This window comes from Berghia stephanieae, chromosome 1, assembly GCF_034508935.2.
Source record: "Berghia stephanieae isolate SIO BIC M18660-M18661 chromosome 1, UCSD_Bste_1.3, whole genome shotgun sequence".
In the NCBI taxonomy this organism is placed as follows: Eukaryota; Metazoa; Mollusca; class Gastropoda; order Nudibranchia; family Aeolidiidae; genus Berghia; species Berghia stephanieae.
In genome coordinates, this window is record NC_088360.1 from 103965260 (window position 1) to 104037348 (window position 72089).

At 36.2% G+C, this 72089-nt stretch overlaps 2 protein-coding genes and 1 long non-coding RNA gene across 4 annotated transcripts; 2 read left to right on the plus strand and 1 right to left on the minus strand.

Annotated features, from left to right (window-relative positions):
• Positions 1–5186: 5186 nt before the first annotated feature.
• LOC144962631 (protein STPG4-like) lies at positions 5187–15259 on the plus strand. Its single transcript, XM_078895732.1, has 9 exons — positions 5187–5325; positions 5690–5822; positions 6126–6200; positions 6925–7094; positions 8987–9071; positions 9616–9689; positions 11405–11459; positions 13576–13686; positions 14556–15259. The coding sequence occupies exons 2-9, from the start codon at positions 5715–5717 to the stop codon at positions 14667–14669; spliced, it is 792 nt and encodes a 263-aa protein (XP_078751858.1). The 5' UTR covers positions 5187–5325; positions 5690–5714; the 3' UTR covers positions 14670–15259.
• A 12558-nt stretch (positions 15260–27817) lies between these two features.
• Positions 27818–59799, minus strand: LOC144962632 (tetratricopeptide repeat protein 7B-like). 2 transcript variants are annotated; one of them, XR_013643502.1, is made up of 20 exons: positions 59639–59778; positions 57063–57214; positions 56028–56208; positions 53775–54000; positions 52410–52488; positions 50519–50646; positions 48523–48586; positions 46636–46764; positions 45230–45313; positions 43849–44126; positions 42781–42853; positions 41801–41961; positions 41039–41158; positions 39426–39514; positions 38347–38490; positions 36952–37049; positions 35267–35371; positions 33892–33983; positions 31631–31832; positions 27818–30923 (listed from the first exon to the last, which is right to left on the minus strand). XR_013643502.1 is itself a non-coding variant. In XM_078895734.1 (19 exons), the coding sequence occupies exons 1-19, from the start codon at positions 59757–59759 to the stop codon at positions 31700–31702; spliced, it is 2457 nt and encodes an 818-aa protein (XP_078751860.1). In that variant the 5' UTR covers positions 59760–59799; the 3' UTR covers positions 31217–31699. The 2 variants fall into 2 exon arrangements, 1 of the variants encoding a protein (XP_078751860.1); XM_078895734.1 differs by lacking the exon at positions 27818–30923 and having other exon boundaries at positions 31217–31832; positions 59639–59799.
• Positions 59800–64718: 4919 nt separating this feature from the next.
• On the plus strand, positions 64719–65798 carry LOC144962633 (uncharacterized). Its single transcript, XR_013643503.1, has 2 exons — positions 64719–64880; positions 65505–65798. It is a non-coding gene; the product is annotated as an uncharacterized LOC144962633 (long non-coding RNA).
• The last annotated feature ends 6291 nt before the right edge of the window (positions 65799–72089 follow it).

The window sequence follows — 72089 nt, forward strand, 5'->3', positions numbered from 1 at the left end:
AATGCGCTGGTAAAAATCAAGTTGGCGACGATCTAGAAGTTAGCGTAATTAAGTCATCGTGAACTAACAGTACGTGAGAGCTTGTTGAATTAAGTTGGTCTATAATATCCATAGGGCAAGATCCCGTCATGCCAAAAAGATTGACCCTGAGCTACATACCTAACACCTGCCGGATCATTACTGGTAACTTGAAACCGACTGCAGTTCCAGTCCTCCATCGGCTGGCTGGCATTGCACCTCCCGACATTCGAAGAGCCACTGCTTCCAAAGCCCAGGAATATAAACAGGAAATGAACCCAAGGCACCCCCTTCATGACCGCAAGCATTGAGGTCATACACGCTGCCGCAAGCCAACGACAAGTAGACTGAAGTCGAGAAAAGGTTTCATGACGGAAGAAAGCACCAACCCTGATCATGCAGCTATATAACAGACTTTCCACATGGAGGGAGTGGGACAGTCATGCAAATGAAGCCGTTGAAGATCCAAGAGAAGAATTGCCCCGTGGAACTGAGCTCCCCAGGAATGAATGGGTAACACTGAACAGAGCATGGGCAAAACTCGGGAGAACAGCTGGAAGCATGAAAAAGTAGGGGCTTGCTGAGACTAGCTTGTGTACACGTGGATGCCCCGATCAGACGATGCAGCACATCCTTAGAGAATGCCAGGATGTGCCTGCTGCACAGACCATGACCTAAGAATCTGCTCCCCAAATGCTGTGGAATTGGTTCGGTCTTGGAGCGACAAGCTATGATGTTAATGATATCCATAGATAATATCTAGCGGCGTCAACTAACACTAGAGAGCGCTCTGATATCTCTAGTTATAGCAAGCTGTATAAATCTTTTCTCTTATCAAGACCAGGCCCCATCGAGCTATTCCACACTGCTAGTGCTAGTACGAGTACACGATGCCAGGCCCTCTTGTTAATCCAAGACATGAATTTCTCTATTAGTTCACGATGGCTCAAGATCAGCGTACAGCTAGGTGAACAGACAGTAGGTCACATAGCCCGGAAGAGAATCGATTCTATTGGAGGCCTAAAAACTGGGCCTCAATGAATCTGTACGAATTACGAAACGTTTAAAACGCTTTTTAAAAGTGCCTCTCTACAACTATTTTTATTGAGAAATTATATTTTTCATGATTCTAGTTTAAATACATATTACTCTGATGATAGCTAACCTTGATTATAATTGCTTAAATCACAGATGGGTTAATTAAGGGCAATTCAAATTGATAGTTATTATTTTGTAAACAGTACGAAATATCAAGAAGAAACCCCATAAAATCTGAATATTTCTAGTTCTATGACACATTGCCATATTTATGGACAATAAAGATCTATTATTTTATTATTATTATTATTATAATAATAATAATAATAATAATAATAATAATAATAATAATAATAATAATAATAATAATAATATATAATAATAATAAGGATGATTATCATGACATGATTACTACTTATTTCTAAGAAGACTATATCTATTTCATATTTCATTGTTATTAGTTGTTAGTTCATATTCTCCATTAGCATGTACTTTTAATCTAAGTCTATTAACTTAAGAGTAATAGTAGTGAGGGATAGAAATGCTATTATTCACATTGTTGGAATACAACTTGACAAGTAGTCTAGTAAGAAAAAGAAAGTGAAAAATATCCAAATCTAAGGGTGTCTACTTACATGCCATGAATATCACAACCACAAATTAATCCTCAGAAATATTTATCCATACACACCATAATCTTAATCCATTGGAAGAATAATCCAGATGATTCCATTTCATGATACAATTTGTACCTCACTCTGCGTTTAACGGGCTTGTGACCGTCACAAGCAAAATGTGGCCGCATTAAGGTTTTTTTTTTTTTTTTTTTTTAAATTTTTTATTTTTTTATTTATTTTTTTTAATTTTTTTTTTTTTTTTAAATAAATAAATACATAGAAATACATACATGGCCCTGTAAGTAATATTGGCGATTCTGAGGATATAAGAAGAAAATTATTTGAGGGTGTCTCTGAAATTCGAGAATTAATATTCACATTCATGGACATAAAAATTTAACATTGGGGCATGGGGGGGGGGGGGGGGGGGGGGGGGGGGGGGGGGGAAGAAAGGATGCTTGATAATGATGTCTTATGTTGATGTCAGCTTTCTTATCTTCCTTGCACTCCGCTCAACATTTCTTTCCTCCACATTTTCCCTGCAATAATTCTTTAGCAAAATATTAACGAGTCTTGAAATTGCAGCGTCTGGTATGGAACAGTCCAATCTGAAAAAACGAGGAAATTCTTTGAATAAATTAAGATATCTACACCTACATGATAGCTCCACTGTCTGTCTGAAAAATCCAAAACACAAGAGAAATTGAAAAAGTCCTTCTGAAGGACAGCTCAAACCACCACGAGAAAGCGTTGCTGTAAAAGAAGTAGTCTCAGTGGGAAACGATGACATGTTACCTTGGAGATCTGGGTGTTTCGATGCAATATAACCTGCAATATAAAAAAGAGGCATTGTCTCATCAGTTGACAGTTTACTAGGAAAGTCTGGAAGTGAATCTAAAAGCAAAATATCATTGTCATAAAATGGAAGGTCACATAAATTACAAGCATGCGGTGCTCCACTGTAATCAACATCTGTTGTCATGCTCTCCAGCATGAGCTTGGCACGATCAATGGTATTGGTATGTGAGGCATTCTCTACTGAAATGTAATAGTTACACCCTGCTGATCTGCGTAAGTGACCAAAATGGCTTTCAATATCATCCTGTTGAAAAAAACCAAGAGCGACATAATCATGATGGAGACTGTTATTTGAGGACAAGAGAAAATTTGCCAAATCAATAAAGCACTTGCAGGTCCAGAAGAGAGCCTTGGCTGTATCTGCTGTAAGAGAATGCATACGAGGATTAGAAAGTGGAGTAAGACGTAATGCGATATCTGCCCATGAGTTCAGAATATCCAGCTGGTGATGCTCCTCATCCCTGATTACTGCCATATCAGGATCTCGAAGTCGAGTCTGTCGGAGAGGATCTTTTGTATTGAAAACTTTCCATAAACATATCACATTATCAATGAATATAGCCGTATCTTTCCATGACTGTGTCGAAGCTGATGAAGACTTGAGGGCTGCACTTGTTTTTTCTGAAAAGACATCAAGAACAAGAGAAACTTTCTGCTTTTCGATGTTAGAAGGCCTAAGACAAACATTATTTAATTTAGACATGCGCAATGAAAATTCAGATGTTTCATGATCATATAGTGCGATCAAATCAGACCATTTAGCCATCTTCTTGTCTGTGGGGTCAGGACTATCTAAAGGTGAAAAAGCAATGGTACCAGTTCTTTCTGAAATCCAATTATTACGTATGTTCTTTAACAGGTGAACTGGATCATAAATCAAAAAAAGAGGTTTGTGATTAGTTGAGATTGGGGATTTAGCAATCCAAGGCTTTTGCTCATCATCTCTGTCAAATTTCTGAAAAAAAGACTGATTTACTCTATTATTATCACATACAATGGCGACAACATTTCCTCCACATTCCTCCACAGTTGTAATGACTTCAGCAACCTGTTGAAATTGAAATTCAGAAGTTAATGAATGACACGGAACAAGTCTGGCAAGGAAAGATTTTGAACCAAAAAAACATTTCACCATAATACCAAGCATTGTTGTAGCTGCTCTGTCAGGATAATCATGAGCATAACCAAAGACTTCACCACCACGATACGACAAAGAGGCTTTGATGTAAATTTCATCCACAATCAATATACATCCCGGTTGCGCTCACTGATGCTCCTGAAAATAGAGGTAAATAAAGCTGCATCACTCATATTTTTGCTGACAGCAGTAATTTTCTGTAAAGTAGAAATGGATGGTAATTGTAAATAATTCCTAAGCTGTGAATATAGAGAACGAGACAATGAATACCAACTAAAAGCAGTAAAAAGGTCCTCTGTGGAGTAAATGCGTTTATTTTTAGAGGCATTAAAAATGTGAACATTACGTTGTAGAAATTTCACCTGTGGAACATCTTCATCATTGGAAATGACATACTTAATCAATGCATCAAGCCCACTCCAACACTTCACTTGCTTGTCACTAGAAATAAAGTCTGGATAATTCTTTATTTTTCTGACGCCCTTGTAGCATTCAAATGATAAAGCCAGAGAACCTGAGGAAGATAATATATTAAAAAACATAGAAAAATCACAGATTGGACCATCTCTACGTATACTACAGAAAGTGTAGAGCCCTCTTGCCTTTTCAAATCCAACAACACCTCCTACAGGATGGTCAAGAAGCATGTCAATAAAGCGTTCATGAAAATCCTTTCCATCAAGCGAATCTCTTGCACGAAATTCAGCCATTTCATCAATAACAACAGCTCTTGACTCTGCTGTTGCTCTGTCTGTAGTACGACAAGTATGTCTGCCAGCCTGTAGAGGGATACAAGATTTTGGAACGTTAGGGAAAATAGAAGGTGGATTAGCAGGTCGAAAGGCTCTTCCGACGGTTCGAATCATTTCAGTGTCTTTCGGCCAATGTAAAGAACACACGCCCATGTTATCAGTCACATCCTCAAATTTCAATACATTAGGCAGACGTGAAATCCAAAGCCTTTTTGTTTCATCGTCAGTTGGAAAACGATAAACAGAAATCTTTTCATCTGATGCGGATGGTGGATTATGATCGCGAGTGGGACGATATCCACTTCGACAATTTACGACTAAGCACTTCCTCCCCATTTTATATTAAATCCTGTTGGAAATCACAAACAAATTAATCCTGAAATGTTAGAATGCTGTGGAAATAAGAATCATTTCATAAAAATCATTCTAAAAAGGGAAAAAAAATCAAATTTAACAGACTCTCATCAAAACACGCCATGTCTGATAACATTGGATGAGAAAGAGAAAGTAGAAATCTTGAGCCTTGACAAAACGAGGTTTCACTGCGGATTCTATGTCCGGTATGTAAGAGCTCCCTGGCGTACAGACATCTTGCTCAAGATGCTCAAGACAGAGATAGGAATATTTTTGCTTTTTTGGAAGTCGACTTCCGTCTTAGTGCCAACATCTAAAACCTTGCTTTTGTTAATTCGTCTAAATATTCATGATTTCACAACAAATTTATTGAATAATAATTATTTTTATTCATTCATTAAAAGCGTGAAAGCGACATTTCATTTGGGACTTCGTATTTCGTTTTTTTTTTCTTCTTACAGCTTGTGCTCGTAAGTTTCGCTTCACCAGACTGTTCAGTATGTTTGACTTTTTACGTAGCCGCTTGTTTCTATGGACGCCTCTTACTCCGGTAATGGTCGAATGTTTTAAGTTTCTTTTTTTTTTTTTAAAATTTCTTCACATCCTTGTTTCCCCTACCCAATTATGTTCACAAATTTCAATATCAGAAACTCATTTTTATATGCACAGGCGTAGGCTATCTACTTTATATATTTGCCACGGACATCTTAGTCTAAGTACTCTTAGACTAGATTGCCTAAGTGTCGAAGTTCTTTAGTTTTACTCCTTTTTTTCCTCAATCTAACTTTTAATTTGATATTTACTCATTTTCACTATTCGTCATTGACAATATCTTTTCATTTAGAATGTATATTGTATCAATATGTCATACTTTTCAATAGTCGATTTCATTTTTGAAATTTGAAATGGTCTAGGCTAGGTTGACAAGTCGATGAAAATATGGCAGCGTCCGTTGGGTCGAAATCAACAGTCCCTCCTGTCATGGAGAAGCAGAAGTCTAAAACTGTGGATTTCAACGTCGTGAAAACTCAATCACATCCATGGGAGGTGTGTATCGCATTGATTTACTTTTTGAATTATTAGGACTCTTTATTTATATTGAGAATAATTGAATAATAGGTATATTCTAGATATCTTTCTTCTACTTTTGTGCCAAAATTTACTGAAACCAAGAAATAAGGATAATTGAGTTGTCCGATATATGTGAATGTATTTCAGTTGTGATAATTTACTTAGTTCCAAGTTTTTCTCATTATTTAGATTTTGAGTTATTGGTTTTGTCCAACATATATTCATGACTTCATAACTAGATTGGGTGTAACATTGTATTTTTAAATATTTTATCTTCAGAATAGAACGTGTTTAAGCGATGCTTACGATGGACCAATCACAGGCAGAGAAGCCTGGTGGAGATGTAATATACGGGTAGGTTTTTCTTGTTATTTCAAGACACAATTGAATAAGGATAATGTTTATAAATAGTCACAATGGCAAATATTCTGGATTGCGTTTTTGAAGCAAAATTAAAATAGGGCCAACGTGAGCTAAAATCCCGATTTAACTGAATGATGTTTTTTTTTACATAATCAGCTTAGAAAATTCAATATCAGAAATTGAGATGTCCATCAAAAGCAGGACAAAGTAACTTACATCAAACAACATGTAATTTAATGTGATTGAATTTTAGTCTCTTTTCCTGTGTAAAATGTTTCAATCTTTGTTTCTCCCCCCCCCCCCCCCCTCCCCAGCCCTTCAATAAATTTAATGAAGAAAAAGAACACTTCTGTTTAACAATTAATGATAATCACTTCAAAACCTTGCATGTGTAAAAATAAATCAAATGGTCCTGGTTCAAGCTTTTCGAAAATGCTCTGAGATTTAAACATAAATTTAGCTCTCAAGAACCGTGCAATCAGTTTTTGAAGTCCTTCGAGTCGGAACCATTAGGCCCATGGAGCCTAGGTTTATCCCAGTTTCTATTCTGTAAAACGGACAATGGCAATTGCTTGCTACCATTTTGAAAAAAAAATCTCTACTGCAGCCTGAATCATCTGTTTCTTTGCATGTGAAGTGAGTGCTCTACCAACTGAGCTATTGGAACCCCCAATCAGTATTATCATTGTAAAAATAATCCTTCTACCTTTTATAGGTAACCCCAGTTCCAGGATCGTATGAGACTAAAGATTTTATGACTGACCTTTCTAAGAAACCAAACTCGTACAGATTCAAATCAGATGGGAGGAAATTACCAAGTGATTTTGCTGGAAAGGGAAGCCTCCTTTTGCCAGGAGAGTATGAATTTACAGATTTCATTCATCAGTAAGTAAATATGGTCATTTTCAAATGGATGATTAGTTTCTATTTAATTAATTTGTCCCATGTGTGGTGTCCGGGATCCCTCAACAGAGAGTTTGCAAGAATAGCCCAACACCAAGCCAGCAGGTCGTAAAAGGTGACTAATGGTGTGTGACTTCCCCTTTTTGAGTCACCTGGTCCTCCGGGCTGAGGGTTGTTGAAGCGTTAACACCCCTTCCATAACACTCAAATTGTTACAGAAACACAGGTGGACAAATCAAATCCTTTTTAAAAATCTTTTAGCTTGGGCGACCAGAGAGTTTCTGCAATGACAGAATTTATGAAGGACAAAAGACAAAGCTGAAAGGAAAAAAGCTGATATACAGAGAAGTGATAAGACATTGAACGAGTTAAAACAGTTAGCTCAGGATAGAGAAGGATGGAAACTGTTTGTCTGTGGCCTATACCCTGACCCAGAGTGAAAAAGGCAATGATGATGGTGATGATGAATTAATTTGTGAAGTCAAATCACCATCAAATTATAAAGGAATGATGTTAGTTAATAAATCCTCCCTGATCAAGGGTCAGTCATAATTTTGCTACAACAAAAAGCATAATTTATGGGATTACTCACCTTGGTATGGATCAGAATCAAATTTTACAGTATCATCTAACCAATGTGATAGTTTTATGGCTGATGCCTGTTCCCAGAATAATGCCGTGCATAAGCTAATCGTCATTCCTTTTTTTCTCCCTTTTCAATAAGCATTTAGAGCTCAAATTTTGGTAAATGCTCCAATTATTACTTTGACAGGCTACATGGAACCAAATTTTTCTCTCCTACAGTGGGAAAGTTAAGAACGGGCACTGGTGTGAGATAAAGATCTGAAAAAGTGGGAATAAAACAATGCCAGACAATCAGGAATGAAAAATACAATCAAAAAAAAAAAAAAAATCCACAAAAATCATTCTTCCTCGACTGTAGATCAAACCGCAGACCTCCTGATTACCGGTCAGATGTGCTAACATTAATGGTCTGAGGTTCCATCCCCAGTTGAGGAAGACCAATTTAATGTATGGTATTTTTTCGTGTATTTTTCTTTCTTGCTTTGTCTGGCACTGTTTCATACGTAACTTTTCAGATCTTTTTCTTTCTTTCATTCAGTAAGTTTGCTTGGTTTCAGTGCATTTTGACACAGAAGAAAGATTCATATATATATATATATATATATATATATATATATATATATATATATATATATATATATATATATATATATATATATATATATATATATATATATATTCTCCTAGGTGATATTCTCCCTATTTTAAAATAAGTTTCCAAGTGTAAGGTATCATCTATATAGTAGCACGTTACAATATCTGACACTGCCTCTAGTTATGAATCTATTCACATCTGAGTTAAGTGGAGTCATGTGTGTAAAGAAGCAATGCTGGAGTCAGAGATTAGTAATCATTGTCACCCATCTGGTCATTGAAACACACAACATTGCTTGACTCTGTTACAATTCAGGACACTATACCTCAAAGCCACCTAATGTCACACATGGATTTACAAATGTATCAATTATAACACGGTGCATGCAATTTTGTAAAAAAAATTATAAGTAAAATTGTTTTTTTATGTAATATCTATTTTATTATTTCAATATTTTGCCATTAATCAAGCCCCCCTCCCCCCCTCCCCCCCCCCAAAAAAAAAGTACCAAAGAAATGTTAACAAGTTGGTCTTGTTTTTGCAAGAAGGCGCTATTTGATATTTTAGTTTGAGAAACATTGTTTCTAAATTAATTTTTAACAAGAATTTGATCATCAATTTTAAAAAATCAATTACAACTAAAGAATAAAAGATATAATGTATTTATTTTATTTTTTTCTTCTTTCTTTCTCAGTTTGTCACAGAAACCAGCCACCTACAGATTTAAAGCTGCTAAGAGGAACAATTTTGATGTTCTTAACTTTGGCAAAAAAGATAAGGTAATTAATGGTAAAATAGATTGTTATCTAATTATTGATTAAAAAAAAACTCCAGCACAGACATACCGTAAAACTTTTTAAAATAGGAAGTGACGTAATCCGAAAGATTGTAAATGTAATGTTTCCAGGATTGTATAGTTTTGACGTTACAAAATTCGATAATTCAGAAGCACATTACTTGATAAATGTTCATTCGTCTTTTGTGTTTCATTCATCTTGTTTTGTTGAGAATGGGGAAACCTGAAACGTCCACATTATCCGTCCTCATTCAATAAATTGAAGCTTACATTTCATGACTTATCATTATTTCTTCCTTAAACCAATGAACACTTGATTTCTATGCTGTTAAAAGTTAGTCGAAGTAAAAAAAGTAGGATAAACTCTTGTATAAACGAAAATATCCAGTTTGTCACATGTCTCATTTAAAAAAATAATCTAAAGGTACAAAAAAATATCTTTAAATATTTCGAAGATCAAGATGACCATGAATTTTCTTAAAGAACTATAATTTTTAAATAAATCATTTACTGTTATATATTTTTAGGACATCAATGTTGCACCAAATGCTTATGAGATGGAAAAATACTTATCAGTGGATGGCGAAAAAACACCAGTTAGGTAAGTGGAAAAGAGTGTGTATTTTGTGGATGCACGGGTGATAAGCACAAATTAAGGGATCAATCCGCCTTAAAATCCTGCTGCTAAAATAGTTATGCCACCATAAGATTATCAAATGGCTGAATGAGTCACACTTGGAGGTGTGAAGACCATACGACACTACTACTACCATAAGATTCAGGGGTAGAGCACTCACTTCACACACAAAGGGGCCAAGATCAATCCCAGGTGCAGGCGAGATTTTTTCTGACCCCCCTGTCCCCCCAGCAGTAAATGGGTAGCTGAGTTTGTTAGATTTGGTGGAAAGTACTTTGCGATAGACTCGTGTCTTTTCCACAGGACAGCAAGCAATTGCTATTGTACGTTTCACGCTTTAGATAAACTCCGGCTCCATGGGTCCAATGGCTCTGAAGGACTACTACTATAATTCAATATATAACCTATTCATTATGAGTCCCCCGAAGAACTGGCTACACACACACTTCCAAGGATTTTGGAAATGGAAAAGTAGAAGGTGTGATGTCACGACTTTTCTTCCCTATTAATGCAATTTAGTTACAGGAGAATGAGACCAAGAACAAATGGGACTCACACTTGAGCACAGACCTCCTCAAAATATGCAAAACAAGTTCTAGTATAAATATAAAAAACTTGATCATTTATAAAGCGCAATATCCACAAACCATGCTCAAAGCACTTTTTAAGGGGTCCCAAACTGACAGCAACACTTAACATGGAAGACTAGACATAATGCCTGTTAGGCCATATTACCATTTTTTTTTTACGACAGAGACTATGCTGTTAAAAGTCTGATTACTCATTTTACACCTGAGTACACTGAGAGAATGTGAGTAAAGAGCCTTTTGCAAGGACTCAACAATGCGCCGCTCCAAAAGCAAGTGTCAAACCACTAGACCACATAGCTGTACTGATATGAATAAAGTGTTGCCCACTGCTATTGTAGCAAAATGGATTAGACAGTTATCTACGGGTGTCCAATGAAACAAATCAACTAGGGTTCAATTCCCTCTGATTACCAATAGGTCTAAGGTTTGATCCCCATTCGAAGAAAACTGGTGATGATGGATATGGTTTCACATCTCCATATGTGAGTCTCTCAGCCAGTCTGTGAATTCATCGTCTGCCTGATTGACTGTGACAGTAGTCGTCCTCTTTAGACACGATGGGGCTGTGCAGTACCACACGGTCCATATCCTGAATTCATCATCATAGCTTGTCGCTCCAACACCAAACCCACTCCACAGCATCTGTGGAGCAGACTCTTAGGTCGTGGTCAGTGCAGCTGGGCCCATCCTGGCTTTCTGTAAGGATATGCTCCATTGTCTGCTCTGGGCATCCACATGTACACAAGCTCGTCTCAGCCAGCCCCCACTTTTTCATGCTTCCAGCTGTTCTCCCAAATTTTTGCCCATGCTCTGTTCAGAGTTATCCATTCATTCCTGGTGAGCTCAGTTCCATAGGGCAGTTCTTCTCTCGGATCTTCAACGGCTTCATTTGCATGATTGTCCCACTCCCAACAACAACATATCCTAAATTGGGGAAGACTGATTTTTTGGGATGGTTTTTATTTTTTTTTTGTATTTTTGTGTTTTGCTTTGTCTGGCACTGTTTCATACACACTTTTCAGATCTCTATCTTACACCAGTGCCTGATCCTAATTTTTAAATTGAATTATATTTATTCTTTTGTTCCAGAAATTTTATGTTCCGTTCACAGTCCAAGCGTTTCCCGAATATCGTCTTCAAACCAGTAAGTTTTGTCATTCATTTTTGCGGGGGTTTTTTGTTTGTTTTAAAAGGGGTGGGGGGAGGGGGGGGGGGGGGGGGGGGGGTCTCAATAGTCCAGGTAATAGAGCTCTTACTTCACATGCAAAGGGACCAAGATCATTCCTGGGTACAGTCGAGATTTATTTTGTCCACCCAGCTGTGAATGGGTAGCTAGGTCTGTTAGATACAGTGGAAAGTATTTCGCAATAGACTGATGTCCTATCCAAAGGATCGCAAGCAATTGCTGTTGTCTGTTTCATGCTATAGAAATCAGGACCACCCAGCTTCGTGGGCCTAATGGCTCTGAAGGACTACTTTGTTTTAAAATGAGCTTTTTATAAAGCGCAATATCCACTAAACGTGCTCAAAGTGCTTTACAAGGGGTCCCTAGCCAACAGCAACACTTAAAATGTAGGATAAGACATGAAGCCTATTGGCCGATATTACAATTTTTTTTTCGGACAGAGACAATGCTGTTAATGACCAGGTACTCATTTTACACATGAGTGCAGTGAGAAAATGTGAGTAAAGAGCCTTTTCCAAGGACTCAACTATTTGCCACTCAGGACTCAAACACAGGACCTTCCAATCCAAAGTTGAGTGTCGTAGACCTTTACAAGGAGTCCCTAGCCAACAGCAACCCTACACGTGTAGGACAAAATATGGTACCTTTTAGGAGATGTTAGAATTTTTTGGAGAGAGCCAGGTACTCATTTTATATCTGAGTATAGTGAGAGAATGTGAGAAAAGAGCTTTTCCAAGGACTCAGAATGAACTTGAACCCAGGACTTTCCAGTCCAAAGGCAAGTGCCATACCACAGACCACATAGCTGCATAATATTCAGCATTCCTTTATAAATAGATAATAAATAAGCTTTTATATAGCGCAATATCCACTAAGCATGCTCAAAGTGCTTTACAAGGGGTCTCTGGACTACAGCAACACTTAACATGTAGGACGGGACGTGACGATATCACAATTTTTTCAGACAGAGACAACGCTGTTAACGGCCTGTACTCATTTTACACCCGAGTACAATTGAGAGAATGTGAGTGAAGAGCCTTTTCCAAGGACACAACTATGACCCGAGTGAGGCTCAAAACCACTAGACCACATAGCCGCACGAGTGGCAGATGAAGCAAAAAGGAAAATACAAGAAAAGAAAAAAACATCCCAAAAAAATCTGCCTTCCTCAATTAGGGATCGAACCTCCTGATTACCAATCAGAGTATTATCATTACACTAGAAATGAAGTGAGTAGGTAAGTGCCTGAAGACAACAGAGAATAAAAACGTCGCAGTGGCAATGAGGGCTCGAACCCGTGACCTTACTGGTACGACAACTCCACCTGGCCAGGGGGGGGGGGGGGACGTGACTCTACCATATGAGCTATCCACGACCCCAGTAAGGTCGCAGGTTGAAGCACATTTCGCCGCCACAAAATTTTAATTCTCTGTTGTTTTCTTGCACTTTCCTACTCAATTCATTTCTTGTTATTTTTAATATAAGTATCTGCTCCACTCTCTTTTCTGAACTATCATTACACAACAGAGGTTTCCAGATAGTTGGGATGATTTAATGCCTGTATTCTTGATTGTAATCAGAAAGTCTGAGGTTCGATCCCCAGTCATGGCAGACTGATTTTTTGGGATGGTTTGTTTTTTTCTTGTATATTCTCTCTGCTTTGTCTGGCATGCATGTTTCATACACACTTTTTCAGATCTATATAAATGCGAAGACAAATTGTCCCATAAAACTCTTATCTCACAATTTAAAATATTGCAAGTCTCAATCTTATTGTATAACTGGGGTTCCCAATAACTCAATTGGTAGAGAGCACTCGCTTCACACGCAAAGGGACGGAGATTGATCCTGGGTGCAATCAAGATTTTTTCTGTGATTGGATAGCTTGGTCTGTAAAATCTGGAGGAAAGTACTATACAATAGACTAGCGTCCTATCCAAAGGATAGAAATCAATTGCTATTGTCCATTTCATGCCATAGAAACTGGGATAATCTCCAGCTCCATTGGCCTAATGGCTCTGAAGGACTACTTTTACAATGTTTAACTGATTTTCTTATTCTCTATCCCAAACAGAAAGAGGGCCCATCTCCAGGAGCGTACAGTGTGAAACAAATCAGTGGTAAAGGCCCCACCATTACATCAAGCTTTCGATCAAAGACTCCTCGATTTCACACATCGCACACGGTAAAACTTAATGAACAATAAAAGTCTGTGTTTATAAACTTATATTTATTAACAATATGAAAATAATAATAATAAAAATAATAATAATAATAATATAATAATAATATATAATAATAATAATAATAATAATAATAATAATAATAATAATAATAAAATAATAATAATAATAAATAATAATAATAATAATAATAATAATAATAATAATAATAATAATAATAATAATAATAATAATAATAATAAAATAATAATAATAATAATAATAATAATAATATAATAATAATAATAATAATAATAATAGTAATAATTTTAAATATATAATAATATATATATATAATATATATAATATATAATAATATATAATAATAATAATAATAATAATAATAATAATAATAATAATAATAATAATAATAATAATAATAATATAATAATAATAATAATAATAATAATAATAATAATAATAATAATAATACTTTATAGTAGCGATATGAAATCAATTTTAATTTCATGTAGTGAAATGGACTTGTCTGTTGTCATACTTTTTATACTGGCAATCGTACAATATTCATCACTACCTGTAGAAAGGTACTTATCCACAGCTAAGTGGGTTATTATTGTGTGTAAAGTGCCATACACAAGGAAAAATATTACAATCCTGAGTCTTTCCGATAATTATCACTAATCCAGTCACTTTCCGTGCTAAGTGATGCTTGAATTTTTGCAAGATAAGATACTGTACAGCTGAGTTATCAATGCCTAATGCATGTGCGTGTGTGTGTGTGTGTGTTCGTGTTTGTGTGTGTATGTGTGTGTGCGCGTGTGTCTGCGTTGTATAAAGAGAAAATTCATTTTCATCAATATTTTTTTTCCAGAAAGTTCCAGGGCCTGGTTCCTATGAGAAGGCATTCCAACATCCCCTTCCCTCCACGATCTCTAAGATGGGGCGGCAGTATGGACTCTTCTTCTCCAGTGATTTCCAGTCATAATGAGAGAATGTCGGAATTCGTATGCTCAGCATGTTTTGTTTGCACATTTATGGGTGGGAGTAAGTAAGTGTGTCTGGTCGTGGATGAAGAATGAGAGAGAGAGAGAGAGAGAGAGAGAGAGAGAGAGAGAGAGAGAGAGAGAGAGAGAGAGAGAGAGAGAGAGAGAGAGAGAGAGAGAATGAATCAGGGATAGGGGCAGGATGCAGGGAGGGGTGTGTGAAGAAAGTGAGAGTGTGAGGAAATAAGAGTGCAAAAACATAGAATAGTATGTTTTTGTTTGTGTCCAAACTTTTTCTTTCCTCACATTGTTCCATTTATTAATGGAAAACAAACAACAAAAAACAAGCCACAAATACTTCAACAAAATTTCCATAGTTTTCGCTCTAGGCAATCATTTCGCTCTTTCAATATTTCCCCGGACAACAGAGAAAATCCTTCTCGAGAAATATTGGTCTTCAATTTGGAAATTTTATTTAGTAAACGTGGCATCAACGGGTGTAAGCACACAACACATGGTATGGCAGTTGATATTGATGCAAATGCTAAAAAACAAACAAACAAAAACCCACACACAAAAAAAACAAAAAACATAGACGTAAACCAACATAAAATTGCTAAGTACAGACATTTTATGATGTATTTTCTATGGATTTCACTAATAAATAAATGAATAATAAATAAATAAATAAATAGATAAATTATTTATTTACCGTGGTAGCCAATCATTTGCAAATAATGGCAGGTGGCATTGGCATTAGACCGAATGCCAAAAGTGATACGAATAAGTAGAGAGGTTATATGGTTATGCAAAACGGCATTGGGGTGTGTGAGTGGCTGTGTGTGTCTGAATGTGTATAGACACACCTGCAGTATAGAGAGATACACATGATAAATACATAAGTGACTGTCAATGTTACAGTAAATCATCAGGAGTCGAAATCACCGGGTGCTTTAAAAAAACTTTAATTTTTAAAAATTTGTTTTTACAGTGACTGGGTGAAATTAGTTCAAGAAAACTGTTCAAGGTAAAAATAAGTGGGGAAGGAATGGAATGATAACAAAGAATAATAAGGGGAAAAATCTGGACAAATGAATGAGTTTGAGGAAACCGTGCAGGAATGTATTATTCATGTTTGTGTTACTGATACTGTCACAAGTGACATTTAAGTTTCTGTACAAAATGCAAAGAATAAAATGAGAGTGAGAGAAGAAAGGGCACAAAAGCATGGAATTGTATGTTTTTGTTTTTATCAAAACTTTTACCTCTCCTGGCACCTATTCACTTGTGACCTCAACAACATCAGAGACATGGCATCAAACGGACAAGAACTGAGATTCCTCTGCACAGAAATTGAGAAGGCCACTGAGGCTGCAAAGTCAGTTGACAATTCCAGCGAACAGCTTTAAGTCAAGTAAATCAAGTCACAAAATGCAAGACCTGTAATTTGAAAGCGTGCGAACTGCTATGAATTCATGTTTTTATTCAATTTGCATCCGAGGGTTTAAATTTCGTACATTCGTCAATATGGCTTTAATGTTTGCTATGGGGTAAATATATTTTGGTTAAGTGGTTGATTATTTTCAAAGAACTTGTTTTGTTCTTGTAACTGTCAGTATTATGATATCTCCATGTACCTTTATATTTTATAATTTTAAAAAATCAAATGTTTTATTTTTTTCTTGTTTTTTTTCCACATAATTGCTGTGCTTCACTTTTTGCATTTATATAATTCAAATGTTATTTCATTTTGTTATACATAATATCAACTAATGTCTTGTAAAAGAAATATAAAAGTGCCAGTACCAGTTTCTTTCTTTGTAAAATGTAACTTTTTCTGTCCTTTAAAAAAAAATAAATTTATCTCTTTTTTATATTAATATCATAATTATTTTTCTTTAATATATTTTTTTAAATGTTTGGATAGTGGGAGTTTGTTCTCTGAATCTAATTATCGAATCGAACAATAATAATATGTTAATCACAATTTATGTCTGACACATGAATGTCTCTCATTCACTGGGTGGGGTTCCTACCTCCCATAGCGGGCAGGGAGGTACTTGCTGTGTCTTTTATCCCCTCTTATCTGTTTTCCAATTGCTTTCTGTCTTTGTCTTGGAATGAGATTGTTTGGTTTTGTCCTGACCTTGGTCAGAGTCCTTGGCTGAGGGGGAAACAGTCGAATGTATAGTTATAGTTTTGGAGATGATATTTTTTTCCTTGTAAATCATCTCTCTGTTATGCATTGTATTATGTTTAGTTTACACATTATATTATATGATTGGTAAACATTTGAGTGTGTTCCTCTTAGTTGGGACCTGTGCTTGTGTCTGGATGAGACTTTTAGTGATCTTAAACTAAGTACTTTGATAGAGTGCTTTTGGAATCTACACCTGTTTCTTTTTTGAACCAATTCCCCTTTGCCTTCCCTTTTCTCGGATGCTTTATTGTAATTCTATAACTTTTTACTATCCCATTTTCTTTCTTTTTACTGGCGCTGATATGACCTTAATGTGTTGCAAGCGCCGTAAAACCCTTAAAAACAAAAACATCTCTCATTCAACCTTTCAAATTATAGATAGAAACAATTTGTAGTTTGTAATTCCTATCAAAAGATTGAAAATCCTTTACGCCTGAAAAGTGAGATAATCTTTCACTAATTGATTCGCTAATTAATTCATAGACTATCGGTTTAATTCATTTTTTAAATTAAACATTATAACTTGTTTCTTGTCTTTGATTTATGCCTTGACATTAGCATTTTACATAGCTTTAAATTGATTATTACGTATATATATTTTTTTTCATGACCTAAATAAACGCTGTTAAATGTCTTGCATTCTGTGATATCTCAGTATTTAATTAATTTATACTCTGCCATTTAATTCTTGTTTTTAGTAGCGATCAGTTGTCATGATTGACATTTGTTTACAATATACAAATGAATCGAGAATTGTTATGGCTTTCATATAAAATGTTGAAATTATATACAGTATTATTAGATAGTGACATTTGCATGTCGTGCTTCTCATTCTGTTTTCAAAACTGACCAACAGTATTTAAACTATATATTTTTTTACAAGATCAATCAACAAACATGTCAACATTTTTTATTATTTCCTTACCAATTTGTCGTCATATAGTTTTTGAAATTGAATTTGGGTAGTTCCAAATAGTTTCGCTTATACCAATGAAAAGATGGAGAAACATAAACTTCATCTGCTGCTTATCTTAAATTTCAGATAATGACTGATAGCCATCTTCTTTCTTTATTGAATTCTAAGATTTCAAATTTTGAGACAGGCATGGAACTTGAAGAAGACGATTTCACAATTCTGCCCAGAGAAATGTTTACCATGATGGTCAAATTATAATCTTTAGTCTCTTGAAAAGAACACCATCAGATATTTGATAAGTTATTTGTTATTCTTTGTAAACTTTAAAACTTGCCTTATTTTTGTACAATGTACATACGATGTATGACCATGACTTTAAAGTATCATTTCATTCTCAACTTATTCATATTTCATCCATTATATTGTTTTTATCTTGATTTGAAGTGTGTGAAAATACAAAATAATGTTGCTAAATTATCAAACCATCTTGTCGTCTCATTTTTCTGTTGCTATTTAATGAAAACATCGGGTGAAATCTAGAAAGCCTTTCTTTGCTTCCAAAATTGAAAATTTTGACCATATCAAAGCATGGCAAAAAGAATGGAACAAACAAAAACCATGAGGGGTGATCTAATCGACGATCAGACAAAACGTTTGCCAGGCTTTAGAACTCGGACAAGGAAACAGTGGACAGTGCAAATGCATACTAGCAAGAACAACCTCCATAGATGGGGATAAGGTATGTCCTCCCCTGCCTGCCCCAACTGCGTGCCTTCCTACAGAATATGGACTACTGGCGTGCCCCCGAGACCTCCATCCCAGGGGGATACCTCACAGTACACCAGGATATGGACCACACGATACTGGATGGCCCCGATACCTCCATCCCATGGGGATACCTCACAGACCACCAGGATATGGACCACATGATACTGGATGGCCCCGATACCTCCACCCCAGGGGGATGCCGCACAGTACACTAGGATATGATCACCCTTATACTGAGCTTTTATATAGCGCAATATCCACTAAATTTGCTCAAAGCGCTTTACAAAGGGTCCCTGACCAACAGCAACACGTAACATGAAGAATGAGACATGACGCCTGTTAGGCAATATTACAATTTTTTTCGGACAGATACAACACTGTTGACGGCCAGGTACTCATTTTACACCCGAGTACGGTGAGAGAATGTGAGTAAATCTTTTCCAAGGACTCAACTATGCGCTGAGCAAGGCTCAAACCCAGGACCTTTCAATCCGAAAGCGAGTGTCATATCACAAGACCACATAGCCGCACAAATTATATTTTAATTAGCATACTACTGTATTTTGGAAATTAACATAGATCAAGACGAATCTTTCTAGTCATCAACGATCAAACTCAGTCCGATAAAAAGTCTGTAGATGCGAGCAAATGAATCTGGCAAGTATGTCTCATCATGATTCAAGCACAGGTCCCCACTACAATGAGTACACTCAAATGTTTACAAATCATATATTACATATGTAAGACAAAAAATAATACGATGCATAACTACAGAGAGATGAAATACAAAAAAAATATCATCTCCCAAAACTCTAACTTTACATTTGACTGTGTTTCCCTCCCAGCCAGGTCCAGGACAAAACCAAGTAATCTCATTCGAAAACAAAAACAGAAAGCAAGTTGGAAGGGGATAGAAGACACAGCAAGTACCGCCCTGCCCATTTGGGCTGTCTTTCTGGATACATTTATTAAAGGAGGATAACTAGCGTGGTTCAGCGGCAAGGTCATTGCTTCATACTCAAAAGGTACCGAGTTCGTACTACCCGAAAGTTACCCAGTTCGATCACTCACTGATGCGCTGTGTGGCCTTGAGCATGTCACCTCGCCCTAGCTCAATTTATGGCGCTGCACTGTGGGTGACGCCTGGGTTATTCCAGTCTCTCTTGGAATAGACCCTAGAGACAAATTTTCCCTATGGGATGAATAAAGGAAATTTTATTTTTATTTATTTTAAACAAATGTTTGTGCTTTTTTGTTTGTTTGTTGCATTAGGTCTCTTCCAACACAATTGAGGTTATATGAGAGACCGCTGAAACAAAAAAACAAGCAATCTAACAAAAATAGTACAAATGTAAATCAAAATCATAACCTAAAGATATCATAAGCTAAATTATAAATAACCAAGAACAAACAGGCAGAAGATTTACAGAGAAAAAAAATATCCCCTGTCAAAAATACAATCACAAACCAAAGAAGCAGGATAGGCTAGTAAAGAGAAGAAGAAACGACATCACTATCGGATCGTACACCCATGCGAACATCATAGGTATATGATTCAAGGGTGATGCTCCCATCTCCAACCACCCGCAATGTTTGTGCTGCTGAAAGATTGTTCCCCTTGAGTTTTGGATAAGATAAAAAAAAAAATTTTTCTGGTCCTGGGGAGATTGCAGTGTATTATATAAACAGAAAAAAAAAAGAATATTTGTTAAACAACAGCGTATTTATTTTATGGTACATTGTCAATACAGGTAGTCAAGCCATATGGTAATCTCGTTCTATATCTCAACAAGTTGACAAAATGTCAAGTATCATCAAACAACAAGAGTTTGAAAAAAAACCCCAAGGAAACAAACAAAAAAAACAACAAACAAACAAGAACACCAAACCAAATAAAACTGGCGACTTTGATTCGTGGCATGGATACGAAATAATGAACAATCAACAGCATTGTCATTGTCTATTTCTTCATCATCGTACATCGCAGACGACACAAATAGGGAGGAGGAGGGGGAGAATCATGAATTTTTAAACATTTGAAAGAGAAAAGTTTTTTCATTTCTTCTTCATTTTTTCTTTCTTTTTTTCTTCATGTTTTAAAGACTAAATATTTCGTACGTCCTCTCTGTTGAAGAAATATCTTGGAATGGAGGGGATGTATGAAATATTTAGTCCTTGATCTGGATTTTTAATAATGTATTTATCCTTTTATTGTTTCTTTTTTGTTGTTGGCTGAAGAAGAGTTTTGAACCCGAAATGTCCCTGTTTGGTATTTTGTTATTTTTTTAAGCTGTTAATCCATTTTGGTTTATTACTTATAACAGTACAGAACTTAGATATGATTTACAAGGAAAAAAATATCACCTCCCAAAACTAACCCTATACATTTGACTGTTTCCCTCTCAGCCAGGGACTCTGGCAGGGGCCAGGACAAAACAAAGTAATCCCATTCCAAGACAAAGACAGACAAAGACAGAAAGCAATTTAGAAAATAGATGTAGGGGGATAGAAGACACAGCTAGTGACCTCCTGCCCACTTTGGGAGGTCAGGAACCCCATCCAGCAAGTTCAAGTTCAACGTCTTTATCTGCAAAGGGCGAAATTACCCATCACTGCAGATTTTATACAATTATGTGGTGACTTCTCCATTATTGTGTTATTGAGTTGAAAGATAAATGTTTAATAGTTGACCAAATTTGTTGTTGTTGGTAATATCTAGGATTTCTGGTGGGAGAGTGTTCCATTCCTTGATGGTTCTTGGGAAGATACTGTTTTTATATGTGTTGGAATTGTGAACTTCCTGCTATGATAATTTCTTGTGAATGTAGAGTGTATTAATCATTAATCATTATAACTGAGTACTAAAATATTGAAGTACTTACAATACAAATGTCCAAAAGCACACACACAATCACGTCCCTACACACAAATAATTTATCCCTCATTCATGACATAGAAAAATATAAATTTTATATCACAGTGAGTTCTATTTATTGCACAATACTATATTAATAATAATAATAATAATAATGATAATATTAATATAATAATAATAATAATAATAATAATAATAATAATAATAATAATAATAATAATAATAATAATAATAATAATAATAATAATAATAATAATAATAATAATAATAATAATAAAATTTATTCATCCTTTTTTGAAATTGTACGACAGACGAGGCAAAGAAAAGAGATGTCATAAAGTATTGACATTAAAAATACACAGAAATCAGCATTAAATAACCTATAAATACCTTAAAATAAATTAAATAAGAAGGTATCTATTACATGCAAAATAATGAATATTATACTATTTTATTACTTGTCCTCAGTACATCTGTATAAATACTTAAGTAGGGTGAACTGGGGCAATTCCACCTACTTTCCCTGAAATCAGGGGACAAAACTGTTGGAATAATTGGAGGAGAGTTCACTCACTGATTATTTTTTACAGTTACCTCCCCCTGACTTCCTCTTCCTGCTTCCTTTGTTGACATCTTGTTGTTGCTGAGTCAGAGACCTGTGAAAACTTCTGGGTTTTTTTATATTTTGTAGAAGTGGGCTGTAGGCCTACCCCTTCATCCTTACCTCCCCCCCCCCCCCCCCCCCCCCCCAAACCACCATTACAGACAACCATATCATTGCATTCTATTCATATTTTTATGTGTTTTTTTGTTTCCCTCCAGGTACCAAAAGATGGGCCCTGACCGTGATACCTGCCTCACTGCTGAAGAGGAGGATGAGCTTGAGGAGTGCCTAAAGATCATGGCAAGGTGGGGCTTTGGCTTCTCCCAAAGTGAGGTGTTACATCTTGTTGGCGAGTATGCACAGTCAAGAAAGCCCAACAACCCGTTCAAAGCCTCTCTTCCAACATATGACTGGCTTTTTGGATTCTTTCAGCGCCACCCAACCCTTACGCATCGACTCCCAGAACAGCTGAAATCTGCTAGAGCAAAATCATCAGCGAACAAGACCATTGTAAAAGAGTGGTTCAAGCTGGTTCAGCAGACACTGGTGGACAACAATCTTGAGAACAGTCCCCACCGGATTTTCAATGTCGACGAGACAGGGATGCCACTCGACCCAAAACGGATTCGTGTCATCTGTGAGAAGAACATTTCTCATATATTCAGAGTAATAGGTGGGTCTGGAAGAGACTCCATTACTGTCAATGGCTGCGCTTCCGCTGATGGGAGAATGTTGCCACCCTACGTGGTGTATGCTGCGAAGAACTTGCGGTCAGCATGGATGGCTGATGGACCCCAGGACTGTCGCTATACTTCAAGTGACAAGGGGTGGATGGATAGTGTCTGCTTTCTCGACTGGTTCGAGAAGCTGTTCGTCCCCTCTCTGCCGAAGGAAAGACCGGTGGTGCTCATCTTCGATGGACACAAGTTCCACATCAGTGTGCCGCTTATCCAATCGGCTGTTGAGAACCAGGTTATTCTGTTGAAGCTGCCACCCAATAGCACCCATGTGCTCCAGCCTCTTGATGTTGATGTCTATGGCCCGCTCAAGACTGCATGGGAGAAAATCCTGATCTCCTTCGCCAGACAGAACCTCGGCTCAGCTCTCACCAACGAGCTCTTTCCATCTCTGCTCGACAAGCTGTGGTCGTCCGGATGCCTGTCAGGGGACAACATAAAAGCAGGGTTTGCGAGAACTGGGATCTTCCCTTTCAACCCTGATGCTGTGCCTCGTTCCTTGTACGAATCAACTGAGATCTTCGACAAGGTGGCACCTGATGCCACGCCCACTTGCACAGCTGACATGTCACCACCATCAACCGAGCCATCAAACTCCCGCCCGGCCACTCCATCAACCTCGCGCCCAGCCACACCATCAACTGAACCATCAACCTCGCGCCCGGCCACACCATCAACTGAGCCATCAAACTCCCGCCCGGCCACTCCAACTTCGCGCCCGGCCACACCTTCAACTGAGCCATCAAACTCCCGCCTGGCCACTCCAACTTCGCGCCCGGCCACACCATCAATTGAGCCATCAACCTCGCGCCCGGCCACGGCATCAACCGAGCCATCAACCTCACGTCCGGCCACACCATCGGCCGAAACTTCTCCCAAACTGACTATAAAGGACTTCTTCATTTAAGAAAATCTCTCCTATTCTGCAAGCAAAGAGGGAGAAAAACCAACCAAACAGGAGAGGTGTGAAACGTCAGTATGGCGAAAGCTTAACCAGTGCAGAGTGTATTGAGAGAATGACAATGGAGGAGGAGGAGAAGATGAAGAAGAAGACATCAAAAGGAAAGGGGAAAGGGAAAAGGGCGGTCAGAGAGAAGAAGAAGCCAGTACCGGTAGTGACAGACTCTGATCTAGAAATGGATGATGATAATGATGAAGACTGGGTTCCGCAAAGATTTAGTGGAAGAGACAGTGATGATGAGAGTGATGGCAGCAATGATTGTCCCCCACTACCTCTTAGTCATAGGAACGTATTTGAAAGTTTCCAGTAGACATTTCATTCAGTCAGTGGAAATTGAAAGTCAGATGTTGACGGTGGGTGGAATTGCCCCAAATAAAGAGTTCATTATTTTTTTGTAAAAAGTGAAATTTTGCTGTTTTGTGATTGGTATGAGTGAAAATTGTTTGTTCATAATTGGTGTTGTGTTTAGAGGATTAAGTGTTGCAACATTCAGACAAATGTCTTAATTAGGAAGGGCGTGGGAGTGATTTAGGAGAAGTAGTGGGTGGAATTGCCCCAGTTCACCTACAAGCTGTATACATTCAATTATTATGAAAAATTCATCTCCACACTAACACTAGTAATGAAATCCCTAATGTGCAATTCAAGTTTAAACCGTAATTCAAAGCACGCATATTATTTACCTTTTCCATTCTTTCTTTGAAATTTTAAATTTAAATCACATGATAATTATTCAATAAAAGAAAACTGTGCATGCTTGAGATACGTGTGTATAGCTTGTTCATGGAGGGGTAAAAATCAAAAAAATGTGATTACAAAAGAATAAATTTAAAAATCATTCTTTTAAATTTTTTATTTATTTTCACTGCTCCCTTTATAGACAACACCTTGTTAGGAATGAAAGGAAGTCTGAAGGCTGCTTTTTACAAAAATGTTCAGATAATGAAATTGTTGCTGCTTGAAGGTCGATGAAATAGATAAATAACAGTAGAAAATGACATGGAAACTTCAATTCAATAAATGTAGACGTTTCGGGTTTCTCCTTTGTCAACAAAACATGATGAATGAAACCATTAAAAATGAATGAAAGATGAGAGAATGGTGTTTTTAAGATTAATGAACAAAACAATCACGTCAACTGTAGTGTTAGTAATATTAGTTTAAAAAGGTTACAATTGGCAACCACTTATGATGGGCCGTCCCTATAAGGATGGGCGGGGAAATCCCAGCCTGGAATGAGAGAATGAGTAATAGAATGGATGTATGTAGGTTAGTTAGCTGTACGCCATGACTGAAGTAAGACGTGTTATAACTTTGTAGTATTGAAATAAAGATATGTCTAACTCTACATTTGATTGAGTTTGTTTATTAATTACTATTAGTGTTTATATTGAGAGAATAGAACACTACAATGGCGACGAGGATGGGATTCGAACCCACGCAGATACCGAAATTTTCGTTTTGAATTCGGATGAAAAATGTCCCGCCTTATTGGGAAAAGCAACAGTTGAAAAGTTAAAGCTGGTAAAAGATGCTGCAAATTCGTGTGAAAATCTGCATGATGATTTTGAAAATGATTATGTGCATGCCATTGATGACAACCTTTTTCATAATTACAAAGATGTATTTGAGGGTACGGGGAAGTTAAAGGGATATAAATATAAGCTTCATATTGATGAAACAGTCAACCCTGTGGCCCAAGGGATGTATAGAATCCCTTATTCTTTATTAGACAAAGTGGATAAAAAGCTGCAAGAGCTAGAAGATAATGACATCATTGAAGAGGTCAATGAACCCAGTCAGTGGGTATCTCCAATGATAGTCATTCCAAAGAAAGACCAAGATAGCGTTAGGCTGGTGGTCGACATGAGCAAGGTCAACATGGCGATTCAAAGGGAGAAACATCCCATTCCGACAATTGACGAAATACTGTACAGATTGAAGCCACGTGTTTTTCAAAGCTCGATTTGAAAGATGCTTTCCATCAAATTGAGTTAGAAGAGGGGTTGTCAAGGGACATAACAACATTTGCTACACACAGAGGGCTTCGTAGATATAAGAGGTTGATCATGGGGGTAAATTCAGCACCCGAAAAGTATCACAATGTCATTTCTCAAATATTTCATGATATTCCTGGTGTCATAAACATGTATGATGATATTTGTGTGTTTGGTAAAACAGAAAATGAACATGACAAAAACTTTTTGAAAGCTATGGATAGATTGAGGGGAAAAGGTTTGACCCTGAACAAAGCCAAGTGTAAATTTAAGTTGGCAAGCATTGAATTCATGGGGCATAAAATCTCAGCAAAAGGGATTCAACCCACAAATGAGCATATCAAAGTATTGCAAGAAGCTGAGAGGCCAAAGAATGTGAGCGAAGTGAGGTCATTTTTAGGACTGGTGAATTACAATGCTCGTTACATAAATAATTTGGCAACTATTGCTGAACCGCTCAGAAAACTGACCAGAAAGAAATATAATGTGTTTATTTGGGGAGAAGAGCAAGAAAAGAGCTACATGACCCTCAAGGCATGTTTGACTTCGGACACAGTGTTGGGTCACTTTTCAACTAAAGCAGAAAACACAGAACTCATATGTGACGCCTCAAATGTTGGATTGTGCGGTATATTGGTGCAAACCAATAATGGTCAAAAACGAGTGATTGGCTATGCTGCCAGAACACTCAGTGAAGTAGAAAAACGGTATTCAACCATGGAAAAAGAAGCCCTTGGTGTTGTTTGGGCATGTGAAAAATTTAGACTTTACTTACTGGGTTTGCATTTTGACATAATTGTTGATCACAGAGCGCTGGAGTACATTTATAGTCCCAAATCCAAACCGTGCGCTAGAGTAGAACGATGGGTCTTTAGACTCATGCCTTTCAGTTTCAAGGTGAAATATGTGTCAGGCAATAACAATATCGCAGACGCTTTGTCTCGCATGGTGAGAAAGGAAGACCACTGTGTGAAATACTCACCTACAGAGCATTTTGTTCATTTTGTTGCATCTACGGCTGTACCCCACAGCCTGAGCATTGAAGAAATCAGAGAGGAAACGTTGATAGATAGGGATCTAGTGACTCTTAGAGAGGAAATTGAAAACTCTATGTGGTCAGATGAAACGAAAGTGTATCACCCTATGAAAGAGGAATTTATGGTTTATAATGACATTATACTCAGAGGTCATAAAATTGTTATACCTCAAACTCTGAGAAGACGATGTATGCAGTTGGCACATGAAGGTCATTTAGGGATAATAGGTACGAAACAAAGATTGAGAACCAAAGTTTGGTGGCACAAAATTGACAAGGACGTTGATACATTTGTAAAGAAATTTCATGATTGTCAACTGGTTCAAAATTATCCGAACCCGGAACCAATCGAACCAACCAAACTGCCATTAGAACCATGGCATACTGTGAGCATGGACTTTCTAGGTCCAATAGAAGGAGAAGGCTATGTCTTAGTAGTGATTGATCTTTATAGCTGGGTGGGGTTCCCTACCTCCACAGTGGGCAGGGAGGTACTTACCGTGTCTTCTATCCCCTTATATCTGTTTTCCAACTTGCTTTCTGTCTTTGTCTTGGTGTGAGATTGCTCGGTTTTGTCCCGACCCTGGCCGGAGTCCGAGCTGGGAGGGAAACAGTCAAATGCATAGTTATTGTTTTGGGAGATGATATTTTTTTCCTTGTAAATCATCTCTCTGTTATGTGTTATTATATTTGTTATTTTTAATGTATAATGCAAGCATTTGAGTGTATCCCTCTTTGTTGGATTTTGTGACTTGTGTCTGGATGAGACTTATAGGTGATCTCAAACTAAGTGCATTGGTGGTAGCTCTTGGAATCTACATCTGATCCCTATTTGTTCCCAGTTCCCCTATGTCTTACTTTTTCTTGGGTGCTTTAATTGTAATTCTAGAACTTTTTACTATCCCATTTTTTTCCTTTTTACTGGCGCTGATATAACCTAAATGTGTTGCAAGCGCTGTAAAACCCTTAAAAAAAAAATTTAAAAAAAAGATCTTTATAGCAGATTTTATTAAGTAGCAATTACAAAGAAGAAAGACACTAAAACTGTCATTGATGTTCTTGAAAATATTTTCTTTACTAATGGTTATCCTGAAGTACTTATGAGTGATAATGCACAAGAGTTCACATCTAGTGAAATGAAACAGTATTTGAGTTCTTGCAACGTGAAACAAAGGCTAGTCACCCCACTGCACCCCGCTGCAAATGGCGAGGTAGAGCGGCAAAATAGATCACTACTAAAAAGAATGCGAATTGCAAAATCATCGGGTAAAGACTGGAAAAAAGAAATGTACCAATACATTTTTGCGTATCGCAATACACCCCACTCAGTGACAGGAGTACCTCCTTCACAATTGCTTTTCTAACGCAAACTTAAAACCAAACTGCCAAGTTTAAATTTGCAAGAACATGATACGCTTGACATCGAAGAAATTAGAGATCGCGACAGAAGCCAAAAGGTCAAAAATAAAGAATACATTGATCAAAAGAGAAATGCTTGTGAAAGAAATTTACAAGTGGGCGATAGGGTACTTTTGAAACAGAGGAGACAAAACAAATTGGACACTCCTTTTAAAAACGAACCATACAGGTTGATACAAAAGACAGGAAACAGTTGTGTTATTGAGTCTGAAAACAATCCAAACGTTCAGTACAAAAGAAACAGTTCTCATGTTGTAAAATATCGTAATAATGACGATGATGATAACATGACACAAAACAATCACAAAAGTGTGGTTGATGAAGATAATTATGTATAATATACCAATGCTAATAATGACAATGTTGATAATACTAATGTTGATGATGATGTTTGTATTGATACACGTGACGACGATGATGCACACAATGATAACAATCAGACACCTGACATCAGAGTCAGAAAATCGGGACGAAGTAGGAACGCTCCACTTCGATTCCAAGATGAATTTGATTATTATTAATATTTTTTTCTCATTTATGTTTAAGAAGAATTGTATTTTTAAAGTAATAAATTTGCTACTAATGTTCCAATTGATTTAATTATTTACGGTAAAAAAACAAAACAAAAAAAAAACCTTAAAGCTGTTGGTTTCTTTATGTTCTTATAATTTTTGTTCTAATACTGAACTAATCTGCTGTTATAATTCTTAAGTGATTTTTTTTTTCTAAAGTAAGCATTATATAAGCTGTCTGTGTTTCAACATTAATAAGTTGTTTAAAAAAAAATAAAAAATAAAAAAAAAGAGTTTTGACTTTTTTTTTATTTGAAAGAAGAGGGGAGAAGAATAAGTATTTTACAGTTAAATTATAGGGACATAGCGGTATACTTTAAAAGATACAAGTATGTTTCTATATTTCATTTTCCTATTATGAATGCCATTTACTACTTTCTTTGATACTTCACATGTATTGATGTTCTCTAAGTGTTAATATGAAATTTGACAATTTCATTTTTTCATGGGGGAAGTGATGTAGTGTTAGTAATATTAGTTTAAAAAGGTTACAATTGGCAACCACTTATGATGGGCCGTTCCTATAAGGATGGGCGGGGAAATCCCAGCCTGGAATGAGAGAATGAGTAATAGAATGGATGTATGTAGGTTAGTTAGCTGTACGCCATGACTGAAGTAAGACCTGTTATAACTTTGTAGTATTGAAATAAAGATATGTCTAACTCTACATTTGATTGAGTTTGTTTATTAATTACTATTAGTGTTTATATTGAGAGAATAGAACACTACATCAACAATACCTTTTTCTTATCTCTCATTTGACATTAGGAAACCCTAAATGCCCAGATTACCTCAGTTAATAAAATTGAAGTTTATATTTCATTTTCTATTATTAATTACACAAATGTTTTGTGATTTTACATCATGGGTGTATATAATTAATTGTTACTGGCTCCATAATTATGATTATCTAAATGAGGCGATGATGAATATCATTAACATGCTATTTAAAATTCATTTTAATTACGCAGAGTAGACAAAAACAGCAGTTATAACAGGAATGAAAAAAAAAAATTGGAATGCAACAATGTGTCGTTATGGATTTCTATTTACACTCAGTAAATGTCCGATTTCTAAGTGCCAATCCGTTCTCTTCGAGAATGTCCAGAGACGTGCAATGAGACTACATCCCCAACTAGAAGGCATGTCATATGAAGATACCTTGCCACAAATTAAAATCAGAGTGAAATAATGTAAGATTATATCATATATTCGGGTGATGATCGACTGGAGATAATACCCAGTGAAAATTATTTCAAAGCTATTATGTGAACTGAGAACAATTAAAATTAAAATAAATCAATAGGATAAATAAATACAGCTGGGAGCTTAAAACATGTCAAAATCAAAATCACAGAGATAATGATTTTAGGTCTATTATCATTAATATAATCCTTTCTGAAAAACAATAAAACTTACATCATGAAAGGAACTAGCATTGACAAGTCATTTTTATAAATTAAATTATAAAAAAATCTCCCAAAATTGAAATTCTCATCACAAAATAATAGTGTTCAACCCTTAATTGGAGGGGGGGGGGGGGTCTTCTTTTTTGTAATCCCTATGATATGTGACATTTGTCTTTGAGTGATCAAAACCACCATGTGTTACAGTAAGAACACCCTCTGTGTTACGGCATAGCAGCCAACTTTGCAAAGAGCTGAAACTGGACACCCTCATCATGACCCAAAATGGCAGTATGTTTGGACTATAATAGTAGTCCGTCAGAGCCATTTGGCCCATGGAGCTGAAGTTTATCCCGGTTTCTATAGTCTGAAATCGACAATAGCAATTGGATGCTATCCTTTGGATAAGACGCTAGTCTATCGCAAAGAACTTTACGCCAGATATGACAGACCCAGCTACCCATTTACTACTGGGTGGACAGGGGGATCATAAAAAATCTCGACTGCACCCAGGATCGATCTCGGTCCTTTTGCATGTGAAGCGAGTGCTCTACCAACTGAGTTATCGGGACCCCCATGTTTGGACTATAATAAAATATAATCTAGAACTAGAGTGATACTCTCGATTTGTTCCTTGTTTAAAATTTCTAGTCCAAAAAAAAACCCCACTACAACATAATCCTGGGACATGCCAGGAATATTCCCTTCCTTACATGTGCGGCTAAGGGTCTAGTGGTATGACACTCGCTTTTGGATCAGAAGGTCCTGGGTTCGAGTCTGCCTCGCTCGGCACATACTTGAGTCCTTGGAAAAGACTCTTTACTCACATTTTCTAACCTTACTCAGGTGTAAAATTAGTACCTGACCATTAACAGTGTTGTCTCTGTCAGAAAAAAATTTGTCATATCACCCAACAGGCACCATGTCTCGTGTTGCTGTTGGTCAGGGACCCTTTGTAAAGCGCTGAGAGCATGATTAGTGGATATTGCGCTATATAAAAGCTCAAGGTTTTTTTTGGGTTTTTTAAAATATATAATATAATCAGTCTATTATTATTAATTTTAAAATTCTTTTATTCTGTGTCTCCAGATTGCCAAATCAGGACAGTGCTGATTTTAGTAGGACAGGTGGTTGCTATATTACAGAAAGTAAACTATCTGTGTTACAGAAAGTAAACTATCTGGGTTACAGTAAGTACATTGTCTGTGTTACAGTAAGTACACTATCTGTGTTACAGTTGGTACACTGTGTTACAGTAAGTACACTATCTGTGTTGCAAAAGTTTTTCGGACAGAGACAACAATGTTGATGGCCTGGTACTCATTTTACACCTGAGTACAGTGAGAGAATGTGAGTGAAGAGTCTTTTCCAAGGACTCAACTATGCACCGAGCAAGGCTCCAACTCAGGACCTTCCGATCCGAAAGCGAGCGTCATACCATTAGACCACATAGCCGCAGATAAATCGAAGACCTCAATTCAAATTAAATTAATAATTGCTGTGAGAAAATAAAAACTGAAAGTTATATTGGCAATCCAATCTCATGATAAAACCCTTTGAATGACACTGAAAGTAGCAATAGGGCATGTGTTCTCCAATTGAAGGCCTGTGAGGTGGCAGTTAGTCGCACCCTCTGCATCTCCAAGGGCTTCAAGGACTGTCCCCAGCACAAACCTGGAAAGACGGGGAAAAAAACGAAAACAATCTGTGTCAGTATTAAATACTAAAGAAGTTGAACCCCCCCCCCCCCCCCCCCCAAAAAAAAAAAAAAAAACAAACAAAAAAAACCCCCAAAACCTGGCTTAGTATCACTTTAACTACTACTAGGGCACTAATATAGGGCAATATACACTAAACTTGCTCAAAGCGCTTTACAAGGGATCCCTGACCAACACGTAACATATAGAACGAGACATGGTGCCTGTTAGGCGATACAACTTTTTTGCCGACAGAGACACCGCTGTTAACAACCAGGTACTCATTTTACACCCGAGTATGGGGAGACAATGAAAGTAAAGAGCCTTTTCCAAGGACCCAAATATGTGCTGCAAGGCTTGAACTCAGGACCTTCCGATCCTAAAGTTAGTGTCATATCACAAGACCAGATAGCTGCACACAAGACAAAGGACAAAACAGTAAGAAGGATAAAGTAGTTTAATAAAGCATGAAGTGAGAAAACTATTTTACCTTTACCAGAGCATTTTTAGAACATTTATATTGTGCAATATCCACTAAACATGCTCAAAGCACTTTACAAAGGAACCCTAGCCAGCAACAACACTTTATACATAGGAGTAGGACGAGACATGAAGCCTGTTAGGCGATATTATAATTTATCTTTTCCCTGACAGAGACAACGTTGTTAATGGCCAGGTACTCATTTTACACCTGGGTTCGGTGAGAGAATTTGAGTAAAGAATATTTTCCAAGAATTCAATACATCAGACAGGATTCCAACCCTGGACCTTCCAGTCTGAAGGCGAGTATCATACTACTAGACACAGAGCTGCACACACCCACATAAATCACAGTTTTGTTTTTTTTAAATAAAAAAATAAAAATAAGTAGTGATTTTTTCAAATAAGGATCTTAAGCATTCCTTTTTAAAAAAACAACAACAACAAAATTAAAAAATTATAGCATCTATTTCATTATCTTACCCATTATCTTTCATTCAGAATACGAAAACTTCATTCTTTAAAAATATATCTATACATAGCGGCCATATTTTCAAAAAGCTTAAATGGGACACCACAACACACAACACCGTCATGACCCAAAACAGCACAGTAAGTTTGGACTATTATATAATATCATCTAGATTTAGGTCTTTTTTGTGTTCCATGCTTTAATCTGCTAGTCAAAAAAACATAATCCTGGGACATGCAAGGGAGGGTCATTTCCAGACAGAAAAAAACAAGTCCAAACTTTTTTCCCTTGAATTTTTCTCGGATTGCCAAATTGGGACAGTCCCGATTTTATTTTTTTTAAATAAAAAAAACTCCAAAAAAACGAGCTTTTATATAGCGCAATATCCACTATATGTGCTAAAAACGCTTTACAAAGGGGTCCCTAACCAACAGCAACACTTAACATGTAGGACAAGACATGACTCCTGTTACAATTTTTTTCCGACAGAAACAAAGCTGTTGACGGCCAGGTACTCATTTTACACCTGAGTACCTCAAACCCAGGACCTTCCAATCCAAAAGCTAGTGTCATACCACAAGACCGCACAGTCCTGATTTTATAAGGACAGTTGGCCACTATGTAATAATAACAACAACAACAACATCAACAACAATAATACTACTACTACTACTACTACACTATAATAATAATAATAATAATAATAATAATAAAAATAATAAATAATAATAATAATAATAATAATAATAATAATAATAATAATAATGGTATCCTCAACAATGAGGCTCTTGGTGCTTTAAATTACATCAACACAAAACAATATAGAAAGTACATGACTTCAAAAAAGAAATGTTTTCAAGGATTTCTTGAAAACAGACAATGATTTGGATTCTCGGATGCCCTGTGGAATGGTGGTCCATACAGACGGACAAAATGAGAAAAGGGCCTCGTTCCCACCTTTGTACGAATGCGTGGGATAGCCAAATGGGCGGTGTCATTGGAGGAATGCAAAGGTCGGGTTGTTTATAAATATTTGTAAATGTTTTTTTTAAAGTTTGAAACCCCACAAAAACAATTAACTTACCAAGCTTTGTGAAAGCAAGGATCAACATTGACAGCATCCTTCAGTACTTTTTCGGCCAACTTGTATTCTTCAAGTTTGTATAAGACGATACCCTGTCAAATATTTTTAGCAAAAAATTATTTGGAATAAAATTTAGTTGCAAATAATCGTAATTTAAAAAAAAGAAGTGATTATTCAAATCAATAAGTCTCCAGAAAGTGTTATTAAATAAAACAATAAATCTACATGTGGCTAGTTCAGTGTCATATAAAATCTGGCTCAGCAGTACGGTCTTCGCTTTGTACCTGAAAGGTACCGAGTTCGATCACCCAGCGCTGCGCTGTGTGGCTTTGAGCAAGTCACCTCGCTCTAGCTCACTTTGCAGTGCTGCTCTGCAGCTGACGCCTGGGTTATTCCAGTCTTTCCTTGGAATAGACAAATTTACCCAAGGGGATGAATAAAGGGAATATTATCTTTATTTAAATTACAGCCTTCCGCTTGCCATCCGGATGTCAATAGGAAATACCAATGCTGTCCAAAGTTAGCAAATTAGGGGTTAATAATCTCGGCCAAGGACAAAATTGAAAATGTCCGATGCAGGGATCAAACCCAGTACCTTCTAGGTCACAGTGCAATGACTTTACCACTTGGCCACTTCAGATTTTAAAAAATAAATTATCATATTACTTAAGGGTAATGAAAAATTGTTTACTGTTTAATTCATGGATAAGAGACCCCATGATAAACTTAAGGTAATTTTTCAAATCTCAGAGTTCCTCAAAACAATTCAAAAAGATAGGCTCTGATTTAATCGAAAAGAGATTTTAAAATAAATTTTTAAAATAAACCCAAAAATAGTTTTGGTTTGTTTTTAAGGGGTTTACAGCGCTTGCAACATATTTAGGTCATATCAGCGCCGGTAAAAAGGAAGATAATTGGATAGAGACAGATTCCAGATGTACAATTAAAAGGACTTGAAGAAAAAGGAAGACAAAGGGGAATTGGTTCAAATAGGGAACAGATGTAAATTCCAAGAGCAAACTATCAATGTACACAGTTTAAAGATAGACACCAGTACAAGATCCCACGAAGAGGAGTACACTCAAATGCTTCCATTATACATTCAAAATAAGAAATATAACAATATATAACAGAGAGACGATTTACAAGGAAAAAACTATCATCTCTCAAAACAATAACTATACATTTGACAATTTCCCTCCCAGCCAAGCACTAAGGCCAATGCAAAACCAAGAAACCTCATTCCAAGACAAAGACAGAAAGAAAAATGGAAAACAGATATAAGAGGATAGAAGACAAAGTAAGTACCTCCCTGCCCACTATGGGAGGTCAGGAACCCCACCCAGAAACAACTTAAAAAAACAAACAAACTTACCAGATGGTGTAAAGATTTGGTGTGGCTGGGATGAACAGAGATGGCATTCTCGTAGCTGATCCTGGCCTCGCTCAGTAAACCCCTATGTTCCAACACTAGCCCTTTCTGATGGGAGAAGGTATAAATGAACATATTTTTATTTTAAATTGAATATCAATAAAGAGTTTTTAAATTTTGCTACGATTGACGGATTCGACTCTACAACTTGGACTTGACTTCGCAGTGCATCAGACTATTTTTTTCCAGAATAAATAGCTCAGTCTCATCCTATTCAAAGTCCAAAGGTAGCAAGCAATTGATCTTCAAATGTAGACCTTCAGAGCCATTAGGCCTATGGAGCCGGTTTCTATAGCCTAAAACGGGCAATAGCAATTGCTTGTTACCCTTTGGATTGGACACTAGTCTATCGCAAAGTACTTTCCACCAGATCTAACAGACCCAGCTCCCCAATCACTGCTGGATGGAGAGGGGGGTCAGAAAAGATTCTCGACTGCAGCCGGGATCGACCCCATGATCCCCCCCCCCCCCCCCCCCCCCAAAAAAAAAAAAAATCAACTTTTAGTGTACACTTGATTATAAGCATGTGTGAGAACACAAATAATATTACGATTTTGACACAAAACATAAAGACCACCTACTTGCTTACTTATCCATGGCTTGCACTTGTGTGCACGTTGCTTTTCATAATATGCCTCCACGACAATCTATTCCCTGCCTCCCTCACGTACTCGGAGAATGTGAGGATGTTGCTTGTTGACAGCCTCAAACTGGTTCAAAACGTCAACCTCTGACGACCACGAGCTCTTTTTCCATACATGTAGCCACTAAGTGTTAGGCTTTCAATGTGCCCTTGTCGCTACACATGGTAAAAAAAGCCCACTTGCTTTTTTCTGATAGTTTTCACAATTTGGATGGGTTTCCCTATTCTATGCAAAACTTCTTCATTTGTTATTCTACCTGACCTTTTGATGTTTAGCAATCTTCTGTACAACCACATTTCGAAAGCCTCTAGGCAGTTTTGACATTCCTTGTCTAGCATTCAGGTTTCACATGCGCAGAGGAGAGACGAGAGACCACCTAACACTGTTGAATAATAATTTTTTTAACTACACAAACAGCCCTTTGTCTTTCTTTCTTTTCAATCTAAATGTTTGGGGTTGTTTGGGTTTTTTTTTGTATTTTCGAACACAGCTATAATCTACTTTAACAGAACAAAGATTGAGGGTCAAAATTGTTCTGCAAAGCGATGTTAAATTTCCGACAACGAGAACAGAATTATTGGCTATTCAAAAAATTATAAAACTGTTATTTACATATTGATATACAAGTAACTTGCAAACCTTTCTTAAATTAAGGGCAATTCTTTCATCTGTTGACGAAAATGATTATTTATAACATCTGTCAGGTCCTTTTCATTGAGAATCGCCATCTGACTGCCCTATTGCCAGATTCAGTTGCATGCATATAGAGACTTTATTACCAAACTGATTTTGATCGTTGAAGGCTCGAAAATCAAAATATTTGTCTTGATCTACGTTAAATTCCACAATACAGTCGTATAACAATTAAAATAGATGAGTGCCTGTTTGTAAGAGCCTTTGTAAATTTCCCTGCAAATGCTGCATCTTCTCCACTAGTAAATTTTTAAAAATAAATTTAAAAAACAAAATGGTTGCAAAACTTACCATGAAAAACACATAAACTGAATGTGGGAAAAGTTGAAATGTTTCCTGAACACACCCTTGTGCTTCTTTCACCTGGTTCAGGCTCAGGTATATTTGAGCTGAAATCATGAATAATGAAAAGAAACAGGGTTATTATTCAAGTGTTTTCAACGACTATTTAAACACTTTCTTATAAAAAAAAACATGAGCTTTTATAAAGCGCAATATCCACTAAATGTGCTCAAAGTGCTAAACAAAAGGTCCCTGACCAACAGCAACACGTAACACGTAGAACGAGACATGACGCCTGGTAGGCGATATTACAATTTTCTTTTTCGACAGAGAGAGAACGCTATTGACGGCGAGGTACTCATTTTACACCTGAGTACAGTGAGAAAATCTGTCATTTATGTCAGAAACTGGATGCCTAAATAAGTAGAGCACAACACTCGCATGCAAACATATTTGGTTCAAATCTGCATACAGTAGGTTTTCTATTTTTCCAAGGCACTTGTTTATATTTCAAGATCCAATGACTTGCAGGAAAGGACGTGCCGAATCCAACATTTCTCTGCTGTCTATCTGGATTTCAAGTGATGTATTAATGTTTTAATGTGGGCTGAAGAAGGGTTTTGAGCCCGAAATGTTCCGTGTTTAGAAATTTGCTCTTTTTTTTTTAGCTGTAATATTCATTGTGTCCATATTTCTCTACACAGTCATGGTTGGTTGTTTTATGTTTTTAACAGTTTTACAGCGCTTGCAACACATTTAGGTTATATCAGCGCCAGTAAAAAGGAAGAAAATGGGATAGTAAAAAATATCTAGAATTACAATTAAAGCATCCAAGAAAAAGAAAGACAAAGCGGAACTGGGAACAAATAGGAATCAGATGTAGATTCCAAGAGCATGCCACCAATGTACTTAGTTTGAAATCACCAATAAGTCTCATCCGGACACAAGCACAAGGTCCAACAAAGAGGAATACACTCAAATGCTTACATTATACATTCAAAATAACAAATATAATAATACATAACAGAAAGATGATTTACAAGGGAAAAAATATCATCTCCCAAAACAATAACTATGCATTTGAGTGTTTCCCTCCCAGCCAGGACTCCGGCCAGGGCCAAGAAAAAATCCAAGTTATCTCATTCCAAGACAAAGACAGAAAGCATGTTGGAAAACAGATATATGGAGATAGAAGACACAGTAAGTGCCTCCTTGCCCGCTATGGGAGGTCAAGGAACCCCACCCAGTAGCCACGGTTAGTGTTCGAGATCTAAGTTATTTCTGATGAAAAATACTTCGTGATATACCATAATTCTGTCCAAAGGTAGCTCACGATAGTTACTATCATTTTCAATACAAAGGTAGCAGAATAAACTGACTTAATGAGCCTTGTCAACAACTTACCCAAGTTGAGCCATATTTGTGCCTGTATGACCCATGACCTCTGAGGCCCTGCTCGGGGCTGAAAGCTCGAGTTCATGGAGGAGGCCAGGTCTGACAGGGCTTTTTCCACCCTAGAGGCAGCGATTGACTCGGCTCGCATTGATCCTGGGAAAAAAGGAGAAAGACACTTAAAATGAGCGCTTTTTTAATTTGTGCCATGTTATAAAACAATTTTTTATACTTTAAAAAAGTGATGAGAGGGCTAAGAGCCTTTACTTTCACATTTATGGCATTTGACAGGCCTTTACTTTCACATTTATGGCATTTGACAGGCCTTTATTTTCACATTTATGGCATTTGACAGGCCTCTACTTTCACATTAATGGCATTTGACAGGACTTTACCTTCACATTTATGGCATTTGACAGGCCTTTACTTTCACACATGGCATTTGACAGGCCTTTATTTTCACATTTATGGCATTTAACAGGCCTTTACTTTCACATTTATGGCATTTGACAGGCCTTTATTTTCACATTTATGGAATTTGACAGGCCTTTACTTTCACATTTATGGAATTTGACAGGCCTTTACCTTCACATTTATGGCATTTGACAGGCTTTTACCTTCACATTTATGACATTTGACAGGCCTTTCCTTTCACATTTATGGAATAACCTTATGGCACATAAAAGTATCGAGATGTTTATTATTTTGAATAGGATTACTCTCAACAAAAATCTGTAAGTTATGTTTGAACCAAAAATACACTAAAATTTGCTTCTCGGTGAATTAGAATTCAAAATTGAATTTTTTATAAAACCGTATATAAAAAAAGATTATGAATAAAACTGTGCCAGAAGATACAAATATTACTGTGAAATGGAATGACTACAACCCCCTCCCCCCCTCTCACACACACACATACATACACTTTTTTAACATCTTTAAATGATATATTTTAACATTGAAATAACCTGTCTGATGTTCTTTTTCTAAAGTGTGGGGAAGGGGGGGGGGGGGGGGGGGGCACCTCAAGTGGGCTTAGTCTCCCCAATTCTTCGCTATGTTTAAAGCTGTGGCAGTTTGGAAGTTCATACCTGATCCCCTCTCATTGAAAGTCATCTGTGCAAGGCTCCTCTTGTCCCACATCATCCTGTCACGTGCTGGGGATTTGCTGTCCGATCCACTGTTAAAAAACAACAACAAAAAAACTTGAGCTTTTATAAAGCGCAATATCCACTAAACATGTTAAAACCACTTTACAAAGGGTCCCTGACCAACAGCAGCAACACTTAACATGTAAGACAAGACATTAAAATGTCACTCAAGGAACTGGCGGGTGACATTGTTCCCTGGTCTTCTTAATGTATGACTGACCAATCTCCATTTCCTCCTCCAGATTTGGATGCTTAGTTTGACCTTCTCCATAGTTCTACGTTTGAGATGCGGTCTTGCCATCTGATTTTCAAAATACTGCGGAGGCATTTGTTAATGAAATCAGGCCCATGGAGCCGGAGTTTATCTCAGTTTCTATAGCGTGAAACCGACAATAGCGCCTGCTCAGCCGTACGGTCTTTGCTTGGTACCTGAGAGGTACCGGCTGATGCCTGGGTTATTCCAGTCTGCCCTTGGAATAGACAAATTTCCCCTATGGGATGAATAAAGTGAATTTTATTTTATTTATTTTTCATTCCAAGAAAAGACAAAACAACTGAGAAAACAGATAAAGGGGGATAGAACTAATTGAAAGATATTCAAAACCCTGCCCCTTACGTTCGGCCAGTGATTCCACCAATTGCCCCTTATGTTCGGCCAGTGATTCCACCAATTGCCCCTTACGTTCGGCCAGTGATTCCACCAACTGCCCCTTACGTTCGGCCAGTGATTCCACCAATTGCCCCTTACGTTCGGCCAGAGATTCCACCAATTGCCCCTTACGTTCGGCCAGTGATTCCACCAATTGCCCTTTACATTCGGCCAGTGATTCCACCAATCTAGTTGTCCCTTGAATACACAAAAATGCTAGAATGAGATCCTTTTCTCATTTCGGACCCTCTTTTTGGAACGCCTTACCACAGACCATTCGTGAAAATGAATCTTTTGTCTATTTTTAAACGTACGCTTAAAACATACCTTTCGATTTTAGATGATATAAGAAGCTAGATAGGTGTCTGGTTTATGTTGTGTAGTGTGTGTGTATATGTTTGTGTGTGCTTGTGTGTGTGTGAATGAGTATGTTTCAACCAAAGTAATTTGTAATTTAAGCGCTTAGAGTCTGGTGTCTCGGAGTTATAGCGTGATATAAGTTTTCAGCATTATTATTATTATTATTATTATTATTATTATTAGTATTATTATTATTATCGTTATTATTATTATTACTATTATTATTATTACTATTATTATTATTATCATTATTAAGACATGAGCAAGGGAGGTCAAAAGACCCCGACCCGACCCAGATAGAATGTAAGAGTTGTTGAAAGTGCTCAAGACAAAATGAGAAATCAAAACAGAGGAGATGCCTTATATTTCTCTGCCGTCGATCTGTTTTTTTTTAGTAATGTATTTATGTTTTCGTTGTATTGTTGTTTTTTTTGTTGTTGGCTGAAAAATGGTTTTTGAGCCCGAAACGTTCTGTGTTTAGTATATTGTTATTTTTTTTAAGCTGTTATATTCATTTTTAATTACTTTATACTGCAAAACTCACTCATCATCCACGTCCATCTCGTGTAATTCCTTCCACAATTTTAACATCTTCTGGTAGGTTGCCAGGGCTTGTTCAGGCCCATACAAAACTTTCTCCAGCTTGGCCTTTGTCATCATTAAGCTGAAAACACATTTTCATAAAAAGTAAATAAATTTGCCATTTTTACAGCACGTTACCTGACCATAACTTACCGGGAAGGTTCCTTCTCATAGAGGTTGGATGCCATGTTCTTCCACAATTCTCTGTCTAGCGTCATCTCTGAGCAGTCACACAGCATATTACCTTACCTAACCTTATTGGGGGTTCCTTCTCAAACAACAAAAAAAAAACAGAACAAAAAAAAACAGTTCAGTTATACGGTGGAAATTGTCAGTCTGAACTTAAGGTCAAAACTGGAATAAAATAAACTTAAAATTAAAATAAGATTTAACTCTTTCAGCGCTGAGGTTATATTCGCATTTCCATCACGAAATGGCTGACACCTGATTGAGGCAGCATTAGAATAACAAGCTAAGACAAAGCGACATTCGAATTTTGGCGCAAAATCTCAATTAAAATACCTCCCCCCTCCCCAAGGGCCAATTGAATGTTCTGATGAAAGAAATGATGCCATTGGTCCAAGTTATAGTACTGGATTGGATTGGATTACATTATTATTTTTGCCTTTCAAGACCAACCGCACTGTTAGCCATTGGCCAGTAGATCAAATGCACCAATGGCACTGAAAGAGTTAAGTCATATTCTGTAAGCTAAACTATCTACCTCAGGTTGTCGGGATATTCCTTGAGGGCCACCATGATGAGTGTCATGGCATCTGCATAATTCTTGCTTGCTGACAATAACAAAACCATCAAGTGAAGCGAGTGGATGAAGTCACTCCTCAGTCTCAGAGACAACTTGCAAGCAGCCAACGCTTCAGCGATCTGTAATTTTTTAAAAGAAATAACAAAGCATGATGAGATATATGAAAAATTAATAGCTTAACTGATTTTTTTTTAAGCATTAAACCTTCTTTTTCTGTTGTTGTAATAATAATAATAATAATAATAATAATAATAATATAATAATAATAATAATAATAATAATAATAATAATAATACTAATAATAATAATAATAATACTAATAATATAATAATAATAATAAAATAATAATAATAATAATAATAATAATAATAATAATAATAATAATAATAACAACTACAACAACAACAATAATAATAATAATAATAATAATAATAATAATAATAATAATAATAATAATAATAATAATAATAATAATAATAATAATAATAATAATAATAATAATAATAATAATAATAATATAATAATAATAATAATAATAATAATAATAATAATAATAAAAATAAAAATAATAACAATAATAATAGTAATGATCATAAAGATATTAGTTACAGTTGTGCGACTATGTGATCTTGTTGGTATGACAATCGCCTTTGAATCGGAAGGTCTTGGGTTCAAGTCATACTCTTTGTGGTGCATAGTTGAATCCTTGCAAAAGGCTTTTTAACCACATTCTCTCATCGTACTCAGATGTAAAATATGTACCAGGCCGCTCACAGTATTGTATCAGTTGGACAAAATTGTAATATCGCTCAAGAGGGGCATGTCTCATTCTAAACGTTATGTGTTGCTGTTGGCTAAAGACCCTTTGTAAAGCATGTTTAGTGAATATAAAAGCTCAAGTTCTTGTTTTATATAATGTTCTAAAGTGATGGCATTACCTTTCTCAACGTGGCGTACTGGAGAGCCAGGTGAAAGGTGGCCAGATAATCTTGAGGATCAATGGATTGAGCCCTGAGAGGGAAAGGAGGGAAAAAATATGCTCCGAAGTCAGAGAATGAAATATACTTAAAATGACGCATGAAAAGCAATCCTTCTGTTTGAACAATATCGCTCTACATATTAAAAGTTCTAGATTAAGTGAATTCCATCTGAGATGTAGCTTTATTTTGTTTTTGTTTTTAAGGATTTTACTGTGCTTGCGACACATTTAGGTCATTCCAGCACCAGTAAAAAGGAAGAAAATGACATAGTTAAAAAATTCTAGACTTACAATTGAAAGCACACGAGAAATAGTAAGACAAAGGGAAATGGTTCAAATGGGCAATAGACGTAGATTCCAAGAGCACTCTATCAGTGAACTACTTTGAGATCACTCAAAAGTCTCATCCAGATATAAGCACAGAATCCCTAGAAGAGGAATACACTCAAATGTTTACATGTCATAATATATTTGAAACAAAACAGTCCATAAATGAGAGATAATTTACAAGGAAAAAAATATTATCTCCCAAAACTCAAACAATACATTCGACTGTTTCATCCCTGTCAGGGTATCCGGCCAGGGCCAGGACAAAACCAAGTAATCTCATTCCAAGACAAAGACAGAAAGCATGTTGGAAAACAAGATATAAGAGGATACAAGACGGCTATGTGGTCTAGCGGTATGACACTCGCTTTTGGATCGGAAGGTCCTGGGTTCGAGCCTCGCTCAGGGCATAGTTGAGTCCTTGGAAAAGGCTCTTTACTCACATTCTCTCACCGTACTCAGGTGTAAAATGAGTACCTGGTCGTTCACAGCGTTGTCTCTGTCCGGAAAAAAATTCTAATATCGCCTAACAGGTGTCATGTCTTGTTCTATATGTTACGTGTTGCTGTTGGTCAGGGACCACTTGTAAAGCGCTTTGAGCAGGTTTAGTAGATACTGCGCTATATAAAAACTCACAGCTCAAACTAATCGAGCAATCACATTGTAAACAGTTGCCTATATTTCTCTTGATATATCCTACTTTTTAAACTGGTCCAAAGCCTTGATATTGTAGGCCTGCCTTTCCTGTTCCAGCTTGCACTCCCTGGACATCATGCACAGCCCAATACCCAAAGACAAATGAGCACGCGACTCAGCCAGGTAATCTGGTTCAGAGCGCAAAGCTTTCTCTGACCACTCGATGCCCAGCTCAAAATTCTGGAGGTGTTCATAGCAAAGTCGGGCTGCTTGCAAACACACGGTGACATTGCTTGGATCCATACGATGACAGGCAGCAAGAACCAGGATGGCTTGACTAAACTGTTACAATATGTGATAAAAATTGAGAGGATATTCATAATATCTAAAAACGATTTCACATCAACGATTGAATGAGTTTTATCCTCACTGTTACAATATAATATATGATAAAAATTGAGAGGATATTTATATTTAAAAATCATTTCACGTCAACGATCGAATAAGTTTTATCATCACTTTACAATATAATATATGATAAAAATTGAGAGGATATTTATATTTAAAAATAATTTCACGTCAACGATTGAATAAGCTTTTATCATTACTTCAGAAAATGAATTTGTTTTGTTTTGTTTGTTTTTAAGGGTTTACGGAACTTGCAACACATTTAAATCATTTAAGCACCAGTAAAAAAAAAAGAAGAAAATGGGATAGTCAAAAAATTATAGGTTTACAATTAAAAGCTGACAATAAAAAGTAAGACAAAGGGAAATGGCAAAAAGAGGGAGCAGATGAAGATTCGAGAGCACACTTTCAGTTTTAGATCACCTAAAACTCCAATTCAGACACAAAGGTCCCCGCTTAAAGGAATAAACTCAAATGCTTCATTGTAAAAAATTATTATCACCCAAAATTGTAACTATACATTTGACTGTTTCTTTTCCAGCCAAGGACTCCGGCCAGGGCCAGGACAAAACCAAGCAATCTCATTCTAAGGCAAAGTTAGATAGCAAGTTGGAAAAAATATATAAGAGGATAGAAGTCACAGCAAGTGACCTCCCTACCCACTATGGGAGGTCAAAAAAGACCCATCCAGGAATAAATGTGTAGTGGAGAATATTTGTTAATGAATTAAATAAGATAGAATAAATAAAATAAAAAATAAAATTCCCTTTATTCATCCCATAGAGGATATGTGTCTCTAGGGTCTATTCCAGTGGAAGACTGGAATAACCCAGGCATCAGCCGTAGTACAGCACGCAAATTGAGCTAAGGTGAGGTGACTTACTCAAGGTCACACAGCGCTGCGGGGGTGATCGAACTCGGTACCTTTTGGGTACAAAGCAAAGACCGTACCGCTGAGCCACGCTGCCCCCAATGGTATCTTAATCAGCCTTGAAGACACAAAATTAGGCCGGTTGAATTACAATAGTGATATTTACCTTACTGGAAGAGATCAGAGAGTTGGCATACTGGTACCAAATATGGAATTCTTCAAAGGAAAATCTCATGGCTTTTTCAAACGACTGAAAAGAATTTTTTTTAAAAACAAGAGAACAAGGACATAAATAAACAAATGCTGAGCATTGCGTACATCGTTAATGATAAGATATGTGTGGCTGGATGGCTGTTGGCTTGTGTGACCTCTCTCTCTCTCTCTCTCTCTCTCTCTCTCTCAAATAACATGTTTATATACGCACATCAAATATTATGTTTAAATACCCACATCAAATAAATGTTTATATACCCACATCAATTAACATATTTATATACCCACATCAAATAACTATATAACCACATCAAATAACAAGTTTATATACCCACATCAAATAATATGTTTATATACCCACATCAAATAACGTGTATATATACCCAGATCAAATAAAATGTTTATATACCCAGATCAAATAAGAAAGTAAAAAAAAAAAAATATATCACACAAACCAAAGTAAATAAAAATTAATAAATAAATCACAAAACCAAACACAAAAACATGAGATTCTTAAAAAACAATTGAATCAATGAAAATTACCTCTGTCAAATGACCAAATTGAGAAGTAAATTACCTCTGACAAATGACCAGATTGAGTTCTAAATTACCTCTGACAAATGACCAAATTGAGATGTAAATTACCTCTGACAAATGACCAATTTGTGAAGTAAATTACCTCTTGACAAATGACCAAATTGAGAAGTAAATTACATCTGACAAATGACCAAATTGAGTTCTAAATTACCTCTGACAAATGACCAAATTGAGATGTAAATTACCTCTGACAAATAACCAAATTGAGATCTAAATTACCTCTGACAAATGACCAACTTGAGTTCTAAATTACCTGTGACAAATGACCAAATTGAGTTCTAAATTATCTCTGACAAATGACCAAATTGAGATCTAAATTACATCTCACAAATGACCAAATTGAGAAGTAAAGTACCTCTGACAAATGACCAAATTGAGATGTAAATTACCTCTGACAAATGACCAAATTGAGTTCTAAATTACCCCTGACAAATGACCAAATTGAGTTCTAAATTACCTCTGATAAATGACCAATCGAGATGTAAAATACCTCTAACAAATGACCAAATTGAAAAGTGAATTACCTCTGACAAATGACCAAATCGAGATGTAAATTACCTCTAACAAATTACCAAAGTGAGAAGTAAATTACCTCTGATAAATGACCATATTGAGATGTAAATTACCTCTGAAAAATAACCAAATTGAGAAGTAAATTACCTCTGATAAATGATCAAATTGAGATGTAAATTACCTCTGACAAATTACCATATTCAGAAGTAATTTACCTCTGACAAATGATCAAATTGAGATATAAATTACCTCTGACAAATGACCAAATTGAGCTCTTTTGACCAAAACCAAACCCAGCATGTCATAAATGGGTGAAACACTTTTCAGGGTAACCTCATGCGATTCCTTGTTCCGTTCCAAAACAGCGCTCCTGGTTGCCTGCAAAGTAAGACAACAAAAAAAGTCTCATCAAATTTTGTCCAGTCATATGCTCACTAGTTCCAGTGGTCTTCGTTTATAAGCATATCCAAGTAGAAGCACACTCAGGGTGTAAAACAAAATTTTAACTATGTTCAAATAAAATTTACACCTTTATGAGCAAACTAAAACAGACACCAAGTGTAAGCATGCCCATTTTTTAACCAGTAGAAAAAAAGGCGAGAAAGGGAAGAATGTTCATCGATATCATAAGAAAGAGGCAGTTACGGTTTCTAGGACATGAATGGAGAAGTGATGAAAGGAAGACAAAGAATGACGTATCTAAATAACCTAAGAATGGCCAAAAGTGATTTTAAAAGCAACGCAGATTTCATGCGCACTGCAGAGGATCGTGATTCGTGGAGACAGCTGAATGGCAATGTGCTCAAGAGTACAAGCCATGATGGATGATGATGAGAAAAAAATACAAACCAAAAATAAAAAAGAGGAAAAAACCAATAACACTGAAATTAAGAAATTAGGGAGCAGCCACCGGTGTAAGATAAAGATCTGAACAAGTGTGTGTGACCGGTAATCAGAAGGTATGAGGTTCGATCCCCAGTCGTGGTAGACTTATTTTTTGTGATGGTTTTTTTTTTTCTTGTATTTTTCTTTCTTGCTTTGTCTGGTACCTTTCATACACACTTGTTCAGATCATTATGGTAAACAGACTCAAATCAAAATACTATGCAGATGTGTTATTCACAATGTTCTATTCTAGCACTACTAAAGCATGAAACACATACCAATTCTACATATTAACAACTAAGTGCTGGCATGGACAATACCGTCATGACCCAAAACAGCAGTATGCTTGGACTATCATAAAATATAGTAGATTTAGAGCTTGTTTTGTTTATTGTTTTAATTTGCCAGTCAAATAAGCATAATCCTGGAACATGCAAGGGCCATTTCTATACATATAAACAATCCAATATATATTTTTTTTTAATGATTTAATTATTCTCCAGATTGCCAAATTAGGACAGTTTTCTTCTTCTTCCATTACAGCCAAAGCTTTAGGCTGAAGATTGCGTGGCCGTCTTTACAGTAACAGGGGTTTTAGAGGGAAGCAGGGAGCGATTTTCTGAAGTCATCAATTGAAAGGGCTTTGTTTGCAAGTGGTTGATAGGGAGTTCCAAAGTTGGATGGCGGAGGAAAAGAAAGAGTAAAGATGATGGTTTGTTCTTGAGTGGGGGATTTCAAAATTAAATGATGAGTTTCTTGTTTTGTTGTTGTTCCGTTTCAAATGGCTAGTTGGAATTTCAAGTTTTCTTTTTTGTGCTTTGTGGAATACGAGGAGTTTGTTGATGGAATGTCTTTCATGTAGCAGTTTTCATTGGAGATTGTTCATGAGCTGAGTTATGCTCATATCCCGCTCATCGTTTCCACTGACAAATCTGGCTGCTTTGAGACAATTACTTACTACAGAAATTTAAATCAAAACACACAAATTCAATGGCATTGTTGATCACTTATTATTAATGATGTCACTCAGCTCTTTATTCCTGTTTTAAGCCAGCCATTTTTATGAGTAGTTCTCACTAAATTGTATTTAATCAGACTATAAACTTTTAAGGTTTTGTGTGTTCGTATATCATATCTGGCTGATGGTTGTGGTGAGTTGCTTTAACTATACACAAAGCATCAATAGATTTTATCTTTACTGATTAACATAAAGGTTACTGAATGGACAGTTATTCAAGCTGCGACACTTACCACTGCTTCAGCAATACGTAAAAGGAGGAGAATTTCTTCATCAACAGTTTGTGGCAGAAATAATCTGGAGTTAAAAGAAACATTGTTCAACGATAAACTTTAACTGAATAAATATTCAGAAAAATTTTCTTTCTTTCATTCAGATTTGAAAAGGGGTCATTCATATTTATAGTGATATTTGTTTTTAAGGGTTTTACGGCGCTTGCAACACATTTAGGTCATATCAGCGCCGGTGAAAAGGACAAAAATTGGATAGTAAAAACATTCTAGATATACAATTAAAAGGACGAGAAAAAAGATAAAGGGGAATTGATTCAAATAGGGAACAGATGTAGATTCCAAGAGCACACTATCAGTGTACTTAATTTGAGATCACCTAAAAGTCTCACCCAGACACCAGCACAAAATCCCACTAAGAGGAATACACTCAAATGTTAACAAATCATATGTTAAAAATAAAAAAAATAACAGAATAATACAGAGAGATTATTTACAAAGAAAAAAAATATAATCTCCCAAAACTATAACTATACATTCAACTGTTTCCCTCCCAGCCAAGGACTCCAGCGGGGGTCAAGACAAAACCTAGTAATCTCATTCCAAGACAAAGACAAGGAAAGCATGTTGGAAAATAGTTACAGTGGGATAGAAGACACAGTGAGTACCTCCCTGCCCACTATGGCAGGTCAGGCACCCCACCCAATATTTATAGTGAAAGAAGTGATTTCAACTGGTAGAGAACCAACTCACGTGCAAAAGGACCTGATTATAATGGAAGGATAGGTCTAATCCGAGGAAACATGCTTGTTTTGTCAAGGAACAAAAGACTATTAAACAGCTCAATCTTTTAGAAATCCATTTCAATTCAAAACTTATCATTATTATCATCATCATCATTAAAATTATTATCTTTATCATCATCATCATTAAAATTATTATTATTATCATCATCATCATCATTATTATTATTATTATTATTATTATTATTATTATTATTATTATTACTAAAACATCATCATTATTATCATCATTATTATCATAGACCTGTAAATGAGCTCTATAAAAATTGACTGAAACTGAAACTCTTCGTAATTCGTCGTAGCGGTAAAATCCAAAGAATCAAAATGAAAGGTAAACAGCAAGCTCACTTGAGCAAAGCAATGGCAGAAAACTAAATTGCGAGGGAATTAATTAGGCTACTTACCATTGTTCCTTGTAATTAGGTACCCAATCAGTGAAGAAACTTAGAAACGGTCAACCAGTTTGTTTACAACATGAGGTAATCGAGATGTGCTTGTAGCAATCATTTAACTTTCGATTTGAAGGTGTCTACATAACGAACTTCCGGTGTTTCGAATTTTTCTTTCTCATACTTTTCCTGTCCTTCAAGTAAATGTGGTCAATTTTGGCTTAGACGAAACAGTGAAATTTATCGCTCGGCGGCTCAGTTAAAATTGGCTACGACAGGTTTCGAAAGTGAAAAAATAATTTCACGAAGGCTGTGTGAAAATACACTGGGGTGTGTTCAGACACGGCAATTCTAAAAAGCGTCGCTTAGCCTTGGCAATATATATCCATCATTAATATAAACGGCCCATGAGCTATGCGTGGGGCTGTGGAACATTCCTAGTTAACTTTACAGTCAATCGACTATGATTCATGAATTCTTTCTTTATTCATTTCTTTCTTCCCTTTTTAAAAATATTTGAATTTGACGAATTGACTGATTTCAGTTAATTGACTGAGAATTTACAGGTCTATTATCATCATCATCATCATCATCCTCAACAAAATAATAATAATAATAATAATAATATAATAATAATAATAATAATAATAATAATAATAATAATAATAATAATAATAATAATAATAATAATATATTGATATTTCTTATTGTTCTTGTTATTGTTATCATTATTGTTATACTTTAAAAAATTCAGAAATAGAAAGAATAAAAATCAAGATAAAACTACCAGACAATGAATGTACTTACGCTGATGAGGAATGATATGCCGGCTTGATGAATTTCTTGTTGTGACCCTTGGCGAGTTTGTCTATTTTCTGGTAAGAATTTGTACTCGAAAATCTCATCAAAAACTTTGCCAAACTCAGCGATAATGCCTAAATGAGAAAAAATAATATCAGCAAACAATAAACATTGCAAGTATTGATTGTTCTGTATGTTTTTGTTGTTTTTTAAGGCTATAAAGGAAAGGCGCTTGCAACACATTTAGGACATTTCAGTGCCAGTAAAAAGGCAGAAAATGAGATAATAAAAAAAATTCTAGATTTTCAATTGAAAGCACGCGACAAAATTTAAGACAAAGGGGAATTGTTAGAAGAGGGAACAGATGTAGATTCTAAGAGCACACTATCAGTGTACTAAGTTTGAGATCGCCTTAAAGTCCCATCGAGACACAAGCACGGGATCCCACCAAGAGGAATACACTCAAATATTGATAAACCATAATATATTCAAAACCAAACTATAACAGTAAGTATGATTTACAAGGAAAAAATAACATCTCCCAAAACTACATTCACTCGAAAAAAAGGGAAGCTTTAAACATAATACACTGAGCCGAAGCTCAATGCCAACAGGTGTCAGCCATGTTGACCGGCAATGGCGTTATTCTTTAGACCAAGCAGACATAACAAATACAAAGGCAAACCCACAACAAGCATATAGGTACTCGACGATAAATAAGACCTCAAGCGCCTCGATGACACACAAGAACTGAGAAAAGGATTTAGAACATCTGAGACCCATTGCAGCAGATTGTCATCAGTGGAAAGAAATCACTCAACAAATCAGAGAAGCTGCCGAAGCGTCCCAGTCCAAAGATTAGGAGGCGATCAACAATAAGTAAGTAAGTAAAACTAACTACACATTTGATTCCCTCCAAACCAAGGAATCCGGTCAGGCACAATACAAAACTAAGTAGTCCCATTCCAAGACAAAGACAGAAAGCAAAAAGAAAACAGATAGAAGACACAGCAGGTGACCTCCTGCCCAATATGGGAGGTCGAGAAACACCACCCAGTCACAAGTATTGTCAGCAATTGGTAAGGAATGAAAAATCATTTATCAATCATACAAAGCTGAAAAGCAACGATTTTTTGGAACTTTTGAAATCATAAATTGTTGTATTTGTATATTCAGGGTTGCCCTTTGCTTTAAAAAAAACCCCAAAAAAACCTGAAATTTGTTCAAGTAAAAACCATATATGAAAATATTTCGTGTAAAGCTTCTCTTCATCAAATGGTATCACCCTTATATCATAGGAAAGGATAAATATACATCTAGATTCCACAAAACTGTTGCCCTCTAACAACCAATGGTATCACCCTTTCATAATAGTAATAGGAAAGGATAAATATCAATCTAGATTCCATAAAACTGTTGCCTTCTAACAACCAATGGTATCACCCTTATATCATAGGAAAGAATAGATATCCATCTAGATTCCACAAAACTGTTGCCTTCTAACAACCAATGCTTTCATTTTTTTAAAAATCAACCTCATCACTAACGGCCAAGGTCAGCAGGAAGATTTTCTTTTAAAAAGTAAAAAGGGCATAGCTGACATTCTAGGAACAGGAAGGGGGAGATAATTAGCCTATCTTTGGTCGTTTGGTGGGGACGAAGTGGCTGAGTGGTTAAGGCACTGCACTGTGACCCGGAAGGTCCCGGGTTCGAGCCCCACTTCCAGCACTTTGATTTTTTTTCCTTGAGCATGATTATTAATTCCCAATTTGATCACTTGGACAACATGGGCGATCTTGTTTGATGAATTATCTATATTCCTTCATGGAATGGCTATGCGACGAAATCTTATGATACCGTGGCGGAAGGGCATAAAGAAATAAATAAATAAACAAACCTTGCGTATGTCCAGACTGAATTTAGACTCAACAACAGTGAGCATTTCTCTGTAACTGTTAACAGCTGACTTGGTATCGCTAAAATAAAGAAAAGAAAAAAAATAAGTTTTAATTCAATGTATTACATTTTTACAATGCCAAACATCAACTTCCGCTTAACATCAACTATAGACCTCGACATCACAGATATGGCATCAAACAGACAGGAATGGGTAGAACTCAACAACATCAGAGACATGACATCAAACAGACAGGAATGGGTAGACCTCGACAACATCAGATACATCGCATCCATCAGACAGGAATGGGTAGACCTCGAAACATCAGAGACATGACATCAAACAGACAGGAATGGGTAGACCTTTAACAACATCAGAGACATGGCATCAAACAGACAGAAATAACTCGACCTCAACAACATCAGAGACATTGCATCCATCAGACAGGAAAGGGTAGACCTCAACAACATCATAGACATGGCATCCAACAGACAGGAATGGGTAGACATCAACAACATCAGAAACATGACATCAAACAGACAGGAAAGGGTAGATCTCAACAACACCAGAGACATGGCATCCAACAGACAGGAATGGGTAGACCTCAACAACATCAGAAACATGACATCAAACAGACAGGAAAGGGTAGACCTCAACAACATCAGAGACATGGCATCCAACAGACAGGAATGGGTAGACATCAACAACATCAGAAACATGACATCAAACAGACAGGAATGGAGATTCCCTACACAGAAATCATGAAGGCTGCTGAGGCTACGAAGACGGTCGACTGTGCCAGTGAACATCTTTATGTCGAGTAAGACAGAAGGAAAGTTAAAAATAACTAATATAAGTAAATCTTAAATACAGGGATCTAAACCATAACCTAGCTCATGACAGTGAAAAGGAAATTTAATTCCATAACATAACACAGATTCAAAAATAAAGATGGAGCAAGGCTAATTTTAAACATTTAAAAAGATGGTTAAATTGTACAGAACAGTTTTAGACCAAAAACGAAAAAAAAAAAAGAAAAGAAAAGAACATCTAGAAGAAAAATGAAAAAGCTTTAGGCCGGGTTGAACCAATGGAATGGAATAATTTCTCCAATTTTTTATACTTCTGAACAATTAAAGACATTAATCACCCAGTAAAGGAATTAAATTGGCATCTCTCAGCTCTTTGTTATTATTTTTAGCCAGTCATTTTTATGAGTAGTTCTCACTAAATTGTATTAATCAGATTATAAAACATTAAAGGTTACACGTAGTTTTGTGTGTTGGTGTGTTATATCTGACAGGTGGATGTTACGAGTATTTTGACTAAATGCATAACATCAATACTTCAATGTAAAATACAAACCCTCTTTTCAAGTAAAGCACAGGGACTGTGGATATGGCCATTTCCAACAGTGTGGACAGAGAAAAATTGGACTCGGTTGCCTGGTACTGGGCAGTGATCTTGTCCCTCTGTTGTAGGCATAGGAAAGCACAATCAGCCGAACACTGGTAACATTCAATGACTTCATCTTCATCAGATGGCTTTAACTTGCCACCAGCAGGAAGTTTTGTGTGTTCTAAACACTTTCCTGAAAATCAGAAATGGTATCGGGTCTCAATCTGAAAACTTTGAAGAAATGACAGACAAAAGCAGTACTCATTAATACCAAGAAATGAAGTGTACTCATCAATACCAAGAAATGAAGTGTACTCATCAATACCAAGAAATGAAGTGTACTCATCAATACCAAGAAATGAAGTGTGTAGAAATGACAGACAATAGCAGAACTCATCAATACCAAGAAATGAAGTCATAGAAATGTGGTACAGAGAATAAATTTTTTGGTGCAGCAAATGATTGGTTAAGTGGGTATGATATATCTGGTGCAAAGTACTTGCGATAGACTAGCATCCTATCCAAATGATAGCAAGCAATTGCTATTGTCCATTTCATGCTATAGAAACCAGGATAAATTCTGGCTCCATGGATCTAATGGCTCTGAAGGATTACATCAATTATAATAACAGTGATAAAGCAAAGAACTTTAAACATTTTTTTCCTTTACATGTTACATCCATCCAAAATGATAACGAGTCAATTGTCAATTGGTTCTAACATTGCAAAACATTGCAAAGGTTTGAGAGTTTTTGACAAGATGAGTGTCATTTAAATCGATCGATGTTTAAAGGACGAGTTTTCTGGCCAAATTTTAAAATACAAGTCTTTCCGGAGTAAGACAATTAACTGATTATATGAACTGGAAAAAAAAAAATAATAATAAAACTATGCGTCGGTATTTAAAATGCATTATTGATTGCCCATATCCTTCCCATTCATGTTTCATCGTTAAAATGACAGGCATACTTTTTTATTTTTGGAAGTGTGAAGTGGGGGGAAGGAGATGGGCTAAGGTCTTGATCAATGGAAAAATGTTATTTCTCAAGCCAATGTAAGACGTGTTAAGGAAAGTAATGCTGATGAAAAGTGGAAAATAAGACGAGAAGTTTAATCAAAGACAAAGTGACTGCTAATCCAACCAGAAGTAAGAAAATGTAAACAATATAAGAAGTGGCCAGATAAGTCAGGAAGACAGAAACCAAACACTATTGAAAAAAAAATTTTTTTAATGAGCTTTTATAAAGTACAATATCCACTAAACGTGGCCAACAGCGATATTACAATTTTTTCAGACAGAGACAGCGCTATTAATGGCCTGGTACACATTTTACACCCGAGTATGGTGAGAGAATGTAAGTAAAGAGCCTTTTCCAAGGACATGACTATGCGCCGAGGGAGGCTCGAACCCAGGACTCACCGATCCAAAAGCGAGTGTTATACCACAAGACCACATAGCCACACATAACCAAACACTATTGGATGCCACATCATTCTCATCTCTTTGACTTAGGTCTTCAAAACACTATTGGACGCCACATCGTTCTTATCTCTATGACTTAGGTCTTCAAAACACTATTGGATGCCACATCATTCTTATCTCTATGACTTAGGTCTTCAAAACACTATTGGACGCCACATCATTCTTATCTCTTTGACTTAGGTCTTCAAAACACTATTGGACGCCACATCATTCTTATCTCTTTGACTTAGGTATTCAAAACACTATTGGACACCACACCATTCTTATCTCTTTGACTTAGGTCTTCAAAACACTATTGGATGCCACATCATTCTTATCTCTTTGACTTAGGTCTTCAAAACACTATTGGACACCACATCATTCTTATCTCTTTGACTTAGGTCTTCAAAACACTATTGGACGCCACATCATTCTTATCTCTTTGACTTAGGTCTTCAAAACACTATTGGACGCCACATCATTCTTATCTCTTTGACTTAGGTCTTCAAAACACTATTGGATGCCACATCATTCTTATCTCTTTGACTTAGGTCTTCAAAACACTATTGGACGCCACATCATTCTTATCTCTTTGACTTAGGTCTTCAAAACACTATTGGACGCCACATCATTCTTATCTCTTTGACTTCGGTCTTCAAAACACTATTGGACGCCACATCATTCTTATCTCTTTGACTTCGGTCTTCAAAACACTATTGGACGCCACATCATTCTTATCTCTTTGTCATAGGTCTTACCTTTAATGGCATAGGTCTCAGCCACCAAGCACAAAAGTCTCACACATTTCTGAGATTCTCCTTCATAATGTTTTAATGCCAAAGCTTTCAGGTCGACGGTGTCAATGGTGGATAAAGCTACTTGGTAAAAACCCTGGCAGAACTGAATCTTAGCAAGCAATAAAATAGCCTGCTCTCTGAGCTATAAAAAGGAAAAATACAATTATATTTTTAAAAATTATTGTATCTCAATAGGCACTGTAGATATCAAATTGAATTTGAATTATCGGTCTATATCAATTGTAAGGCTGGCTGAGAAAACCCGGGAAGAGCGGCAAGCTTCAGTTCGAGATATGAGCCAAAATCGAAGATAAAGTGTTTACCATGGCAACAAATTTTATTCAGAAAAAAATTTATAACTTGGGTTCTAATATACATAGAAAGAAAATTTAAAGTGGTAAATGATCAGAAAGATGTGATCTACACCACTGCATACATAACTCAATTTCTGAAATTTGCGCATCTTTCCGGGTTTTCTCAGTCAGCCACACAATTGACCTTTAATCAATTCACAATATTCAGCTGGTAGAGCACTCGCTTCACATTCAAAAAGATTGAGATCGATACCGGTGAAGTCCAAGATTATTGGGTAGCTGAGTCCGTTTGATCTGGCAAAAAGTATATTGCGATAGACTGGCATCCTACTCAAGGGTAGCAAGCAATTGCTATGTCTGTTTCAAGCTACAGGAAGCAGGATAAATTTTGGCTCCATGGGCCTTGTGGTTCTGAAGGATTACAATACTCTTGAGAGACTATTTTATTAAATAAGAATAAAGAATATTCCATCTGTGACTACAACAACTAATATTTATTTATTATATTATTACAATGCAACGATGAACAAATCATAACCATTATCATTAAAGGAAATAAAAGAATATTTCATGATCAAGCTTCAATTCAATTTCGTAACAAGATTTAATCACAATTCAGATGTTTTCCATATATATATACATATATATTATATCTTTTCAAAAGCAAAAACAAAACACATACTTTGGATTGCCCTTGAACAATTGCTGACAGCTTTTCATTAGCTTTTGTCAAGCTTGCCCTAGCTGTCAGATAATTGTCTTCAACAAGAGGGTCATTTGTTTCCACATACTCTTCTAATAACTTCTCCCCCTCTAGGAAAGTAACAAGAGAGCCTGGTGACACAAAAGATAGAGACATATATAAGTATAAAATAGATTGATAAAAAAAAGGAATCTTTTCAAATGAACAGAGATTAGACCTGGAGTATTAACTCACCCAACCCTAGAGATTTTTGCTACTTTTCAAAATGAGCATGTGCATAGATAGTTTAATTCAACTACCATTAACATGTAAAAACTAAAAACATTAGCTTTGATAATACGCCTATAATTTGTGTCAGAAAAATGTAATAAATAAGCATGGGGTAAAAGTAACCCGGGTAAACTACGGATATAGTCGGTGTTAGGGTTGAGTGATTTAAGGGGGTCTATCGGTGGAATTTTGGTGATTTTCAAGAAAATTCCACATTTTTCAAAAACCAGGCTTTAAGCATACATGAGTCATTTGTTTTTAATGTTTATGGTTACCAGAAGACATAATCTAACCTATAAATATGAAAAAAAAACTCATTTTAGTGCACCCTTTCATCAAGAAAAATTGGCTAATAATGGCATAATTTGTAATGTTTGGACCCAAGCAAAGGTATTATTAATTGTATTAAGGGTATCTTTGGCATATAACGAGCTTTTAAGTATCCACTAAATGTGCTCAAAGCACTTTACAAAGAGTCCCTGATCAACAGCAATACGTAGCATACAGATCGAGACATGAGGCCTATTGAAATTGATTAGAACACAATATGGCATTTTCTCAAAAGTTGCATTTTATGTACTTTTTTATTTTTCAGTTCTAAAATCTGAGCACCTAAAATAGGCACATCATTCATTTTTTGCACAGATGCTCGATAGGTTTTTTCAAAAAGTTGACAAATTAGATTTTTTTTTTCATTTTCATTTTTTGAAAAATTACGTTTTTGTGTAAAAAGTGGGCAATTTTAACGCAAATATTTTGACATATTTTTGAAAACATCATAGATTATTAAATTTGCATAAATTGCTAAATTTAAGTTGTCAGAAATTGTAGGAAGGATATATCTTTGTGTTAAAAAAGAAATGAATGTCGTAAAATTATTATTCACCGAGATTTTAGAATTGAAAAAAATGTTAATTTGTAAACAAAAATCCAAGATGGCGGCCGGCACCATGGTAACCATACTGTAAACAATGTTTAAAATGTGTTTTCCTCCATTTCTGGCCACGGGCTTTCAGCTTGGCATGTTTATCTTGTTTATTTTCCAAGAAAATTGGTCTCTCCACCGATAGAACCCCTTAAGTGTATTTCCATTCCATTCCATGTACTCTGAAGACTTGATGGAGATTCGCTGAAGACCGGATGGAGATTCACTGAAGACCTGATAGAGATTCACTGAAGACCTGATGGAGATTCACTGAAGATTCCTCAGCTGTTTGAATTCCATTGATCAGCTATGTGGTCTAGTGGTATTACACTCGCTTTCGAATCGGAAGGTCCTGGTTCGAGCCTCGCTCGCTGCATAGTTGAATCCTTGAAAAAGACTCCTTACTCACATTCTCTCACCGTGCTCAGGTGTTAAATCTCGCGACCTTAAATTACAGGAGAAGAAGAGGAGATATGATCCAAACAAATAGTAAGGGGAATAGACAAGGTAGAGGTAGGATTTCTTCAAACAAGAACATTCAGACACGAGGAAACAGCAAGAAACGTTTTAAGACAAATGAAAGCAGGAAATTTTTCAGCTAGAATTGTCAATAACTGGAATAAACTGCAAGAAACCACAGTATCAGCAAAATATTTGAATAAAAAATTCAAAGCAGAGTTGGAGATAAGTAACAGTGAAACAGGAAACAAGTACAGTTATAAGAATTGGTCCAATCATTAATAGATGAGGAGGAGCGAAGGAGACTACACCGAGTCTGAAAACTCTATACAGAGGTATCCAGGTAAGAAGAAGAAGAAGAAGAAGAAGAAGAAGAAGAAGAAGAAGAAGAAGAAGAAGAAGAAGAAGAAGAAGAAGTCGAGTACACAAAGACTATAATTCTATTTATATAAGTAAATAAAAATATAGGTAAGAGTAAGAATAGAATCATAAGAAGAGGGAGTAAAAGTAAGAGGACGTCTAGTAAGAGTAATAGTATGATTATTATTATTATTATAGGCAGTCTTTACTGTAACTGTGTAAGTGTAAGTGTAAGTTACTGTAAGAGTAAGAGAAAGTGAGTCAAGTGTAGTGTAAGTGTAAGTGTAAGAAGAAGATGATGAAGAACAAGAACGAGAACAAGAAGAAACAACATTGTTGTATTGCAGCAGAGGCAATTTGTGGAAATGGTGGGAGGTGAATGAAATATGTGAAGAGTATGAGGTTTGCGTAAGAAAGGGTTGATGAAGTCGGATAGCAGACAGAGGCAGAGGCTGGGAAGCGGCTTCGTCTCGGAAGTCGGAAATGGTGACGGTGAGATGGGATGAGTGAAATGTGTCATTGTAGTTTTATCATATCAAACCTAGATCTGTAGCTTTCAATGCATGTTGCTGTGCAACTTCAATGGACTTCTTCCAGTTACAATCAACCCGATGTTTCTCTATTTCTGACTCCAATCTCGAAAACTTCGTTTTGGAGGCCATTGCAGAAAAAAAAAACTGAGCTGCCAGATGTCCGTTACTTATGATCAAATTCGACTTCAAAGGTGGCCAAATAAAACTTCACGTGGCCAAATACTATTGATACTTTGAACTTCTTGACGATCTCATGTGTTTTGATAAACAAAAGAATCGACTAGACTAGGAAAAATGTTATTGAAGAAAAGAAATTAATAAAAGGAATGTGGTTCTCTGTATGGCCAAGTTTTAGTCAAAACTTTGGCCATTTATATGGCCATATGGCAGACTTGAATGTAAAATAAATGTCATTATGGCTTTAGCTTTCACTTTCTCTTGAAGAGTTTCTACATAATTCCATACATTTAACAAGGAAAGTATATGCTTGGGGATGTTAAAGTTACACCATACCATTCGAGAGTGTTGAGACTGTCCCGGGTCAGTCCTGTCCTAGTGCGGTAGGGGGGTAAAATGTATCAACAGAGCCAAGCAGCAAAACGAAGGATTACAGAGTCATTGGAAGATCTAATTTACGGTCTATATTTCTTTCTATGATGGTTTTTTTCACCTCAAGACTTTTGTTTTTGTTTGTTTATCTCGTGCTATTTGCCGACCAATGGTTTACACCGATGTGTAACTTATTTCCAGATCTGATAACCCAAATTGTTATGCTCTCATTGTTGTCATGGAAATATTCTCAAACCAACGCGAAATATTGTTCACTACAACAATGTTAGATCAAGCCCATAACCGCGTTCGGTTATCAGACCTTTAAATATGTGCACCTATATTTTTCTCCGATGTATATATCGATTTACACTTGGCGCAGTTTGCACATTTCAATCAGTTTACAACAGTTTTGATTGTTTCTTATCAATTACTTGTTTTAGCCACCGATCTCAAACTCAAAATCGAACTTGGCAGTTCAGTCTAACCATTGGTTTTAACTGTCGGTGTTCATCCAGCGTGGGTCCGCCTCTTGTCGATGTTCCCATGTTGTTATTTACATTGTATTTAAGGATTAATGAGAATTATATAGTTTGTTTTCTGTTGTTATTATTTTTTTTTCAGCTGTCATCAACTCCATCTCTGTACGTTTTTCAACCTACATTCTACCCTTTGAGTTCCAATCTTGAGGTCACACTCGAGGTCTTCATCATCATTGCCTTTTTCACTCTGGGTCAGGGTATAGGCCACAGACAGTTTCCATTCTTCTCTATCATGAGCTAACTTTTTTTTTTTTTAAATCTCGTCCCATGTCTTATCACTTCTCTGTATATCAGCTTCTTTAATTCTGCTCCATGTTCCCCGTGATCTTCTGCCCTGAGGGTTCCAGTCCAATACTTTATTTGTTATAGTGGAGTCATTCTTTCCAAGGGTGTGTCCAATCCACCTCCATCGTCTTCTTCCTATATCCTCTCCCACTGATTTCTGCTGTGTTCTCTTCCATACTTATTCATTCTTAATTCTATCCATGCATTTTATTCCGAGTAGCTTACACATGCACCTGTTTACGAAAATCCGTATCCTCCTTAATAACTATTATCAAATCTGAAGTTATGTCTGCAGTGGACATCAGCGTACCAAAAGTTAAAAGTAGTTCAGACAGAACTTCACCTCGGTGGATCAATCCTACAGTCTTGGCAAAACTCAAGAAAAAGAAGCAAGCTTACAAAAAGTACTTAGAAACTAGAGAGGGTGCAGACTATATTAATTACACGAGGGCCAGAAATCAAGCCAAAAGCTCATGCAGAATTGCTGTAAAGGACTATGAGAGATCTATTTCTCGTATGGCTAAAGTGAACCCGAAAAAGTTTTTTGCATATGCTAGAACAAAAACGAAGACTAAAGACGGTATTGCGGATTTGTATGATGATTATAAGACAGCCTCATCTAACATTGACAAAGCCAATATTCTTAACAAGTTCTTTAGCAGTGTATTCACCAACGAGGATCTTACAATTATACCAACATGTGAAAGAAAAAGTGTAAACAACATACTATCAGATATAGAATTCGACAAAGACACTGTAAAGAAGAAACTAGACAAACTCAATATGAACAAGTCCCCAGGACCTGACATGTTCCACCCCAACGTATTATGTCAGTTGTCAGAAGAACTCTCCGAACCATTAGCGTTACTGTTCCAAAAATCACTTGACTCAGGAACTCTTCCACCCGATTGGAAAGAAGCACAAGTTACACCGTTATTCAAGAAAGGAGACAAGAGTAATCCGGGCAATTATCGACCAGTTAGCCTCACCTCAGTGGTTTGCAAAATAATGGAGAGCATTATTAGAGACTATGTCATAACTCACCTAAAGAACAACAAGTTACTGTCTGAATGCCAACATGGCTTTGTTTCTGGCAGGTCATGTTCAACTAACCTCCTAAAGACTTTAAATGATTGGACAGAGTTTCTCGACCAAGGATCTTCGGTTGACGCAATCTACTTAGATTTTGCTAAAGCTTTTGATTCTGTTCCCCATCAAAGACTCTTAAACAAACTGGAAGCTCATGGTGTTCAAGGAAATACTCTAAGCTGGATTAAGCATTTTCTAGTAGGCAGGAAACAGAGAGTTAGCGTGCAAGGCACAGTGTCAAATTGGACAGAAGTTCTTAGTGGAGTGCCACAAGACAGCGTCTTAGGTCCAACTCTTTTCGTAATCTTCATTAATGATTTACCAAGTATTTTGTCTAGCTCATGTTCAATGTATGCCGATGATACTAAAGTATACAGAAAGGTAAACAATCAAGAAAATAGAGACAGTCTTCAGTTAGACCGCTGGAACAGTCTCCCTGAAACGGTGACCAATGCTCCAAGTGTCAACGCCTTCAAAAATAGCTTAGATAGCCACTTAGCAGATTACATGTTTAGCATAGTTGAACCGCCCATTAAGATCCCATCAAAGGGTTAGACGTATATGCAGGTCAAAAGATCTGTTAGGGTTAGGGCCTTCAATTTATCAAAAAGTTTATATATTATAGATACAGGTCAAAAGATCTGTTAGGGCTTTTTATTGACTTTTATCTCGATGAACTGAATGCCAAGATCAGCAAAGGCACAAAACGCCTAATACGCTGGAAAACTATACTATACTATAAATTGCAATTACGTCTACTCCTTAATGCCTCTGTATTGTTTGTTTTTGACGGTTTTACGGCGCTCGAGACACATCAAGGTAATTTCAGCGCCAGTATACACGCAGAAAATGGGATAGTCAATATATTCTAGATTTACAACCTAAAGTACAGTCTACACCAAAAGTTGCCCAAATATGGCACCGATGTAGATTCCAAGATCACACTATCAATCTAGTTTGAGTTTGAGATCACCTACACGTCTCATCGATATACAAGCATAGGATCCCACGAGGAATACACTCAAATGTTAACAAATCATTAAATATTCAAAACGAAACAAAAATATGTCTGTACATTGCAGTGCTATTAGCAGAGAGGTGATTTACAAGGGAGGAGTGTACCATCTCCCTAAAGCTATACCATACATCTGAATATGACTTTACCCTCACAGCCAAGGCAGGACAAACCAAGTAATCCCACTCCAAGACAAAGACCGAAAGCAACTCGGAAAACTGATAAAGACACAGCAAGTGACCTCCTGTCCACCATAGGGAGGTCAGAAGACCCCATCCTGACCAATCAAAACATGGAATTTGTGACACACCCTCACACGTGCTCGGACAAACATAGTTGGCTGTTTGTAAACAATCGACCTATCTTTGGACATTGTTACTGTTTTTATACCGCCAAATGGGTGACTAGTTTTCACACGATTTTCTCGATCATGTTATAGACGTTTAAGCTTACACATAATTTTCTGTGTTGGTTCAATTGTTTAAGAATTAGGACAGCGGGTATTTTACTTAAGACACACAACATCGATAGTAAAAGCCTATTGTCTGTCTGAAAAAAAAAATAATATCGCTTAACAGGCGTCATAGCTTATCCTAACTGTTAAATGTTGCTGTTGGACAGGGACCATTTGTAAAGCGCTTTAAGCACGTTTAGTGGATATTGCTCTAAATAAAAGCTCCGTTGTTTAATATAAAAGCTAAATTATCTGTATTCGTCAATAAAAGTGAAGCTTTCTTTTGATGATTTTTATTCATAACAGAAGTTTATACAAAATGCTTCATCACCTGCCTATGACTATGACTATGACAAGACTTAATTCACTCAACCCTCACACCGACTTTCTGGGTGGCCCCTGGTTACTTTGACCTCACAATTAAATATGTACAATTTTCTGAAACAAATTATAGTCATATTATTCAAGCTACTGTTTCTTTGAATTAAAGTAATAATAGGATTTGAATAAAACTATGTACATGTCATTTTTGTTTCCTTTAGATTGAGTAACTTGAGTAATTTTTTAATTCAATTTTGAAAGGTACGGTACCCCTAATCTCCCAGGAGCGGGTACAGCAGAGAGTTCACATGGCAGGTTTCTGAAAAAAAAACCCAACCAAATCCCAAATTTTGCAAACTAAAAACAGCAAAATTTGCAACAACAAAAATTGCAAAAAATTACGATTAATTTTCCTACTAACTCATAATTAGTTCATGAAAGAGAAACGTATTTGTTTGTATTAAAGGGTTTCATGGCGCTTGCAACAAATGTAAGGTCATATCAACGGCAACGCCAGTAAAAAGGAAGACAATGAGATAGTAAAAAATAAACTACTCTTTTATTTAAATTATCTTTCCGATCTATCAAATTATTAAAAAAAAAAAAATCGTCATTTTTTTTCTCACCTTTTTTGTGTGCAAAATCAATGCAAATCAGTGATATTTTGCGGCCGCAAGCGGTGCAAAAAAAAAAAAAAAACAACCCTGCCATGCCAGAGAGCTAGAGGGTTAGGGTTGAGAGTGAGAGAGTTTACGTTTAAATGTCACACCTAATCAGATGCAGAATTCTTCTTCTTCTTCCTTTTAGGTCTGTAACTTGAATAATTTTGAAGATTTCACAGACCAGTGTTATTTCTTTCATTGGAGATGTGAGACTATTCCACGGTCTCACTGTTGATGGAATGAACGAGTACAAGTACAAGTGGGCATCCACTCTTAAGTGGGGAACCATAAAATTGGATGACTTCCTCTTATTTTGTTGAATATCATCGAGAGGTAATTTCACTTGGACATTTAGGCCCTTGCAAAATATTGTTACTTTGTCACGGTTTCTTCTCTGTTGTAGTGGTTCAAAATCTATATCAGTTTCGTGTTTTTTTTATCTTTGTGGTTTTGATTTATACATTTCACTGCTCTGTTTTGTATTTGTTCGAGCATGATGCCTGTAAGGCGATATTATAATTTTTTTCGGACAGAGACAATGCTGTTAACGACCAGGTACTAATTTTACACCTGAGTACGGTGAGAGAATGTGAGTAAAGAGCCTTTTCCGAGGACTCAACTATGTGCTAAGCGAGGCTCGAATCCGGGACCTACTGATCTGAAAGCAAGTGTCATACCACAAGACCAAATAACCGCACTATAGTATTTGGGGAATTGGTTCAAATAGGGGACAGATGTGGATTCCAAGAGCACACTATCAGTGTACTGGATTTGAGATCATCAAGTCTCATCCAGACACCAGCACAGGATCTCACTGAGATGAATACACTCAAATATTTACAGAATATATCCAAAACAGAAAACATAACTAACAACACATAACAGAGAGATGATATACAAGGAAAAAAAGATCATTTCCCAAAATCAATACTAAACATTCGACTGTTTCCCTCTCAGCTAAGGACTCGAGCAAGGGGCCACGACAAAACTAAGCAATCCCATTCAAGGACAAAGACAGATAGAAACTCGGACAGCAGATGTAAGGGGATGGAAGATACAGCAAGTGACCTCAGGCCCACCATGGGAGGTCAAAGGACCCCACCCAGACTACCCCACTCGTCCACCTATCACTATCATAGAAGTGTAAAAGACAAGTAAACATACAAAATAAATACAACACAAAATTAAAATATCGCACTGAGATAAAAAAAATAGATTTTTACTCATCTCGAAAAAATTTTTTAAAAAACCCCTAGAATTATGTGTTAACTTATGGATTGGACAATAGTTTTTGCATGAAAAGAGAAAAAAACAATAAAAATGAAAAGTGAACCATCATCCCATGAAATCATATGCTTTTGAATTCAATCTATACTGTTTCAGGGTCAACTATAAAAATATAATAAAAAAGTGTGTATGAAACAGCGCCAGACAAAGCAAGAAAGAAAAATACAAGAAAAAAAACCCATCCTGCCTTGCATGCAGTCAAAGCAAGCTGATTTTTTGGGATGTTTTTTCTTTCTTGTGTTTTTCTTTCTTGCTTTGTCTGGCACTGTTTCATAAACACGTTTTTCAGAGTTTTATCTGACAGAAATGTTCTTATTGTCAAGTAAATTTCTCATAACTTCTCGAGTAGTCAGGCTGAAAGGGAATTCTAATTGTTTTTTTTTTCATTTTAAGAAAAACAAAATTCATTTTCTCAAAAATGGGGTACACATTTTATACAATATCATTCACTTCTTTGACTGAGAAAACTGAATTTTTGGCATCTAGCACACACTGTAATTTCATCCTTTTGAGATAGTGGGTTATTTATATATATACATACATAAAGTACACGCTGGATTCTAGCACACTTAATTCCAGCATGCTATGCAATACAACACACTACACACATAAGCATCGGATTTCGACATGCACAGTCTAGTACCATTTTTGGTTTCTTCCGAGAGTGTGCTAGTATCCAACAAAAACTGTATTATATCTATCCAGTGTAAACTAAAAAAAACTAAATAGTCCATGGAATGACAATCATGGTGTGAAGAAGATCAGGTAAAAATAAGACACGCTTACACTCGACACATTATGACACATTATGCTAAAACAAAACATGAAACAAGGAAGTAAATGAGAGTAAATAGCAAACTTTCATGGTAAAGACATGTTTTCTTTTTGAAACTCATTAAATTATGTAAATTGTGAGTTGTAGGAAGGATAATCCGTAGAGACAGACGAGTAAAAATGGGAATGTATCCAAAGTAAACTAATGAGACAGGCACAACATTTTGATCATAAAATGATGTTCAACTCCTCTTCTCACAAAATAACCCCAAAAATCTTTACTTTAAAACACATGACAACAATCAACATATCCCCTATCAAAGGAATGACTCGACGTGCTCATATTTATAGGTTTAATAAGCGAATACAATTATAAGCTTAGTTTAACATTGTTGTCATGGACATTTTGCTTTGGTTTGAGAGTATTTCCATAACAACAATGAGCCCATAACAATTTGGGTTATCAGACCTGTAAATAAGTACACATCAGAATGACTGACTGAATGATTGATCAATCAATAAATTATGAGCAATGACATCTAAATTGGTCTCATTTTAAAAATTGAAATTCAAAACAATAATCATCTTACAATACAGAGCTCGTCAAATTTGGACTCAAGTTGTTTTTCTGAATGAAGTGCTTCTGCATACCAATTAGATCCCGCCACTTGGGCATTCAATGAAGAAACAGTTAAATCAAATGAATCCAAAAGAAATGACTAGTCACAGGTCCACTTACAATATGATTTAACATTGCACATTTCAAGTGGGAAACACCCAAATAAATTAATATCAAATTGATATGTTACACGATATCACAACTATCTAAAAATAAATAAAGTATATATCATGTTTCATGACAAAAATTACAGAAAAAATGATAAATTTGTAGAAAAAAACTGAACACAATATTGCACATCATGATAAAGTCAATTAAATATAATTGCCATAAAATTATAAAATAATATGGATTAAAATATTGCACATTTGTAAGATATGTATTCAATTCTTGTAAAATTTAACTCGAATGAATGGTTTGTTTTTAGAGATATAAATAAATTATTAAAAGCAATCGAAACAGGAAGAACAATTAGTAGAAAACAAACATTACATCTTCTTAGTATTCTATGATACCATTTTAGTGACAGTGATGAGACAGTAGAAGCAGTTACATCTGAAAAGTAATGCTTCTTTGTAATAAGGCATGACAATACAGATATAACCAATTCAGGGGCATATAAGGGAGACAACATATCAATTATATCCAAACATAATTTTACTCTCTTGTCAAAGGCGTAGAAACCAGAAATTCCAAACTTGAAGCATCATTTAATTTTATATATTTGGTTATTCTTCTTCCTTGGTGGAAAATGGAATCAGCCTCACCTTGACACGATTTATAATGATGATAATTTCATATCACTGATTTATTTACTAACTTAAAATTATTTTAAAATTAAATAATACTGCTTCTAAATAAATATAAAATAATTAATTAATTCATTTCTCTTCTTAAAAGTAAAAGGCAGCAATCTTATTTTCTATATCTACCCTCAAATTCTATCCTCCCCCCCCCCCCCCCCCCCCCCCCCCCCCCGCAGTGAGTTTAGAATAAAAGAAATACGTTCAGATTCAAAACAATAGTTTTGAAAATAAAACTTTTATCGACTACCAAGTTAGAGCCTGGTGATGAATAGAGGACTTTTATCTATTATTACCAAACCACTGCTTGATGAAGTCACCACTACTTTGTGGGTTTTTTGTGTTTGTGGACACAGAGAAATGCTTGAAAAATGAATAACAGATATCATCGGCTAACGTCTGCCCAATGACTAACGTTATCTCTAACAATATGTCTTCCTATGTCTAACGTTATAATATATGTTACAGCGAATGACATAATCAGTTGGATGGTGAAAAGTTTGAACTGAGATATAGCCAAGTTTAATAATAAGGTCAATTTTGATAAAAAATGAGTTCTTGTCATAAATGATTAAATCAACCCTTTTTGTACATCTTTGGGAAATATCAAAGCTTAATTTCACTTCTAAATATTTTTTACAGTTAGTCAAGTTGAAAAAGTATGGAATTTGAGAAAAGTTGCTGGATACCTTTCCCACACATCTGACCATAACTTCATGAAAAATCACCCGATTTACTTAAAATAAAGATTAAAATGCTCTAGGGAACATATTCCTTCAGAAAATGAAAAAATATATAGGGTAGCCCTATTCGTCCTTAAGGTCGAATAGCATCAACCGCCATTGCCCTCCGTAAGGACAAATAGTGTTGCTTGCACTATTCGTACTTCACACTACAGCTGGGCACTATTCCGTTTCTGTTTGTACTGAGATAGATTCGATTCTACGTAATTACATGATATATCCGCATCGTCTTAAATTTTTTGTTAGTGAGTCAAATAATCAGTTGAGTGTATGTGTGTAGGTGTGTGTGTGCGTGTATGTGTTAGTTTTGTGTGTGTGTGTGGGGGGGGGGGGTTGTTTTTTTTTGTTTTCTGTTTTGGGGGGGGGGGGGGGTTGTTTTTTGTTTTTTTTTTGTTTTCTTCTGGGATTTTTTTTCCAGAATGGTGATCGTTTCCTTATTAGGAACTATTATCGTGTTCTCCTTTTGGCAAGTATCCTATTCAAATGCCTGCTCGAAAGTTTGGGTTGGTTGGGCACAGAGGAAGATTCGTCAGGTATTCTTTTCTTTCTTTTTTTGGTGGTGGGGGGTAATTTTTTTTTTCTTCTTCTTCTTTAAAAAAAATTTTTATTTGTTGTGTGTGTGTGTGTGGGGGGGGGGGGGGGTTGCCTTTATTACATGTTTTCTATCTATGATAGTGGTTTAACACTCAATAACTATTTGTTTTAAATGACTAGTATTAAAATTGTCAAAAATATTATATTAGTCATAGTAATATAAGCAGCCCAATAACATCAACGTATTTCTTAAGAAGCAGTTTTTAAAAAATATTATAATCTTGATAATTCAGTGAGGGCCATCAATATTGGCTTGAATTTAGCCAACATTTTTCATTTATTTGAACAATGTCGATACATGTCCTTTAACTTCAGAAAATTTTGTTATAAGTTGTACCGTCTTGAGTAGACGAGCTGTATAACAGAATTGTAGATTTAATTCACGGAGAATTCAATGAGTTAGTGGCAGTGAACGAGGTAATGGTATAGACGGTATGGAATTTAGCGGCTTTACAACACGCAAATTAATTCCAAAGCCGAAAGCACAACGTTGCATGTAATCTAATCTACATTTACGATGTCAAATATATTAAAGATTAATAAAGGACACTAATACCAAGTCCTCAATATTTTCAGTACTTCATTCGTTAGCTAATACTATTAAGTATTTGGTATCCACTTTTGCCCTGACGAGAAGTTAGAATGTCAACGGGCTGGGCTTTGAAATGTCTACGGGTTGAAACTGGATGAAATAGGATGATACAGAACATAAAAGCCCAGTTCGGCCTAAGAACAATAATTTGCCTATGTTCTTAAACTCAGAACAATGGGTTATGTTATCAAGGGTGTTGGGATTGTTATTTTGATCTGGGTAGGGGTCTATAGATAACAACAGCAATATTAGAAACGTCTCTAACGTCTGATAAAGCTAAGATTACTGGCCAAAAATATATTCTAACTTTAGTTAAAATTTGAAAAATAAAAACACGGAATATATACATAATAAGCTTTATATATTTTAAACAATGGTTACAAGAAAAAATACACGATTTTTCTCAATAATTCTGTATTCAAACAACTTTGTATGCAAATGTTGTATTCCAGATGTGTAATTTGGCTTATCACCACTCAATGTGGTAAGTCAATAGATATTACTAATACTAACTTGTGTCTATGTACGCAGTGATACCGACCTGCCAAGCATTCGACTTATTGTATTATAGTGGGATGGCAGAATACCATTCCGAAAGGGATTTGTGCTGCGTTGTAGGTTAACAAATCATCCCCATCGACGTGTAGAAATACGCAGGTCTGACATCCGAACCCACTTTTCAGCCTAGTTTAACATTGTTGTATAATGGACAGTATTTTGCGTATTTTTTTTTTAGATTTCCATTACAACAATGAGCCAATAAGGAAATGGGTTATCAGACCTGAAAATAAGTGCACGTCGATCCACATCAATTTAAAAACCATCACCATCACAGACAATAATCACTACCACAAGCACTTTTACAACAGCCTCATTACCATCAGAATCGATACCACCATCATTTGCACAATATCATACGTATCAGCACCACCATCAATATCACTACCACAGCATTATACCTACCATTACCATGGTCATATCAACTATTGCCACCACTAGAAAAAGCATAACTATCATGTCGGCCACCACCACTCCAGAAAACAATCATTTTAAATACCAATATCACAGGCGTACACTATAGCGTCACCATTGCCTTCAATGTTATCACTTCAGCTTCTTGATCATTGACACCACCACTACAAGTAAATTATGGTCGTTATCGTCCCCACCACATTATTCTTATTATCACTATCGACATCACCAATGCATCAGCTTTGTAACTACCACCACCACCACCACCACCATCATCATCATCATCATTTCAATCAGGGATCATCATTTCAATCACGACCATCACAAAAACAACAAAATTAACAGCATCATCACTGCTACCACCACCACTAGCACTACCAACTACTATCACCACAACATCGACTACCACACCAGGGCCCAATTTTATGTAAGCAGACTAGATTTAGTTATTTACTAGTCTAGTAAATGATTTGCTAGCCTTAAGCCGAGGCGGAACAGGTGACTAAAAAGTGGGATTTCATGAACGTTTTCTAGTCTCTGACTAGCGAGGCTCTTGCCGAGAAGTGGGTGTTGTTAGGACAGTGCCTAATTCAGCTATTTTGTGCTTGTAACATCAAGCTCTCTAGTACACAATGGCAAGTAAGACACCAGCCTTGATATTTTCAACGCAAAAGATTTCCAAAGAAGAAATTAGCAACACCTCCGTTCCGTTTCATAATTGAACTTACTTTTGCCGTGATTAATGAAATCACGTGATATTGACTGTCGACTGATCAGACAACAATGGTGCCCATGGTCGACTGTCAATTATATATTTAGGCCAATGAAAGTGTTAGTGAAAATCAAACGAATTGAACTTTAAAAAAAAAACAACAAAAAACAACGGAAAATGTGTTCTGACGAATCACATTATTTCAGTCAGTGCCATGCCAACAGAATAATTTTTGTCTCCACTATACTCTCTAGTCGTTTGTTTTTTTGTTTTGTTTTTTGTTTGGGTTGTTCTTTGAAGCGAACCCTTCCACTTCGAGTCTCCGTTCATTTGCAACCTGCTAACCGATTAGATTCCGGGTTTTTTTTTCCTAGTTTTTACTCACAAAAAAAATGTACTTTCGAAGGTCTAGCATATCTTACATTTTTTAAAAAGTAGTGACAATA

Excerpts from the sequence above, each read along its gene's own strand:
- LOC144962632 (XM_078895734.1), bottom strand. The coding sequence starts at position 59,759 with ATGGCCTCCAAAACGAAGTTTTCGAGATTGGAGTCAGAAATAGAGAAA. Across the intron at positions 50,647-52,409 it reads TCAGTCTGGACATACGCAAG|GCATTATCGCTGAGTTTGGC; the intron begins GTTTGTTTATTT and ends TTTCTCATTTAG. Across the intron at positions 46,765-48,522 it reads TACGTATTGCTGAAGCAGTG|GCAACCAGGAGCGCTGTTTT; the intron begins GTAAGTGTCGCA and ends CTTACTTTGCAG.
- LOC144962631 (XM_078895732.1), top strand. The coding sequence starts at position 5,715 with ATGGCAGCGTCCGTTGGGTCGAAATCAACAGTCCCTCCTGTCATGGAG. Across the intron at positions 7,095-8,986 it reads TTTACAGATTTCATTCATCA|TTTGTCACAGAAACCAGCCA; the intron begins GTAAGTAAATAT and ends TTTCTTTCTCAG. Across the intron at positions 13,687-14,555 it reads GATTTCACACATCGCACACG|AAAGTTCCAGGGCCTGGTTC; the intron begins GTAAAACTTAAT and ends TTTTTTTTCCAG.